A 72,089-nucleotide genomic window follows, 5' to 3' on the forward strand; every position below is an offset into this window, starting at 1 on the left:
TATCAGACTAGCTCTATTGCTAGAATGGTGAGTTATTCACTTTGCATAACCTTAAGCTTTAGACATACGTGAATCTATGGTCCTTACTGACGTTCTACCAAACATTATAAATATCTAGACAAAGGAAAGAAGGAAACAAAATTCCAATTCTGGGAATTTGGAGTAGAGAGTCAGGGAATCTCCCACTATGGGAACAAATACTAGGATCTAAGAAAGCAGATGAACAGCAGATGTCCGGAGTCAGGAAAGAGTTGGGAGTTACTAGAAATTCTACAAAGGAAAAGTTAACCTCTGAACAGGAATCAAAGTTTCACAAATCTCTGATGCTGTAGCTTTAGTCATTGCGACGCTCCTACTGTAATACACACCTAACATGCCATATCATTGGCAAAATTCTAACCCCTTCCACACCGAACACTCAATGCAGCCTAATGTGAAACTTTGGTCGTCATAACACACTTTAAAAATAGAAACGATAGGGAAATAAGATTTACTTTATACAGATATACTTCTCAGCTCATTCTGTGGTCGTGGATTTATTCTATAATATAATGGATTCTTTAGTGAAAGGAAAACATTCGTCATTTTTTCCCCCCAAAGTCTCCTACTTCTCAATCTCTTTGTGTAAGTGCAGTAAAGAGGATATAGGAGCGACATCATGATGGAAATGGAGAGTCTTCTGGTGGCCACGTGCGTCTGTTGGCTACTGAGAAGTTGGGGCAGCAACAGACCAGCTGAAAGGGTAGCCACAATCGGGGGGGTGGGGGTAGGGCTCCTTCTGAGCGAGGCTGTGAGGACCCTCATGTCAGAGACAGAGCTCCCTCCCAGCAAGGCCGTGACAAAGTGTGGGGTTAGCAATTGCCCTAACCTCTCTGTCCCTTTGTTCCCCTCTCTGAGTTGACGATACTAATGGCGTTCATTGAATATTTATTATACTGACTCAGCATAGGATATTGTGTTAGGTATAGGGCAGCACAGATATGAGAAACACACAGAAACTCCTGCATTATTGCTGCTCCTTCTTTACCATGAAGATGACCTATGTCATGAGAAGAGCTGTTGGCTTGGAGATGGAAGAACCAGACATAAGAACTTTGGGCCATGGCTTTGTGGGCAAAGGTCAAGGAGAAAGAATGTGTGATGGGAGAAACACAGTATGGTGTAATCCTAGAAGTGTGACTAGTAAATCAGGGTTGAAATCTCACTTTTCTGCCTTCCTTGTGTGTGACCATGGACAAGTTACTCTACTCTTGGAACTTCCTTTGTAGAATGGAGATGATAGGACCTTCTCAGGGCTGAGGTGAGGATCAATGAGGTAACAGGGGAAAGGTGGAGGAGAGGAAAGAAAGTGTTAACAATGTTTCTTCATCCATCTATTCAGCAACTACTCTTTCGGTGATTCCTTTTTTCACTTACTAGGTGCTAGGGCCCAGTGATCTAGCAGAAAGCAGGACAGCCCTTGCAGCATGGAGAAGGTCAGGTCTGTGGCAGCACACATTAGGGTGAAACACAGCTCTTCTGGGGCTTGGATTGCAGCTTGGGGCCAGATCTGTGCTGGATTGCAGGTTAGGAAACATGGGCCATACCAAGAGTTATCTTCACTTGATTCACTTAAGTTGGCATATGTATTTCATCATATATTTGCTTTACCGTCAAGAGTATTCTGGGGGTGAGTGGTATAAAACAGGGATGGAGGGAATAACTAATATGTCAGTTTGTGGATATCTGTTTAGTTAGCCCAGATACTCCTACAAGACTGTCATTTGTCTTCAGGGAAGTTCATCTCTGAATTAAACCGCCAGTGTGCAGAGAGGCCTTATTTTGCACAGCAATTGGTTTCCTAAGAAGTAACATGTAAAAAAAAAAAAAAAGAACCTTATTAAACCCACTGGGGCAGTTGTGGATTATATATGCTTAGGTAGTTCTAAACATAGATAAGTAATCAGTCCCTAATTTTATTAATCTTGTAAAGTTGGATGACTGAGTCTTGGCTTTTCTCAAAATGAGAGATATCCTTATATTTAGTAACAAAAATGAACAGCCACCACGTGGGCTTCCTGGGGGCAGTTAAGAGCAGGTTATTCAGCTCCTGCTTTAGATAAACAGTGGATAAGAATGTCAAGTCTCTAACCACCCCTCCCCCCCTTTTCCGGCTCCGCACACACTCCCCCCAGCTCTCCCAGATGTTTCAGATTCCAAGAATGTTTGCATTGATTAAACATTCTATTTTTTACTTATTTCCCCATCCCAGACCTTGAAAATGTTATCTTTACTTTATTGCTGGAGATCACGGCTATTTCTGGAAGCTGTGGGGTTCAGGGGAAAAAATCACATTTTGTGCTCTTCTCTCCCCTGTTTTTTTTTTTTTTTTCTTTTGTACAGGTGGGAGCTAACATGGCTTCAAGGGCAGCTCTTGTAGGAGGAGAGACTAAAGTCCATCAGTGAAGGATTCTGCTGGACTGTTCCCTGAGCAATAGATAAAGGAGCGTCCAGGGTCTTGTTATGTACCAATGATTAAGGCATCTTCTCTAGAACCCCGCAGTCTTGCCTTAGTAGTTTGAGTATGGATGAATCTCTGTATGTGTGTGTGTGTGGAGGGGTGGGTCGGGTTATATAGGGGAGGGTGAGGATAGTCATATCCCCATATCCTGGGGAAGGAAGTCAAGGACAGCAAGGCTGAGCGACTGCACTTTAGAAAATAAGTCACAATCTCTGGGGTTGGCCTGTCAGTCATCCAGCAGTCTAATTTTAACTCTAATTCACTTCAGTGATTTGGTACCTAGGTCACTGCCTTCAAGCTATGCCTGGGCCAGTGATCAGAGGCAGCCACAGGATAAAATACAACACATTGGGGACTTCAAGTCAGGAGCCTTGGAATAACACTGGATACTGCCACTTCTACCGCAATAGCCTTGGGCAAGTCAGTCAACCCTTCTGAACCCCAGTATCTTTATCTACTAAAACAGGGGTGACAACATCTGCCTTATAGGATTGGCATTTCAGTGTTATTGTAAGAATGAAAGGGAATAATGTATGAGGAGATTCCAATCCAGCGTTTGGCACACAGTAGGTGATTTGAACTTTCAGGAATTTTGAAGTGCATAGGGTGCCCTTTTCTGGGAAGATCCCTTCCTGGGGACTTCTATGCTCCAAAATCTCTTTGAAATGATCTTCACTTGTCTAACAGTAAAAGTGATTTGGAGAATTCTGGGTCCAGTCTCTATCAAAAGGGACTTTTTTTTTTTTTCTTTTTTTTGCGGTACGCGGGCCTCTCACTGTTGTGGCCTCTCCCATTGTGGAGCACAGGCTCTGGACGTGCAGGCTCAGCGGCCATGGCTCACGGGCCCAGCCGCTCCACGGCACGTGGGATCTTCCCAGACCGGGGCACGAACCCGTGTCCCCTGCATCGGCAGGCGGACTCTCAACCACTGCGCCACCAGGGAAGCCCAAAAGGGACATTTTTATTCATATTTCATCAGCGGCTGTTCTTTGTAAAGTTTTCCTCACTTGCTATTGTGTGAAATAGGGGGCTTTTGCCGAGACTGAGGGGGTTATGGTTTTGGGAATGATGGGGAGGCTTTCTTTCCTCCAGTCTGGAGCTTTAGTTGGGGTCCATGGAATTGCCTAGGGAAGGTGCCAATGCTCAGGCCCATGACAGATCTGTTGCATCAGAAAATCTAAGGGTGGTGCCTGGAAATCTGCATTAAAAAATCAAATCCCCTTGATGAGTCTTGCACACAGAAAAACTGAAAGCCACTGCTTTAAACTGTTATTTTGATTTGTGTGGCTGGAAATCAGGGAAGGAAAGTTGGCCCAGCTTAGGGTGAGAGGTGGGAAGTCAAGGTAGGAATAACCAAAGACCAGTTCTGCTGCCTTCATTGATCTGAGGCACAGTTCCCTGCCTCATCAGAGAACATCATGTTCTATGGAGGGAGAGGAGGACTGATTCCCAAGCACTTGAGTCTGGAGTGAATCAATAAGTTAACTCGCATTTAAAAAAAATTGATTTATTTTATTTATTTTTGTTCTTGGCTGTGTTAGGTCTTCATTGCTGCGCGTGGGCTTTCTCTAGTTGTGGCGAGCAGGGGCTACTGTTCGCTGCGGTGTGCGGGCTTCTCATTGCAGTGGCTTCTCTTGTTGCGGAGCACGGGCTCTAGGCATGTGGGCTTCAGTAGTTGTGGCTCGTGGGCTCTAGAGCACAGGCTCAGTAGTTGTGGCGCACGGGCTTAGTTGCTCTGCTGCATGTGGGATCTTCCCGGACCAGGGCTTGAACCCAAGTCCCCTGCATTGGCAGGAGGATTCTTAACCACTGCACCACTGGGGAAGCCCCTAACTTGCATTTTTTTTTCCCCTGGAGTTTTGGTTTTGCACAAGGTTCTGACAGAGCTCGGTGTTGTGCTTATGGATACATGATCGGAGGCTTAGAAAATGTACTTTGACCGTGGATTTGGGCCGGTGGGAACTTTTTTTCCTCTCCAGTAACCTTTCTGAGCCTAAATCACATATTTGCTGGCAGCATTAGAAACAGGCATGAATTAAGTTATTGCATTTCCTCAATTTAACTCTGTCTTTGTACTACTCAGCCCACAGGAATAGGAATATGTTTTCTTCCCAGTGACACATCTGTGGTTTCTCCTCTTACCTTCCACCCAAACAAACTTCAAGAAAGGGAAGAGAGCTTTAATACCAAGCACAGGAGGTTTCAGATAATTCAGCAGGTTGTTGTGGAGTTCCCGGAATGGAGCAGAAAGCTCAGAATAGATATCAGCAAAAAAGAGGAAATGGTGAAAAAGAACTTACTTTAAAATGGCAAGACCCTCCTTTTATCGCCACAATTGAGTCACGTGAATTTTGGGTCTCTGCCATGGAGAGGGGTGTTCCCCTGGATTGATTCATGTTCTTTGTTTCCTCCTTGAAGAGAAAAAAGAAAAAAAAAAAAGGAAACTACTCTGCCGATCTGAGTAATTCCAGCCATCAAAGTAGTGAGGACTCATTGATCTCAGGTTCACGCAGAAATCTCAGTGAAATAAGGCAGGGCTTAGAGATTCTGTTGCTGTGAAAATTCATTCACTCAACAAATGTCGATTGGGTGCCTACTATATGCCAGATGCTGGGATACAGAAACTAATACGAAATTGCCCCTTCCATTTAGGACCTCTTTGTCTGTGGGAGAAGACACAAAGTAAATGAGGAATGCTATGAAATACGAACCTAAAGGACCACTCTGACTTTCTCTGTGGCCCTTTAGGGGCTACTGCCCAGTGAAATCCAACTAAAAGAAGAGTTTCACAGTTTAGTTGCTGTAGTGGGTTGTATGGAGTTCTCTCAAAGTTCATGTCCACCCGGAATCTCAGAACGTGACATTATTTGGAAATAGGGTCTTTGGAGATGGAATTAAGATGATGTCATATCAGATTAGGGCGGGTCCTAAATCCAGTGATTGATGTCCCCATGAAAAAAGTAGAGGGTACACAGAAATACACAGGGAGAAAGGCCGTGTGAAGATGGATGCAGAGATTGGCACGATGCTGCCATAAGCCTAGGAACGCCAAAGACTGCCAGTAACCAGAAGAGGCTAGGAGAGAGGCATGGAACAGATTCTCCCCTGAGCCCCCAGAAGGAACCAACCCCACCAAAATCTTGATTTCAGACTCTGCTCTCCAGAACTCTGAGACGAGTCATTTCTGTTGTTTCAAGCCACCCAGTTTCTGACGGTTCGTCACGGCAGTTCAGCAATGCAGAGTTTCCATGGTTACTTTCTTCTTTGCCTTACACTTTGGTATTTTTTAATCAGGTTATTCTGCCTGGTTCTTAATCCCTCAATACTGGTAATTCCCTTGGCTGTCGCTGTCTTTCTCTCCATTCTTACCTGCTGTCCTCCTCCACTTGAGTTATTTCCAACATCCTTTTTAGAAAAGACTTTGATCCTTATAACATTCTCTTGTATCTATCCACATGGAACTGCTAATTCATGGTTCAGTTGTGATTCCTTGGCAAAGAAGGTAATGACTGTGTGAGTAAGCCAGAATTTTAGCCCTATATGCTTTCAGTTTTACTTACAGATGTAGGAATGTTAACGCAGGGAGAGGCAAACCTAATAATGTTTTCTATCGTATTGATACAGAAGTTGATACAGAAGTTGAGGCTGGTTTTCTAATATTTCAAAATGATCAGCGCCAGAGTTGAGATTGAATCAAAGATCCTTCCCTCTACCTCCCTGCCGGCTGTGTCGGGCAGGAATGGCATGGTCATTATTCCCCAGATTCCAGCAGCACAGATGCCAGAGATAAGGCTTTCTCTATCAGGTTGATTTGTCTGGGAAAATTTAAAAAATTCGACTTCTCTTCCCTTCCCCCAGACTCATTTATGAAGCAGATGCCAGATGGTGAATTTCAGATTGTATTTCAGTTTCTCCATTCACTCAGAAATTTTATGACCTTGGTTTCATATCCACAGGGGGAAAAATGTTTCCAAAGAAGCTTGAAAATTATTGAGGGGGTTGAATGTCTCCCCAGTCGCCCCCTGGGACACATCTAGGGGTAAATGTATCTTTTTAATCTATTCATTTTTCTTGTCTATGGGGGCTACTGGATACATCATTTAGAAAGAAAAAGTAGGTTAATTTGATCAAAGAAATGGCCTGAATGATTCCTACACTCTCCCTTTGCTATTCGAAAAGATGATTGGTTATGAAACTTGTTCTAGAAAGAGAAGTCAGGATTGTTACTGGGCCAACCACCCACCATACTTCGGTTTTACAACATCGGCACCCAGATCACTCTACCAGCCAAGGAATAGGCCAGCCATACTGAAAATCATCACAGCAGCCATAAGCACCCATTCCCACTTGCAAGTACATACCTGAGTGAAGGGACAGGCTTCTGAGTGGCGCTAGTACTTATCATAGGTGTCACTTTGGGAAAGTTGCTGAGCCTCTCTGGCCTCAGTTTCCTATCTGTAAAATGATGATCATGCTACCCACTTCTCAGGATTACTGTGAGGATAAGAGATAAGGTACCTAAAGCAATGCAAAGAGTCAGTACTCCATAGCTAGGAACCACGCATATCATTTTTAAAATTACAGGGATCATCTGTGTATCTTTATCCATAGGCTTGATCATGATGAAATCTTCAATGGGAGGAAACTTCCCTTAGGCTTATTCATTTATTTAAGAGGTAAGACACCTCTGAGTCACCTTCAGTCACATTTTGGCTGCAGTTCATCTGCTTATTAATGTGTCTGGACTTTCTCGAGGCTCCTGGCCAGCTGAAGGTCCCATGGCCTCTGCCCAGTCTCAGGTGCCCCGAGGCAGGGACTGGGCAGTGGGCAGTAAGAAGAGGCAGTGAGGGGTTCCCCCCTCCAAGGTTTCCTGCACACTTGGCTGAGTTGCTCCAGCCCCAAAAGACTCGTGCCTTAAAGGGGACATCTCAGAGGTTTCAGATAAGAGCAATTCACATTAGGGGGACATCTCATTGTGCCGTCTGGCCCCTCCGGGAGAGACAGATTCTCTGCCCTGCAGCAATCACATCAATTCTTTCCATAACAGTTTTGGATGCTGTTTGATCTCCTCTCCTCCATTTTTTTTTGCATATTTCTGACAAGATAGGGCACTGTTTCCCTTATCCTCTAACAGGAATTAGAGTCTGTGCTTCTCAGTGCTTAAAGGAAAGATTCTGGCTGGCGTGTTATTAGGTTTGCTAAAAGATCTGAACAAATCTAAGAGTAAAAAAGCACCTACCTCATATCTGCCTTAAAAGGTGAAAATTTATACAATCTGAAGAGAAACCAGAGTATCCTAATATCTTCCTTAAGATATCAATTTGGACAAAACATTAAGTATCTAAATACTATCCAAAATTAGGAACAGAGGGGAAGATGGAGGGAGTTACAGATAAACAAATGAAGAATTATAAACGAAATGGTGACATTGTCTGTAGGCATATGAGTTTCAGTCTGAGCCTCTGGGCAGCTGTGTTACACTGGAAAGGGCATTGCATTTGAAATCAGAGAATTTGAGTTGTTTCAGCTCTGCTTTATACCCGTGCTCTTACGTCAGGCAAGACTTGAGCCTCAGTGTCCTGGTCTATAAATGGGGATAATAGCGCCTGTCCCACCTGACAGACTGGTTGTGTCAATCAAATGAATTTAACGTCTGTTAAAATGCCCTGTAACTTACAAAATGCCCCAGAAATATTATTATCTGGTTATGGCCCAATAAAAAGGGGCTCCACATCTGTTTTTATATACTCAGTGCAGAGCCAATCTTGATCTCCAAGGAAATCGGGATCGCCTAATGACTTCAGCTGGAAAACTAAAGGAAAGTGTCTGCACAACCCAAGTTACCATCTATGGCAGCTTCTTGTCATTTCCCAATGAATCCAGGAAGAATTCAGCAGCTGAAGCAGTTTCACTGCTTCATTTGCTTTCAAAACCTCAAGTCATCTGGAAAATTACAGGGTTGGAGTTGTTAAGAATGTAAAGTCACTGAGGAAGGCACTTCTGGAGGGCCCTGTGGCCTGGTGCTGCTGGGTTGTACTGCATACACCATAGAGAAGTTGGCTGTTTTCAAGAGAGATAGGGTTGAAGAAACTAAACTAACTGGGAGAGGCTTTCTGTGTTCAGTCCCGAAAGCTGAGGAGGAAGTTAATTTGCTCAAGCTTTGCTCAGGACCTTTCTGGTGCAGTGGGGAAAAGACCAAAAAAAAAAAAAAAAAAAAAAAAAAAATCCTTCATGAATAGGAGGATGTGGAAAGCTCTGGACACCCTGTCTGAATTGCTGGGGCTAGAAGGATCCAGCACAGGGCATGGAGAATCAAGTGTGTCCCTCCCTCGATTCCTTACCTTGATCTCTTTCCTGGCAGGCTAGGCAGAATTTGCTTCACTAATAGAGCCTTGAAAGATTTCAGCCAGCATGTGGGCTCATGTAGGAAACACTTTTGAGTGGCTCTCCTTCACACCACGATAGTGGTGGATTTATGTTAGGACCATGAGGTATGTCTTTCATAGCGTGCCCAGCTGAGGGGATTAATGCTAACATCAGTTTTTAAGCTCATAATGGCTCCCATCTCTGGGCCTTGGTGTTAGAGAGCCATAAATGTTCCCAGTCCCTAAAATTCTTCAGGATTAGACCTACCTCTAATGAGGGGAGGGGGAAGGGAGGTGACTGGCTCATGGTGAATAGGCAACACGCCCCCAATACTAATAGCTTCATTTATTCACTGGGTTCTATGCCTTACTTACTGTGTTTTCCGTGTATTTATTCTCATCTAATCATCAAAACAAACTTATGAGGGAGGTATTATTACCCCATTTTTCAGAGGAGAAAACTAGTGCTGACAGAGGCTACATAACTAGCCCCTCATAGCCACACAGTACTAGATGTCAGAGCCAGGATTTGAACCCAAGTCTGTCTATAGTTGACTGTACTGTTTCAACTAAACAAAGATTGATTGAGAATTCCTCAATCCACACTCTTGAAGTGTGGATTGCTTTATGTGCTGTCTTGCTTTATGCCTTCAATGGGTTTTCTATCTTATAGGACAAGCAAAGAACACAGATACCCGTTAACATAAGACCCTACATGGTAGATGTCTGAAGGGTGGGTTAAGTTCACCAGATTGTAACAATAAGTAACTGACCAATCAGAACAGGTTCTGGCATGAAATAGTTGTTGCTGTACCAGTGGGTACAAGCTGATTAGCAGGCCCAGTATTGGATAAACGGTTTGAAAGCCATATTCACTAACAACAGTCAAGGAGGCATAAGGTGAATCATGGTTACGAGCCTACAACCAGAGCACAGTTAAAACTTTTGGAACTCAAGTTATAATTCAACAAACAGTTATTGCACTGTTGTGGGAAATTAGCTCCCCATCCTACCCCAAGTGTGTCCCCCAGTGACTTCTGGGAGTTTGCCCCATTGTTTGTGTAACATTCCATGGGGTCTTTATCTGTGGACTGTTGGTCTCCTAGGCACAGCTGTGGTTATTTTTTATTTTTTATTTTTTTTAAATTTTCTTCCAGATTTGTTAGAGTAATGGTGTGTTGGTTCATGGTTCCATCCCATCTCCTTTATTTAAAAAATTTTATTTTATTGAAGTAAAGCTGATTTACAATGTTGTGTTAATTTCTGCTGTACAGCAAAGTGATTCAGTTACACATACATATGTATTCTTTTCCATATTCCTTTCCATTATGGTTCATCCCAGGATATTGAATATAGTTGCCTGTACTATACAGTAGGACCTTGTTGTTTATCCATCCTAAATATAAGAGTTTGCATCTGCTAATCCCAACGCCCAGTCCTTCCCTCCCTCCCCCTCCCCCTTGGCTATCACAGTTTTGCTCTCTATGTCATAGCTGTGTTTTGGTGACTGCCATCATGACCCCCGCCATGGACTCTCCAGAGGGGCTGCTGCTCTCCTTTTCCCTGTGATAGACTCGTCATCTTAGGGGTAGTTCTGCTCACAGACCATTTTGCTGTTTAGAGTCTATTTCATTCAATTCTCAGGGATCTTTATTCTCCCTTACCTGTCTGGGAGAGCGATAGCAACATGGTTTAACTCTGGCACCATCCTCTTTAACTAATTTTATAGCTGGGCTACATGAAAATGTATCCTTCAGCACCTAAGTCACAGAATACACATTGAGCTCTTACTGTTTACCCTGCCAGGTGCCCTGTCAGAGACAAAAAAGACAAGGCACATTTTAACTCTTGAAGGGATTTTTACCTTTTCTAGAGAAACAAGACCATTGAACACATGTGCTGTGATGGGGACGGAGCATTCAAGAAGGAGCCTGGAGATCAGCTCTGCCTTTTGATCCTGGTGTGGCCTTATTCACGTCACTCAGCCTCATATTGAGTCTTCATGTTCCCATCTAAAAAGAATGGGCCTAGATGATATTTCATTGCCATTCCAGCTCTTGTTCTCTAATTCCATGAAACACAAGACAGCAATGCTGAATGCTTTATAACCTACTGTGAGGATAAGACAGGGACTGTATGTGTTCCAAGAAAGGGAAGAATCATGATGTGCCGGGGGTGTCCCTGGAAGACTTGATGTATGAGAGGGGACTCATTTGAGTATTAAAGAGTAATAAGGTTTGGATTAGCAATAGAGAGGAAGAATTTGGTCCATTTCTATCCCGGGTATAAATGAATTGGGTTAAGGGAGTTACTATCGAAAGTGAAATTTTAGTTAGTAGAGGTGGTATGTGGGTGGGTGGATTAAGTGTGCACTTTTGATGAATTTGTTGTATTTCTGTCCCCAATTTGTTTTCCTAAAACCCAATTCTATTTCTTGTGCTTTTTTTCCTGCCCTTTAATCAAAAAATCACATTTTGGGGGTGCCTTTCACCACTTCTTGTTCCTGAATTCTGAGGGAAAGAAAAGTTTATGTGTGTATTAATAACTGTCCACTGTTGTTCTTTCTGTAACTCCCTTCCCCAAATCTTCAAATCATCCTAAGGGCTCTCCCCCACGTATAAAGAGTACAGTGGTAGTCTTCAAAAACACCCTCCCACCCTCAGAGAATCATGCCTCACCTTAATCACACTCCTGTATAGCCCGCTGTTTCTGAATCTGGACTATCCTTGAAACTCATTCAATAGAGAAGTGATACTGCATGACTCCCAGGAATAAGTCATAAAAAGCTTTCATGATTCTTCCTGAATCTCTTGGAAGTTTCAGTCTTGGAAAACTCCCCATTGGAAACTAGCACCATGTAAAAAGGATAACCACGAGGCTATTCTGAGGACCATCCTGCTGGGAGATACCCAAGTCATGTGGAGAAGCCCAGGAAAGTGAGAGGTCATGTGGAGAGAAAGGTCAAAGGACACCAAGATGGCTGACATGTAGGTGGTAAAAGTCACCTTGAAAGTAGATGCCCCCAGCCTAGCTGATGCCACATGAATCAGAGACAAACCTACCAAATCTTTCCCAAATTCCTGACCCATAGAATCATGATCAAACAAAAATAGTTATTTAAGTCACTAAGTTTTGGGGGGCAGTGTTTAAGTGGCAGTGGATAACTGGAGTAAGTGCCACCAAGCCACAATACTATTCCAGAAGTGTTTGCTGCAGGAGATTGGAAGATACAAAAAATGGCAGTGGACTGTCAGGCTGGAAAGAGAATTCAGGCCAGACTGTATTATTCTAAGACACTTGGGTTTTTTCCATTAATAATGGAAAACTATTAGAGTTTTTGATTAAGAGAATGACCTATTTGAATAAAAAATTACCTAGAAATCTGGCTGGTGCATTAGAGAGGAAAAAAACGGAGCCAGAAAAATCACTTAAGAAACTGAGGAAAAGAGTAAGGAGGGTATAAAGTAGGAAAATGGCAATGGCAGTGGAGAAAGGGGACTGGGCAAAGTATGTTGGCAGGATTATTATAAACAGAACTTACCAACTAACTAGATTGGGGGTGCAAGGAACTACAGAGGAGAGCCTATGAGAAACCTGAGCTTGTAAAGCCTCACGACTTGAAAAACTGTCCATTAATAGAACCAGGGGACTTTGGAGGGGGAATTAGTTGGGAAATGAGGGAGGGGATGGGAGAGGATGGATGTTAATGAATTCAGTGTTGAGATGTTTTATTGGTTATCTAGTGTTGTGTTACAAAGGATCCTAAAGCTTAGTGACTTAAAACACACATTTATTATATCACAGTTTCTCAAGGTCAGGAATCGAGGAGTGGCTTAGCTTGATGGTTCTGGCTCAGGGTGTCTCCTGAGGTTTCAGTCGAGCTGTCAGCACAGGCTGCTGTTATCTAAAGATGTGACTGGGTCTGGAGGATCCCCTTCCAAGCTCACTCACGTGGCTGTTGGCATGAGGTGGGAGTTTCTTGCCAGGTGAACTTCTCCCAGTATGGCTTCCTCCAGGGCAAGTGATGAAAGAGAAAGAGGTGAGAGGAGGAAGGAAAGGGAGGGGAAAAGGTGAGGAAGGGGGAAGGAGGGAGGGAGGTAGAGCCTGAACTCAAAGGAAGCCATAGTCTTTGCTATGGTCCTAGTGTGTCCCCCCACCCCAACAAATTCTTATGTTGAAACCTAACCCCCAAGGTGCTGATATTAGGAGGTGGGTCCTCTGGGAGGTGATTATCTCTCATGAATGGGATTAGTGTCCTTATAAAGGAGGCCCCAGAGCGATCCCATGCTCCTTTGAACCACTACTTATCCTGCAGGGAAGATACTATGGGAAATCCACGACACAGAAGAGGACCTTCCATGGACCATGCTGGCCCTCTGATCTTGGACTTCCAGGCTCCAGAACTGTGAAGAATAGAATTCTGTTGTTCATAAACTTCCCAGTCTGTGGTACTTTGTTACAGCAGCTCCAAGGAACTATCAATAAGACAGCCTTTCTATAATCTAATCTTGGAACGGATACACACTCTCCCATTTCCTTCTGTGGTTAGAAGCAAGTCACAAAATCCAGCCTCTACCACAAGGGAGGGAAGTTAAGCTCCACCTCTCTAGAAGAGAGAATTTGTGGACATATTTCTGTTTAACTTTTTATTTTATATTGGAGTATAGTTGATTAACAATGTTGCGTTCGTTTCAGGTGTACAAGGAAGTGATTCAGTTACCTATACATGTATCTATTCTTTTTCAAATTCTTTTCCCAATTAGGTTGTTACATAATATTGAGCAGAGTTCCCTGTGCTATACAGTAGGTCCTTGTTGGTTATCCATTTTTTTTTTTTTTTTTTTTTTCCGTACGCGGGCCTCTCACTGTTGTGGCCTCTCCCGTTGCGGAGCACAGGCTCCGGACGCGCAGGCTCAGCGGCCATGGCTCACGGGCCCAGCCGCTCCGCGGCATATGGGATCCTCCCAGGCCGGGGCACGAACCCGTATCCCCTGCATCGGCAGGCGGACTCTCAACCACTGCGCCACCAGGGAGGCCCTGGTTATCCATTTTAAGTATAGCAGTGTGTACATGTCAATCCCAAACTCCCTAACTATCCCTCCCTACCACCCTTCCCCCCCTCAACCATAAGTTGGTCCTCTAAGTCTGTGAGTCTGTTTCTGTTTCGTAGATAAGCTCATTTGTATCATTTTTTTGATTCCGCATATAAGCGATATACGATATTTCTCTTTCTCTGTCTGACTTACTTCACTCAGTCTGACAGTCTATAGATCCATCCATGATGCTGCAAATGGCATTATTTCATTCTTTTTAATGGCTGAGTAATATTCCACTGTATATATGTACTACATCTTCTTTATCCATTCTTCTGTCAATGGACGTTTAGGTTGCTTCCACATCTTGGCTATTGTAAACAGCGTTGCAATGAACATTGGGGTGCATGCATCCTTTTGGACCATGTTTTTCTCTGGACATATGCCCAGGAGTGGGATTGCAGGATCATATGGTAGCTGTATTTTTAGTTTCTTAAGGAACCTCCATACTGTTCTCCATAGTGGCTGCACCAACTTACATTCCACCAACAGTGTAGGAGGGTTCCCTTCTCTCCACACGCTCTCCAGCATTTATTGTTTGTGGATTTTTTTGATGACGCCCATTCTGACGGGTGTGAGGTGATTTTTAAAATCACTGCAGGTGTAAGTTTCAGCTGCTGAGAGTCTATCTCAGTGAAGACAGTTGGTGGACCTTAGGAAATGTGTGTATGGAATTCAGGATTGAGGTTAGAGTGTAAACCAGGGGTTGACGAGTTCTTTTTTGGTTTATTTTAGAATTTTATTCTGAGCATCTCTAATGTGCCAAGCACTCTGCAGAGTGAGGGGTATTCGGGGGTGAATAAGACAAACAAGGTGACTGTCTTTATCCTGCTTACAGCCTAGAGAAAAATTCAATTAAGTCAACAGGAAGTTAAAACTAGAAAATTGTAATACCCTAGGAAATGAGGAGCTGGGGGTAAAGTTTAAGATGAGATTTGGAGGATGTGTGAGAATTAACTGGATGAAAATGGGGTTAGAAGAGAGACATAGAGGCCAGTGTAGGGATAACATGGAAGTTGGGGAAAAAGGATGCTGCCTAGGAGATGGGGAGCTGGGCCATTGTTTTCAACCCGGCTGCTCATCAACAGAATCTGGCCCATGGACTTATTTTATTTGGCCTGAATTCTGGTTTTTTTTTTTTTTTTAATGAAATAGTTGCCAGTGTTTAAAACTCCTGGATTTCTATTTTCTTTAAAAATTTGCATTCTCCCATGGCACATCCTGCTGGTGCTGAGACGGGCTGCCTTCTTCTGAAGGGTCTTCGCTCTCGTCTATCCCCCTCCCCGACACTTTCAGTTAACTCCACTGCCCTCGTTGCTACTTGTCTCATTTACGCTGTCCGATTGGCTTGCTTTGCTCAACCACACTTTCTGCCTTGTTCTCATTGCCATGTAAGTTTGCATCCTAGATTTGACATTTGGATGTATTGGGTTGGCCAAAAAGTTGTTCGGGTTTTTCCATAAATTGTTCCGTAAGATGTTTTGGCCAATGCAATACTATGGTTCCTAGAGATGTTTAAGTCATCCAAGATGATGGCAGATGTGGGGTTGGGAGAAAAATGATCCCACAGAAGAGGAATTTTAGAGGGCATGGCAGAAAGTTCTGGAAGGGAAGGGAGGCTTGGCAGCATGGTCAGACGAGCAGGAGCACTTGGCTGTATTGGATGAAGTGCTGGAGAGGACAGTGTGTGAGATTATAACCAGGGCTGTGAGACATTTTGAGTGCAACGAGGCCACAATCTCTGAAAGAATAAGTCCTGGCAGTCCCCTGAAAGATGATGAAAATAAGAAGAGCCAATTGTTACTGAGCACTTTATATGCCACGCCCTGCTCTGGGTCCTTCATGTGACCTCAGTTTGCTCTCACGACAGCTCTATGAGGAGGTACTAGGATGAAATCATCTTTTTTTTTTGCACATGGGGAAACTGAGGCAGAAATGAACGGCGCTGTTACAGTTAGCCACAAGCAGAACAGGATTTTACCCCGGACCCTTCGACTCTAGAGTCTGAGGTCTCAACTCCCAAGCCGTGGGAGAGAAAATTTGAAAGTAGCTTCAGAATGAGCCAGTTAAGACCTGCATTAATTGCATTTATAAGGGATTCCTCCTCTCTGGTAGATGTAGAGAAGCCAGTCTCTCTGAAAGGAGGTAACTTCACTCTGGATTAATTGTGTATTCTCAGTTTTCGTTTATTATTTATTTATTTGTGTGTTTTCTAAAAAATGTTTTTGGCTGTGCTGCACGGCATATGGGATGCTAGTTCCCTGAGCAGGGATCAAACCCGCGCCTGCCAGAAGTGGAAACACTGGAAGCACGGAGTCTTAACCACTGGACCACCAGGGAAGTCCCAGTTCTAGTTTATTTTTAATTTTTGGGCAGGCTCCAGGGAAAAGTGGTCTGTCTTGACGCTATTGGCAACAGATTCCCCAGACAGGATGAAGGGGACCGATCTTGCCTGTGAAGATAGTCTCAGACGGCACATTGCTGGTCAGATGCCTGGTTTCTCAAGGCTGACCTAAGTGCACAATCCAATCCAAGATTTCTGGAAATCCATAGTCACAAGCCCTTCTCAGTGGTGGGTCCATTCTTGAGCTTGGTCTGTTGGGATCTTGTGTAGTCAAACATGGCTCAGGGTATGCAGCCACCAGTGGGGTGCTGGAGGGCTGTACCTAAGCCTCAGAGAGTGCCCTGGCCTCACCAACACAGCTGGCAATGTTCAATCCTGACCGCCTACTGTTCTTTGCTTCCAGCTCTATCTTAGTGATAACTTCACTCTAGAATGGAAATCTTGAAATTCTGATGGCTAAAGCTTCCTCTTTCTTAGACCAGGTTTCTCACAGAGGGACCAGTCAAATTCACAGAGGAACATAACTTTAACTTGAAACGTAGTTTATCAATATGGATCTTTGCAATATGGTTTGGTTTATCTCTTGGCCCTTCTTGAGTCCTGGGGACCCTCTGAAGAAAAAGTGAACCCTTCTGGCTCCTGATTTGGGTAATTACCCTTAGCACTGGCTGTGAAGATTTCTTCCTAGCTGTATGGTGCCAGTTTTCTTTCTCGTTTTTCCTTCTTTTGCTGAATCAGAAAAAGCCTCAGAACAGAAACTTTCCCTACAGCAACATTTGCCCAACATAGGCATCTCGGACGGACAGCAATATTGCTGTGGCAGTTTGGACTTCCTGGAAATATTTTTTTCACAGTTGGAGACATGCTTAAATAATAAAACTAGGCTGTCATCCCTGGGTTAAGGGTGAAGGAGCTATTTATAGATGAACCAAAAAATCTATGTGATAACTCACATTATTGTACAAGGACAAAGGAAAATTCTCCAGGAGACAGATAGCATAAAAAGAATTTGAAATTAACCTCATCACATTTTATTCATCAAGACCTTAAGTGGACTTTTTTTTTTTTATGAAGGCCATGTAATTTTGATTCCTTTTAGTTCTTTTTTTTAAAAGAAATAAAGCAGCAAGCCATTTAAATAATTATGCCAGGTCACAAACTGTGATCCTATGGGCCTATCTTGCCTGGAGACCTACTTGTTTTGCTCAATAAATATTTAATGTTTTAGAAAATGTCAGTTGAAGTCCTAAAGCTGGGCTCAGGCCCTCGAGTTCACTATAGTCTACGCTACACTTGCCTGCAGTGCCCGTGGGCATCCAAGTGTGTGATTCCTGCTCTGGGTCTTCTCATGCCCTGTGCAGCCCAGATACATTCTAAGCCCTATGGCTTTGCCTTGTGTATTGCAGCCCCAACTAGTGTATCTTCCTTACCCCTTTCTTCCAATCCAAATCTTACATGTCTCATACACTGCTTCCAAGAAGCCTTCTCAGGCTATTTTGGCCCACGGTGATCTCTCCCCTTCCTGTCTTCCCTACACACGTAGTTCCCGAAGACTAGGGGAAACAGAGGAAATGTGATCATTAAAAGGTGTTATAACAGTGCTATGACAAGATTTAAGATCCCTGAGGGCAGTTATCATGCCGTCTAATTGAAAATGTGCACCTCAGTGTCAGGCACAAGTCTTACACCTTTGAGTTCATTTAAGCATGTTGCATTTCAGGTGTACCTGACTCATTTGTTGTAAAACTTCAAATAATGAAAACTGCGGGGTAGGAGGGAGGGGGGTAGGGGGAGAGAGAGAGAGGGAGAGAGAGATTAATTGTGAAGGAAGGAAGGAGGGAAAGAAGGAAGGGAGAGAGGGAGGAAGGAAAGACAAAAAGAAAGAGAAAGAATAGAAAGAGAAGGAGGGAGAAGGAAGAGACGAATTTGGAATAATGTAATGCATAAAGAATCACCAAGATTAAAATTGGATCCGACCTTAAAGAACATCTAGTGATCCTCCCTCATTTTAGCGCAGGAAGTTGATGTGACTAATTCAAGGTCATACTGCCAGTTAATGGAAGGGTGGAGCTAGTAATGTAGTCTGCAAATTCCTGTTACAATGTCATTTCTCTCTCCCTCCCTCCCTCCGTTCCTCCCTCCCTCCTTCTCCCAAAGCCTGAGTATGAGTATGTGTGTACGAACAGGTGAGGGTGTGCACGTGTGTGTGCAAGCATGCGTACCGCGGTATACATAGAGGATGCTTTGGAAGCCTCTCTATAAGAAAAGCCCACGGATACACCAGAAAGCTTTTCATGCTAATGGATAATGGATGAATTGAAGGTGTAATATTAGGAATGTATGGTTAATCTGAATTGAGAAAGGGAATCCAGGGATACCTTTTAGAAAAGTTTTCATCTGTGATGGTTAAACAAAAAAGTTGGCGCTTAAATGTGTCAAAACCCTCCAACCAACTAGAAAGCTTGACTGTCCTGACTGGCTCCTGCCCAGTTTATAGATGGTTAAGCTTTTACTGCATTTCCATTAGTGAGCAAATGTGATGCCTCAGCCTGTCTGAATCTTGGGAGCCACGGAGGGAGGCTCCAGGTGGAAGGGGTGCCCTTGCGGGCGGCTTCTCTTGCCTTCCTGCTCTGTGTGTTTCGGGGATTGATATGCAGCTGTTCTCCAGATGCCGGCTTTTCCCCAGAAGCAGCTGCGTCTCAGCAGGGGCCCCTTCTATCAATGTGACAACCTGCTGAGGGCTTTGGAACTCTTCCAGATGTAAGGCATGTTGGGGCTATAAAACATAATCATTAGCATTATCTCCATTTTCGTTTTAGAGTCTCAGCTGTTAAAGTTTCTTGTACAGATTTAGGGCTTAATTGTTCTCATTTTTCTTCATAGGTAGCCTCTTTTAGACAGCATGGGATCTTCCCTTGGAGCTGCTTTCCAAAAAAGAAAGACAGAATAGCTTATGAGAAATGTTCCTTAATTCTGGCAGGCTGAGAAGGCTGAGATTAGGGAGCAGTATTTTCCCAGCTGCAGTTATATGTGTGTCTACGAGCTAAACAAAATCGTCTATGGCTTTTTTTTTGCTGAATCACAGGGCTTTCTTTTGCTGAATTCACTTGGAATCAATTTCTCCTTTCTTTTTTCTTTTCTCGCTCCCCACCCTTTGTCAACACAGCCCCTGGCTTCCATATTGCCTGGAGAGAATCTCTTGTTACTTCATTTTTCTTGAGATCTATGCTGTACTCAAGAGGGAGAATATATATATATATATATATATATATATATATATATATATATATATATACACATACATATACATATACATACATATACATATATATATACATATATATACATATATATACACACATATATATATATATATATATTTGGGGGGGCTGCTACTTGAAGATTAAAAAGCTAATGTTTCGGGGCCTCCCTGGTGGCGCAGTGGTTGAGAGTCCGCCTGCCGATGCAGGGGATACGGGTTCGTGCCCCGGTCTGGGAGGATCCCATATGCCGCGGAGCGGCTGGGCCCGTGAGCCATGGCCGCTGGGCCTGCGCATCCGGAGCCTGTGCTCCGCAACGGGAGAGGCCACAGCAGTGAGAGGCCCGCATACAGCAAAAAGAAAAAAAAAAAAAAAAAAAAAAAAAAAGCTAATGTTTCTTTGCAAGACTGTAAAAAGGCATTTCATAGTGAAGGCGAAGAAAATTGGAAACATGGAGTTTGAAGGTCTGTGGAAACATTAACCAAAGACACAGAAAAAACAATGACCTCCATAAATTTGCCCATAGAAATTCATCTTGTTGGTTTCTGCTCTAGCTGTTTTGTCTTGGAAATGGAATTTCTCAGTGCACAGCCTCATAATCACACTGAGTTTTGATGACAGGATTAGAAGTCTTCGCAGAACTCCACACTGATCTTCACAGGCAGGCGTCTATGGCATCAGCTCCAGGCGGCTTGTGCCAGGAACTGCTGAGAAGCATTTGTTCACATAGGGAGCTCAGTAACTGGCCAGAAGACAGAGACTTATGCATACTGATGTCTAAATTTCCTGCAATGGTTTACAGGTCTTGAATTTGACATTCAGAATGTTCTTGTCAGTTTCCCAGACAGTTTACAAGATGCTGGGCAGGCTTTAGCTACAGACCTCTCCTGAGGTTGGGTCCTGGGCTAGGTGGCCTTGAGATCCACTGTAAGCCTGGCTTCTCCATGGAGCCAGAGCCTCTGCAGAGAAAGTCATATAGGCGGACAGTGGGTGTTGAACTTCAAGTCAGAAACTCCTTATTTCTCCTAACAACATAAAACAGTATGCATAGTAAGATCCTATTTTTTTAAAAAGTACATACACACCTATCTATCTATCTATAAAATATTTGTTTAAAGGAAGATTGTAAGACACAAAGCTAATACTGGTTTTGTCTGGGTGATAGGATTATGGATTATTTTTTTCTTACAAAGAAATAATATTTTGAATTTATAAAATAGCCATTTGTATTCATTTTTTAGATTTTTGTATTTTCTGGGTTTTTTTACAATAACCATGAGCTACCTTTATAATCAGAAAATATCTACAGATGTGTACAAATTTCTTAAATATTTGAACCCCAAACTGGCTTCAGAATTGGACAGTATCAGTGTTGAGAGTCTTTTCTCTACAAACCTACTTGAATCTCATTGACTCGGGAAATCCACTCTGTGTGCCATAAAAGCTAATTCAGACAAAAACTGTGGAAAACCCAGATTGACCATTTTGTCATCAGTGTTGCAATGGGTTTCTCTAATACCCATAATTTTACATATCCTTTCAGCTGGTTATGTGGTGAATTCACTTGTCAGAACTCTAAAATCTCTTATGATCTGTGTATTTTACTGTTTCTTAATTATATACCAATAAAAAAAGAAATAAAAATTAAAAGTCAGTATAAGGAGGAATGTACTTTTTCCAGACCTTTGTAATGTCTGTGAGATTATGCCACAAATTGAATGACCTGGTCAGACAAAAAAAAAAAAAAATAGTGCTTGATGGGAACAGAGTATTAGTCTGTTATTTATGTAGTGCCAGAACCAAAGTATGAGATGTGGTTAATTTCTGTAGGTTGGAAACTGGGATAAATATAATATTAGGAAAAGCCATTAGGCCATCTCTTCCCTAAGAAACGGAAGCTTAAGACATGCTGTCTCTCCTGTTGGAAGACATCAGTATCAGGGAAGGAAGGTCCTGAGCAAAGGCCTTTAGGTGTCATATTGGGAGACTGACACCTGAGAATAGAATAAGAGGCCCAGTGACATGAACATGTTTTCAGGTTACAAAGCATCATCTGTAATTAAGACTCTAAGGAGGATATTAGACAAGATAACTTACATGGGATATCTTTCATTTTATAAGTAATAAGGTAACCTTCAAACTGTGATTTTCTCCCTCAGTGTTTGATGTGAAAGATACTCAGCCTGAGGGTTCAGGTCTGAGCCCAATAGAGGGGAGATGTGCTAGCAGAGCTGAGGGAATTTTGGGGGGGCATTTCAATAATGAGTAACTGGCCTTAAACACCTGATAAGGCCAAGAGGTTACTTCTTAGGACTTCTTTTAAATTTCAGTGATGCAAGGTGAATTGGATGATTAATCAACTATGTTTTGTTATTTAGCTAACGAGGTAAATGTAACTAGTGGTAAATATTTACCTAATGAGGTAAAATTAGAAAAATTCCAATGAGTGTCTCAATCTTCAATCTTAGGTTATACATATAGAAACATTTTTTTTGTTTTGTTTTGTTTTTATTTTTTGGCCGTGCCACGGGGCATGTGGGATCCTAGTTCCCAGACCAGGGGTCGAACCCGTGCCCCCTGCATTGGAAATGCAGAGTATTAAGCACTGGACCACCAGGGAAGTCCCCTAGAAACATTATTATATGAATAATAATATTTTAAGTTTATAGTGCATTATAGTTTGAAATGCATTTTCACCTACATGTTCTCCGTTATTTACCCTGACCACCCTCAAAGAAGTCAGACTAGAAATTGCTATCTTTCTATTTTAAGGAAAATTAAAGCTCAGTGAGGTTAGATGACTTTCCCAATTCCACTGCTAGAAATTGGATCTGACCCCCACTTTGACTTCTGATATCCCCGATTCAAACGGGACCCATGCTACTTATTTCTACTTTTGAAAAATCCAGTTAACCAGAATCCACTATATTAATGGTCTCAGACACTCCGGATAAGTGAGTATCTTGTGCCTTCTATTTACTGAGTCTGCATCAACTGCAGGCTCCTCACGCCCTCACTGGTCTGTGGACTCAAATGAGGTCACTGTGACAGTAATAATTTAAATTTCTCCAGATCAGGCTAACCCCTTGAACAAGGTGGGAACTTCAACCCTCAGTTCCCCACTACCCACCACGTTATTTCCTTCTGGACATGTTCTGTGGGTTCTCATGAATGATCCCATTTCTTCCCACTAAGGGCCCATAGGCTTGGTGGTACTTGGGGGGCAGCCCCAGACCACCGCTATTGCCATAATGCCCTCCTGGGATGCTGTGTCTGACAAGGGTGTCCTTGCTCAGGCCCTGCGTTACCAACCCTGCAGATACCAGAGTAGCAGAGGTGGGGTGAAGCTGGTACAAGTGGTTGGACTTGGAGATTCAGACAGGAGTCAGCCCAACTATGTCAACTGTCAAAATAAACTGGTAGTAAACAGCTTAGCCCATGTGTCATTGAAAGGGGTCTGCAGTTCTTTTTTAAAATGGGATCCAAATCTGCTTTTGGTAGCCCTAACCTTCCCTAAATCTCCCTGCTAGGCTGAAACCCTGAGAAGCAGGCAGTATGCTTCTCTTTATCACATGGGCATCAAAGTAGAAGAGCTTAGCTCCCTTGCCTCAAGAAAAAAAAAAAAAAAATTCCCTCAGCTCTGCTAGCAAATCTCCCCTCTGTTGGGCTCAGGCCTGAACCCTCAGGCTGAGCACAGAACTGATATCTGAAGTCAGATACCTGACTCTCCCCACCTGCTGGTCTTCCCCTCCGACACTTGGGGATGCACACAACCTAGGTGCTCAAAACCTTCAGCAAAGACCTCCTATGCAAATAACTTACGATGGCCACAACTATGAGTCATCACACAGGCCAGACTGCTCAGATATATCTGGATCCCACTTTTGGCTCAAGCCACACCTCTGCCTCATTATCCAGTTGGAGCAGCAAGATTAACGCCTGTGAAAAGATTAGCGCACGATCCAAGATAGAGTGTAATCAAATGCTAGACAAAATATATGTCCTCTAAGTTCTGTAGGGTTTCAGGGCCAGAAAAGGTTAGTGGTGTTAAGAAAGACCACAGGTGAGGACAGCAGTGTGCTGAGCCCTAAAGCAATGGTTGGATTTTGATGAGGGACCCTGTGTCATTAATTCTACTTGAGGGGTATTGAACACGCACATCCTTATAGAGGACACTTCATGAGCTTTCTCATTTCAGGGTTTTAATTGAAACCAAGTTACTGGCTTATTTTTCCCCCATCTTCTGGTACTAGAGAGATAAGCATTTGAGTTCCAATTCCATGCTTTAATGTACTGAAGTGATCAGGCAAGAGATGCAGTGTCTTAGATCAAAGTAGAAACTGCAGAGACCGGAAGTTATTAGATTCTAGTGTTTGCTGATGGATTGGATGTGAAGGTGAGGAAAAGAAACGAGTTAAAAATGATTGCAAGAATTTTGGCCTGATAAGTTGGGAGGATGAAGGCCCCACCAGCTGGAATAAGGAAGGCTGCAGGTTGAAGATGTGTTTGAGGGGAGGAGATTAGGAGTCCAGTTCTGGATATTTTCCATTTGGTATCCACATGGAGATACCGAGCAACCAGTTAGATATATGAGTCCAGAGGGCAGTAGAAAGCTTTGGGGTAGAGATACAACACTGAAGTCATTGGCATTGAGATGGACTTTAAAAACCACCTAAAAATGGGAGGAGATGGAAAAAGAGGCAAAGTCCCACGTCTGAGCCCCTTGAGTTAAGGGGGCAATCCAACATTCCCAATAATTAATTTGTCTTCGGATCCTTGGGCTTCCCTTCCCTGCAAGCTACTTCCAGTCCAGCTTCCGGAATCAATGAGCTGCCATGCGGTGTCTGCTGGACTCTGAGCAATTTTCTTCTGCCGTGCAGGACATTCGCAGACTCCACTACCTGAGCCAGGCACCACTGCCATCTGCTGGGCGCTCATGAGGCTTCTCCTGGTACAGCTGCACCCTCTGGATGCCATGATGCTGTCTCCTGCAGAGCTGTTGCTGTCCGGGGTACGGGAGGTCTCAGGAGTGGGTGGAATGGTGGTGGTGTGTATGTAGGGGCATACAGGTTTACCAAAGCAGTATGGCTTATGGCCCCACATTTAATAGCTGAAAACTCCAAATTCCCCCTCCTGCAGCCATCTACCCCCATCACATTCATAGAATTCAAAGCCTAGTGACAAATACCATGCCAACATGAGGATTGTCCCTTCCCTGACCCCACTGGACATGCTTATCTGTTTGACCTTCTCTTCCCTTGGAATGAATTCTCCCCTGGGAGGTTTCTTCATCCTTCATTCAAATAGACATTTGGCAAGTGTAGCACATCGGTTTGCCAGACATGCCTAGATATGCATCAGTCCTAACAGTGGGGCTTTTAGGCGTGTATGGGGCCCAAGTTCAGACTTTTTCATATGAGAATGCATCTCGCATATTAGTTACTCGGAAGTCTACTGGTTTAGCTTGCCACAAATCTGATTCATAGTAACATGCAAAAAGATGGGATCTGCTGATGGGTAGGTTTGTTTTCTGAAACCTCTTTGATCATTAGTCTGAAGGAAACAAAATTTCAACTGGCATCAGCTAAGACAAAGCACTTATGTGGCAGTTGCTAGCCATTTGCTATGTAGCTGGTTTGGAGGTGAAAGTATGCAGAAGTCTTCTGGACAGTCATTATGCTTTTACATAGTGAACAACGCTTAAAAGTATGTGGAAATGTGACTTTTTTTTTTTAAACTCCTTACTGTTAAACGTTTTTTTCAAAGACTGTTTGCTTTTAGTTTAATTTAATTTTTTATTTTTGGCTGCGTTTGGTCTTCCTTGCTGTGTGCGGGCTTTCTCTAGTTGCTGCGAGTGGGGGCTACTCTACTTTTCGTTACAGTGCGCGGGCTTCTCATTGCGGTGGCTTCTCTTGTTGCGGAGCACTGGCTCTAGGCACATGGGCTTCAGTAGTTGTGGCTCGCGAGCTCTAGAGCACAGGCTCAGTAGTTGTGGTGCACGCGCTTAGCTGCTCTGCGGCATGTGGGATCTTCCCAGACCAGGGCTCGAACCCGTGTCCCCTGCACTGGCAGGTGGATTCTTAACCACTGAGCCACCAGGGAAGTCCTGAAATGTGACTATTGAATTCGCATTTTTATTCATCTTGTTTTTATTATGCTCATGCTTTAAAATTTTTTAAGTTTCAAAGTTTAAAAAACAATTATATTACCATTAGGAACCTACATAGGCCTTAATATATACTTGTTTTTGAAGGGGGGCAGGCCCCACAGAAGGCTTTGTCCATGTACGTATCTTACTGGTTATACCACTTCTCCTACTATATTATCTGTAGATCTGCAGAGACAAGGCTGACATTCTGCTGGTCAGTGTTTATTCTGACGGCTAGGAGTCCTCTTTGATGAGTCCATGCCAATGTCACATCAGTCAATACATATTTTGAGTAGCATCCCTGGTTTTAGATAGAGCTGTTAACCCATTGATATAGTAATTTACATTTTATAGAATGATTTTACATACTTATTACATTGGAAAATTATAACAACCCTATGAGGTAGATGGGGGAGGTGTATCAATAATAGTCATTACTTTCATTTGAAAGATAAGAAAACTCAAAGTCACAGTGGCCATGCCCCAAAGTATACCATAAGAAAATATCAATGTCATCTTTAGAACTCAGGACCCCTGATCCCCAGGAAAATGTTCTCTTCATTAGGCAACGCTCCCTTCTCAAGTTTCTTCTGCCTTTTGTGTCATTATCCACATGCACTCTGGTTTCTCTTCAGAGTTACTATAAAGGAGAAAAGGTACAGAGTGAAGTAAGTCAGAAAGAGAAAAACAAATACCGTATGTTAACACATATATATGGAATCTAAAAAAAGAAAGAAAGAAAGAAAGAAAGAAAATGGTCATAAGAACCTAGGGGCAAGACGGGAATAAACATGCCGACCTACTAGAGAATGGACTGGAGGATATGGGGAGGGGGAAGGGTAAGCTGTGACAAAGCGAGAGAGAGGCATGGACATATATACACTACCAAACGTAAAATAGATAGCTAGTGGGAAGCAGCCGCATAGCACAGGGAGATCAGCTCGGTGCTTTGTGACCACCTAGAGGGGTGGGATAGGGAGGGTGGGAGGGAGGGAGATGCAAGAGGGAAGAGATATGGGGATATATGTATATGTATAGCTGATTCACTTTGTAATAAAGCAGAAACTAACACACCATTGTAAAGCAATTATACTCCACTAAAGATGTTAAAAAATAAAACAAATTTAAAAATTTTTTATAAAAGGAGAAAAGGTAGAAACTTTTGCTTGGACATATTTCCCACAATTCCTTTTTTTTACAAAGTGACATCGCCTCCTCATTCTGGGTTTGCATGTTTGGGAGGAATGTCCTATCTACATGGAAAAATGAAGATGTGAATTTATAGGCTGATGTATAGGCTAGAGGAGAGGAGTGTTTGGTGGGTGATGACAGGTGTGTGAGGGATGTGAGGTTGTGAGCAGGTGGGTGAGAGGGTGTGATGGAGCACAGTGATGTCAGGCTGAGTAACATTTCCTCTCTACAGGGTAATTTACTATGGGACACTTGACACAGCAGGAAATGGAGGAGTAGATAGTGTAAGAACAGCTGGAACACCTGGAGAAACTTTATACTTGGAGGGAACTGTGGATTCAATGTCTTCATTTCATTTGCTACCTGGTATTGTTTGTTATCTTTCTTTGGATGTATTAGCTTTTTTTTTTTCCCCCTTAACTGTGTGCCAAGCTTCCAGATGGAAGGAATGGTATTTTGCCTCATTTTCTCCCTGCAGTGTCTGGCCAGCAGACATTGCATGTGTTTAGAAGCCATTGTTAATTGATTGATTCCTGCCATTCCCAGTGGTCATATATCTTACTGCTCTGCAAGCTGTAGTTTAAAAAAATCCATGAGCCCCAATAAGGGAAATCAGTTCACAGTTGCTGCTTCCCTTAACTCTTAAGGAGCCCAAGCACAGCAATGCTGTCATTTTGGTCTGTAAATAGATTTTTTAGTCAAAAATTTAACCGAAAAACCTGAATAAACATTTTGGAAAGTCTGGCTAAAATAGTTCTCTCAGAAAGGTTTCGTTTGCCTAACCTTAATAATTTTATACCCTTAATCCTTTCTTTTCCAAGTTTTGCCCCATGATCCATCTCATCCCAGATTTTCCTAGTTATCATTTGCTAGTGGTAGAAACTTAGTGGCAGAAAGGATAAACTGTGAGCTCCATGAAGGTTAGGATGTGGCACAAAATAGGTGATTGTAGTAGATTGCAAACATGGCCACCAACGATTCTTCTTCCCCTTCTACAGCCCCTTGTAATTGATTGTATAGGTCTTGTCACATTTGGAGTCTCTTCCTCCACTCCTTAAACGTGGGCTGAACCTGATTTTTGTCAATGGGACATTAATTAATGTGATGCAAGCAGAGACTTGAAGAGTACATCTTCACTGGGACTTTGCCCTCCTGCTACTCTTGCAATCTGGAGCTGCCATGTGAACAAGTCCAGGCTAGCTGACCGCACGAGAGCCACGCAGCTCAGTTGCTTCTGTTGCTCCAGCTGATAGCCAGCCAGACCCCAGTAGCAGAGCCACCTTAGCTGACCGACAGCTGACCAAAGACACAGGAAAGACCCCCAACGGAGACTAGCAGAAGAACCACACAGCTGAGCCCTGACCAAATTGCCACCCTGACAGATTGTGAGCTAAATAAATGGTTGGTGTTTTAAAGTACTAAATTTGGGGTGGTTATAAAGCAAAAGCCAACTAATACAGTGCTCACTAAAAATTTCTTGAATAGATAAATAAAATGAATGAGTGAATGAATGAAATAAAATAGGTGATTATTTTATGCAGTCTCTCCATTCCACAAGTAAAGAAACTGAAGTCAAAATAGTTAAATAACTTGGCTAATATTAGACAGCCAGTTAGTGGAGGGGCCCGTATCAAATACCGATTGTCCTTTTCTTTTAAAATAATGTTCTGTCTCCCTAATAATATTGTAAGTTTCTTGGGACCAGGAATCTTCACTTCTTTAGATCAGCAGTGTCTAACAAAGTATTTTATGCATTTTCTCTATAAAAATTACTTTTGAACATAGAATACTTGCACACAGCTCACAGGTGAAAAGTTACAGGAGCTTCAGTGAAAAGCAAATCTCTCTCCCGTCCCTTTTACTGAGCTTCCCAATTTTCTTCCCTAGAGGCATTTACCATCAAAAATATTTTTGTTTGCTTGGTGGTTTTGTTTTGTGTACAGTATATAGTATACATCATACTGATGTATACTGATGGTCTGTCCTACATTTGGTATAGAAGATGGTGACTAAAACTCAGGGCTTGTTTCCAAAATTCAGGGAAAAGAAAGTAGGGGCAACATAGAAAAGCCAGTCTCCTGCTTTCCTCCCAGCCATCCATTACACTATTGACAAAGCCACGCCATTTGTGGAGACAAAGTTGAGACAGAAAAGAATCAGGGCTGATCAGAGTAAATTTATCTTTTAGGTTTTGGTGATCTATATCTGTCCTGGTAAAGCTAAGGAAAACAACAGCAATGTGGAAACGTAGGAGTTTCCCAGGACACTGACCTAGATCCGTGTCCTTAAATGTTTTGTCTGGGTCAGAAACAACTGAAATGTATCTCCAAAGCATAAGGCTCTGAGGAACGGCCTTGGTTTGCTATACAGTTGGCCAGTGAACAACATAAGGGTTGGGGCCTCCACCCTCTGCTTAGCGACAATCCGCGTATTAAGTATGGTCGGCCCCTTCTTATAAGTGGTGTCTCCATATCTGCGGTTCTGCATTTGCAGATTCAACAATCCCCCATCCCTGTCACACACAACTGTAGTTATTTATGACCGCAAAAAAAAAAAAAAAAAAAAAATCCGTGTAGTACTGGCAACAAAGGAGAAAGGGAAGAATTGAATCCAAGGACAAATCAAGAAGGATGGGGCTTTCGACAGTTTAAAATGCGGTAGAGAAACTAAAAAAAACGAAGGCTGAAAAAGAGTGTGGGGTTAGCTGGAAGGAGGCCACCACCCCATGGAAGTTCAATACAAATATATTTAAGTAGCAGCTGGGAGGGAAAAGCCAGCTTGCTGGGGATTAGGAAATGAGGGAAAGAAGGAAGGAGGACTTACCGAGAAACTGAAGGTAGCACATGATGACCACGTGTGCAAAGCTTTTTTGGCTATGCCAGGAGAGTGAAAGATGAGGTGGTAGAAAAGGAGAAAACACTAAAATAAAGCTTTTTATATTTTTTGAGGTCATTTTTAATACAGGGCAGTTCAGAACATGTTTGAACATGGAAAGAAGCTCCCAAAAAAAGGGTTAAAAAAAAGAGAAAAATTTAAAATAAGGGGGACACATTCAGTTGTATTAATAACATATGTAACATTTTGTCAGAGTGCTTCAGAGTACTTGATTTCACAGGTATTTCCTATTCTAAATACACTTACATGCCATACAAATTTGTAGGTCTTTCCCTCTGTCCAGCAAGGCAAACATTTTTTAAATTACATTTTAGTTTCTTATCAAAATTTAAAAAATACACATTTTCTTTTCTCACCTCTTCTTTCTCTCTTTCCCCTGATACCTTCTCCTGTTACAGTTCCTATTCTACACATGCCTATTTGTTTCAGCATCTGTCCTGTCAGAGATCATGAATGTCATCCCCCTGACACTGTCGGTCATTTTCTTTCAACAGAGCTCCACAAAAATGTTCTAGCCTAAAATGTTGCTCTGTTTCTCCAAATTTTTCACTGTCAGAATTTTATAGTTCACCTCTTCTCTACAAGAGGACTTTAGGCAGGCACTTTTCTCCTTCTCTGGAGTGACGTAAGTTCTCACCAGCCATCTGATGCATAGTGCATTCCCCACACCATCCAGCCTTTCATTGTGATGACCGTCACATGAGGCAGGCTGACCTCACTCTCAGCAGAGTGTTTTTTCTACCACGATGACATCTCAGTTTTGCGGGGTGAGCGTTTTTGAGGTCCTCGAGGCCTTTTTCATGTGTGCCAGGCTTTCCTGCAAATGGGAGAGCTAACTCTCTTTCTGCAGGTGCCCATGGAAACAGGTCCTTCTCAACATTGCCCTGCATTTGCTTCTTCTCACCCACTCCCCTTGCCTTGCATTAGGTATGTCTTCTTTTTGGAGGCTAACTGGAAGCATGGCCTAAGAAATTTTTCACAAGAGAATTGTACTGTTGCACAAAATCAGACGATCGCCTTGATGTTACATTCTGGAAATTTCATGGCCCTGGGAGATCAGGGAGTGGGTGGTTTGTTGTCAGTACTCCCAACATCTCTTTCTGAGATTCTGTTGTGCCTCTTTCCACTTCTCTCCCCAAAGGGCTCTTGCTGTTAAAATTGGGGCAAAGACATTCATGAGAAGGCGTCAGTAGCTTTATAGGGAGAAGGCAGTGCTGGATGTGATCCTCCCATGATGATTTCTTAGACACCGTGAAACTCCAAGGAAGAGATATGTTTGGGCCGGGGCAGGGTTTCCTAGGTGTTCTCCAGGCCCTTCCATTCTCACCTTCTCTGTTTGCTCATAAGATGGCTCTGACGGTAATTTTCAGTACTTATGCAAAGTCTTGAGGCTGCCTTTTAGCCAGTGCCTCCATTTACCCCATCACCACCTCAAAGCTCCATCCTGCTCTGCCAGGCTGGCCCCCTGCACATAAAGGTTGTATCTTCCCTGCCTTGTCTCTGGCAACTTCAGGGTTCAACTTCCCTGAACTGGAAGAAGAGGAAAGAAGAAGAACTGAAGAACCCTCCTGGCTGAGAATTCATTCCAGCACAGTTACCCAGCACCGAGCGGTGCCTCCCACACACAGCCCACGGCTCCCAGCATGGTGTCTGCACAGCCTGGCCCCTGTATCAGCTTTGATAAGAGCCCGGGTGTAATCAGCGCAGCCGCAGTTCTCTGGCTCTGATTTTCCCCTTGTGGCTTCTTCATTCCTGTTGATAATTAAAGGAAGCTTTTCTTGCCATGCTGAAGGCTATATAAAATAAGCTAATAAGTAATAAAAGAAATGGCTTGGAGCCAGGAACTGCTTCTGGGATCCTTCCCATCCTTGTGGTGTCGTTACTGAGGGGAAGCTTGGCTCAAAACAAAACTCAGCCTGTGGAATCGGATAGCTGGGAGAGCAAACTCAGCTTGGCACTCTGCTGAAAATGTAAGATGCATAGAGAACGTTCTGTGAGAGTGTTTATATGGGCCTTGGCCTTTGAAGGAGATGGACCAGTGGTATTTCTTCCTATCTTCCCATCTAGGATTTGCTTTTCTCAAACCCTAGATTTCTTAATTCTCTTTGTCATTTGTAACACTGTAGGGCTCATCCTATTGTATTAAGTTTAAAATAAATGCAGAGGAGACTTGATCTCCAAAGAGTATGTATACTCAAACATCAATTCCTTTTCTACCTTTTCAAAGTTTTATGTGGACCCAACATTAAAGATGAGTGCCTTGAAAGAGTGCTGTTTATTTGGGGTTTACTCTCTGTCCACTTATGCTCTCTTGAAGTGGCCTCCTCTTCCTGGAGGCCTTGGATAAACCCTCTGTAATGAGGTTTAGGCTCCATCACCTGTTTTGATTAGTCACAGATGCTTTTCTTGCATTCAGTCTGCCTTTGGCACCAAGGGAGAGAAAAGTTGAGGCCATTCTTCAAGTTATTTGGGTTAAAAAAAAAAATCCCCATAGTCAACTTCCCTGTCAGAAAAGAAGGTGATTTTGGATGTGAATGAGCCAAGATGTCTGTTTCAATGAATGAGTATAATTGATGCTCAAGACATATATTTGCTTTTATCAGCTGCTCACATTGTTCTCTGGCATCGAAAAGGCACAATGCTGTAAAGGACTGGAAGGACAGTTCCAGGAGCACCTAGCAGCAAAGTCTCTAATGCAACCCTTCTGAGGCCTCACAGCCCCCAGTCCACTGGCTTCTAAGTACAGCACTAACAAAATTAACAAAGGTCTATTCTGGAATTACGTGCAGTTCATCTCTGGTTTCTGTGTTTGACATTCAGCTTCCGGTTTCATATATTTCTCCCCATCCATCCCTTGTACTGACTTCATAGTTGCATTCAAAACCTTAACATGAACTCTCTTTCCTTCCGGAATGCTGATGCATCATTTCTTATCTGCTTCACATGTACTGTCCCAGGGTTAGTCTTGGTTGATTCCAGAGTTTCTACCCTAAGTTGGCCCCTGACTCCAGCTCTTCTTAAGGTTACTCACTGTGAAACTTGACTGCAGGGCAGGTGATGAAACAGTTACTGCAGTACATCTGTTTGCTGACTCATCCTGGAATCCCAAAGATATAATTGTGTTAACTTCCGCTGAAATTAATCAACCACATTCCAAGACCAGGGCTGCCACAATGCACAACTGCAGGGCACTCAGTTCACAAAGGGTGCAATGTGAACGGTGCTTCCCAGAGTTGTGCTGTGTGAAGACTTAGGTGAAAGCTTTGTCCATGTCAACCAACTCTGTCTTCAACCTCAATGTACAAAACCATATTTTAGAAGAATCTGAAAACTGACATGTTTAGTGATTGCAAAAATTTTAAGATCAGACTTGCCATACAGTTAACTGAGTTATTATTGTCTTCTGTGTCTACACCCTAGGTACAGGTGAAACAGCCACATTCAAGCTGGTCATCTACCATATTATAAAAACAGAAAGTGGATTATATATACCTACAAAAGACACTTTCTTTCACAGCAACTCTTAACACACTTAAGCATCTTTATCCCTAGTTTTCTCAACTCTTTTCAACCTGGGACATTTCCTACTATTCAGGGTCTTTGTTCTATTTTGGGTTAGCCAATCTCCTTCCTCACACATACTGAATTCTGACCTCCTTCTTCTTTTTACCTCTAAAAGATGGGTTTTGGCAATTTTGTTTGGCACTTATACTTTCTCATGTAACTTCTGGAATTCTTTGTTGGAAGGTTGGGAGAGATGGGTTCTTTTGTTACCAGGAGGACCAGGAATTGGACTAAGCTATAGACATATCCTTTCTGTGCATATCCTTTCTGTATATATATATATATATATATATATATATATGAATATGACTCTGGTGTCGGCTTTGTATCCCTTCATTTATTTACTGTTATTATAAGAGGATTGGATGATATAGCTCCAGTGATATCACTGATTATTGAACATGTGACATATGATGATGATTTAGTACTTTTTGAATGTCTACTATGTGCAGAGTTCTGTGCTAGAACTAAAGTAGCAAATAAGAGAAACATGGATCTGATGTTATATCAATGGAGACAAATATTTCACAATTTATTACAGAATATTTAATTCTAGTTCCTTTAACTTACCTTGAGAGAGAAGTATAGTAGGCTGGAGGATGATAAAGGGCAACTAACATGTCTTGGGGGAAAGGAAAGACTTCTTTGAGCTGGAGTTGAGATTTGAATACAGAGTAAGAATAGATAAGGCAAAGAGGTGAAGTTATGGTGAAAAAAGAATTGGGCAGTAGATGTGAGTTGGCATTAAATGTTCCAGGTAGGGCCTAAGACATATGAAGATCCCGAGACAGGAAGAAAAATGCCATATTCAAGGAACTGAAAGAAAGACAGGGTGGCAGGAGTATAGAGAGCTTGGGGAAGCATGTGATAGGAGTCAGCAGAGGTCAGGTCATATATGATCTTCTAGATCATGTTAAGGATACTATCACAAGTCAGACTCTCCAGGAAGCAGGCTCTGAGATGCAGATTCACAGGTAGGAAGTTTACTGGTGAGTACTCTTAAGGATCTGTATCTATGGGCAGATGAAGAAAGTAAGACTCTCGGGGCAAAGAGATAAGTTGGACTATAATACAGTCACAAGAAACTTATCAGTCCATCCTAGAGGGAGCTACGGGAGCCCTTCAGAGTTGTTACAAGTTTAGGTAAGAAGGCTACGTCTTTATAATTTCTCAAGTGCCAGTTGACCACTGGTTGAATGGGAACTTCCCTGAGAAAGGGTGTGTGATCATGGTTGAGGTAGCTTTCTTTCTCTGAGGGCAAATCCTGGAGAGGGATTCAGCTGAGAGCTATCAGCCGCTACATGCCAGAAGCTGGGGGAATGTGCGCCTTGGTCCTGAGTGGGAAAACCTCGGTGCACACAATGGCATTCACTACAGATATTGTTCTAAGTCTGGTTAGAAAGCAGTGGCAGGTTTTCAACCTGTAAGTAATATCATATTTGTGTAAAAAGTTTATATTGGCTGTTGCGTAGAGGATAGATTAGAAGGGTGGCAGGTTTGGCTCCAGAAATACCAGCTACAAGGCTATGGCAGCAATTCAGGTAAAAGATAAAAATAGATTGACTGTATGATGGCAGAAGAGATGAAAGTGTGCATCAGGTTAGTTATGGAAAAGAGGATCTGACAACAGATTGGTTGTGGGAGACTGAATGATAGAGAGATTCAAGTATAATCACAGAGTTCTTGGCGTATAGTACTGGGAGGATGGTAAGGCCATTCACTGAGCTTCTTTTATTTTGCGAAGAAGAGTAGATCATCAGTTCAATTTAGGGTAAGTTAAACTGAAGTGCTTGTGAGGCATGCAAACAGTGGAGCTAGTTGGATGTGTAATTTTCAAGCTCAGAAAAGATGTCTGGGCTGCAGAGGTAAATTTTAGAAAGGTCATGGTATATGAGACCATGGGCTTAGCTAAAAGATGGCCTAGAAAGTAGTGTGGAGTAAAAATGAATTTAAAAATGACCCTAGAGGAACTCCTACTTTTCAAGATCAAGTGGTTGAAGAGCTCCTAACTAAAACAGAAGAGGAATAACTAGAGGGGTAGGAGGAAAGCTAAGAGAGTGTAATATCACAGAAAACAAGAAGTGTGTCAAGATGAAGTTTCAAATGCTGCTTCTGTAGTTGGTAAAACTATAGCCATGCTTTAGACACTTTTCATGTTGTTATAAAATGCTATCATCCAAAACGATGTAAATGTATGTAAAAATAAGGTTATGGAGTTTTCTGTTTCTTTTTCAGTCAGAGCTACTTTAGCCAAGGTTTTAAATAATCGATGGTTGTTCACGATATCCGAATTAAAGAAATACTTTCCCCGGATTCAAAGAAGGGAATATTCCTTTTCTCTTTTGTCACATAAAAAAATAACTGGTGAGGATCTACTGAGTGCCTACTCTATTCCAACACTCAGCTAAGTACTGTTGGATGCATGGAGGCCAAGGTCAGGTCTGTGCTCTCAAGAAGCTTAAAACCTGCTTGAAGAAATAAGACCTTCTACTTCATTAGATATGCCTTAATACCCAAATAAATGATGCTACAGGATATAAGAGCAAAAATTATGGGACAGGGAGATCAGGAAGGGGTTAGGTGGAGATACTGAAATTTTTCACTTGGCTCTGAAGGTTGGGTAGGATCTGGGTGGGAGGGAAGATACTTCAGGTGAAGGGTAGGATTTATGAAAAGGTGGAGAGGGTGAAATAGGCAAGATACATTTAGGAGATTTTAATAATGGAAAAATGCATAAACGTGGTGGTACGTGAACGCTGTTTAAAATAACTGTCATATTCTAAATTCTTATCTAGTTGAGAGGCCTTTGAATATCCTGATATTCAGTTTGTAATATCTTTTGATGTTTTGAAATTTTCTGATGAAATATTTCCTATTTGCTTTTCTTTTGAATTTTAATTGGTGTGTGCCTTGCTTTGTGGTTTTAAATTTCAGATTGGCTAACTTAGCCATCAAGCCCAGAGAGTTTTCCTCTGAAATGCAATCCAGTGAATCCTACATTGTACTTCATTCTTTTATCCCTGCCCCACCCAAAGAGATCATAGCATGTGCTTTTACTAATGAATTATAGATAACAGTTTGGGTGATGTTTTAAAATCCAGAATGGGTAATTCTTTGAAGCATCTAAAACATTTGCTTACACACTCTTTCCACATTTATTTAGAATTGATAGACTGTAAAAAAGGGAAAACATGATCAGCACATATATGTTGAAATAGTCAGCAGGCATAGATCCACAGCATTATGTTTATGATAATTGAACTTATTTATTAAGTGGCAGATTGCTGTCTGGCTCTTTCCCAAACGTATGATACTGAATATCATTTTGCAGGCTTGTGCAAACCTAAACTGCTACATGCTTATCTTTGCATGCTTGCTGTGATTGCAACCAGTTCCCAAACTGAACAGCTCCAGAGAGTATCACTGACATCCTGCTTTATGTAAATTCCATCTTCTACATAAACAAAGAGATTAAAAAACAGAAGCTAAAAAACTATGAACGTTGAAGGATCAGTATGTTCAATATCCAAATATGTTGGTACCCAGAAAGAAGAATTAATTTATTAGTAATACAAAATATTCACAAAACTTCAGATCATGAGTTTCCAGATTGAAAGGGCCTACCAAGCATTCAACATAATAAATATCTTTTAAAACAGTTGCCCCTTAGCATCTCATTATGAAATTCAAGAACTCCCAGGATAAAAAGAACCAAAACATTTTCCAAGGGAAAATATGAATCACATCAGGGAATAGAAATCAGAATAACAATGGCCTTTTCAATGGCAACTCTGGAAGTTATGAGGCCATGAATCAATTCCTTCAAAATTCTGAGAGAAAATAATTTTTACCTAGAATTCTATACCTAGCCAAAATACCAAACTAGGAACTAAAATAAAGATATTTTCAGACATGAAGTGTGTTGGGTAATTTACCTCCCAAGCTGCTGAGTAATGCCTTCTGCCAAAATAAATGAGTACCCCAGGAGAGAGGATAACTCAGAATCTAGAAGATTTAATAGTTCCATTTAATAATGGAACACAGCCTTTAAAATTCTTGGGGAAGATCAATTTCAACCAAGAATTCTTTATTCAACCAAACTATCAATCAAGTGCTGGAGTAGGTAAAGATTGGTTTGTGCCCATGCTACATAGGGTTAGATATTGGGCCTATCCCTTCCTCCTGTGGCTGTGGGGAAGCTAGTGGCATCCATAAGGCGACAGCCCAGACTTCACCTCTACCTACTTACATCATTTTCAGGCAGAGCCACTATAAGTGGTACAGACTGTACATTGCACAGTTAATCATAATTGAAAAAACTTTTTTTCTTTTCTTTCCTTCAGGACCTTTTGTTTGTTTTGGTCTCTGGCTTTCCTCAAATATCTGATGATCCATGGCAGTATTTAATATTTGGGAGTGAAATTTTAAAAGGTAACCTCTGTGTGAGGCTTGTCAGCTGGTGTGTTCACTGTAGGATGACTGGGGCAGGCTGTTTCACTGGGCTGGTCAATTTCTCCAGAAAAGAGTCTTTTAATCTTCTGTTGGGGGCTTATAAGCTGGCTGTTTTTATTCTAAGAGTCAAATAAGGGATGGAACAGTGAGTCTCACTGTTCAGTATGTTTACTTTCCTGTAATCCCTTTGTAGGACTCTGGTCCTCAGCTGAGCCTGGTGTTCCTTTAAGACATTCTTACGTCACTGCCTAAGAAGCAGCTAGTCTTCTGGTTTCTTTTGGGGGATGGGGAGGAGAATTATATATTTCTATTTTTTTGTCCTTAGATTTATGCCTTTAAAAAAGCCCTTTTCCTTGTTTTTTGTAGAGATCTGAAAGGCACTGAAAGTTGATCTTTGTTTTTAACCTCCTCTGTTTAACCTGTGGCCAGAGGCATCCTCTTTGGAGCCCAGGGCCTCCTGTCCCTTTAGACACTTTCTAGGGCCGTGATGTGAATCTCAGACCTCCATATCACTGCAGCCACAGTGAATTCTAGAAGGTGATGGTCCCTGAAGCTATATCCACTAGCTGTGCAGAGTCTGCCTTCATGCGTGGTGGTTTCTCACTCTTACTACAATCTCCAGGGTCCCTCCTTAGGGCCACCAAAATAACACCTCCCCAGGGTTTTGTATGGATTCCAGAACAAATAAAATTTGTGTCTATTAGCCAGGCCACACTCTATGAATTCATTAAGCCTCTTGTCCTCTGGAAGGCTCTGCCTGCCACCAATGAATACTTGAGCCCTGCCAGTTACAACGTTGCTTCTCATCTCTGTCATCATGTCATCTACAATGCAGCCTCTCCAGGCCCCTATCTTCCCACTTCCTACTCTTCTCACCCCGAGGCTAACTCCTACATCACTCTTCTCTTTGCTGCCCTCTTGCTCACCATTCCTGGTAGAACGACGTGATTAACAAGCTTTTCTTTGTCTTTACATCGTTACAAAATTCTTCCTAACATCTTTGTTTAACTTTGCTTAACCTGACTACATTTTAAAACTTATGAGCCCTGTTTAAAATATTTCATAATTCTTTTGGTCCTTGTTTTGTCATCTTTAAAAAAAATTTTTTTAATTGGAGTATAGGGCTTCCCTGGTGGTTCAGTGGTTGAGAGTCCGCCTGCCGATGCAGGGGACACGGGTTCATGCCCCGGTCCGGGAAGATCCCACATGCCACGGAGTGGCTGGGCCCGTGAGCCATGGCCGCTGAGCCTGCGTGTCCGGAGCCTGTGCTCCGCAACGGGAGAGGCCACAACAGTGAGAGGCCCGCGTACCGCAAAAAAAAAAAAAAAAAAAAAAAAAAAAAAAATTGGAGTATAGTTGACTTAAAATGTTATGTTAGCTTCTTTTGTACAGCAAAGTGAATCAGTTATAAGTACACATATATCCACTCTTTTTTAGATTCTTTTCCCATATAGGTCATTACAGAGTATTGAGTAGAGTTCCCTGTGCTATACAGTAGATCCTTATTAGTTATCTATTTTATATATAGTCGTGTGTATATGTCAATCCCAGTCTCTCAATTTATTCCTGTCCCCTCCCCACACTTCCCCCCGGTAACCATAAGTTTGTTTTCTACATCTGTGATTCTATTTCTGTTTTGTAAATAAGTTCATATTTTGAGTTTAGAATTTGCTTAATTTTGAATGGTATGGGATAAAGAAGTGCCTTCAAGTAAAATGTTTTGCTTGTGTCAGCATACTTTTAAAGTTCATATTAAAAATTTCATTAAAATGCAATTTTACATTGGATTCTTCAGCCAAGAAAGAGAAAAATAGAAATTTACATATATAGTAATAATAGAGATTATTCATTATTACCTATACATATTTAAATATTTTATCAGATGTACCTTTTAACTGTTCCCATTGGAAAAATGAAGCATACTTTTTATTTTACTGTGAATTCAAACACATCTATTTTAGAAACTAAGTTGAAATTTAATCATATATTACTTCATCAAGAAAAGACTTTATGATCTAATGTTCAGGATTACTTCACTTTCCATTTTAACTGAAACTTAGCTCTTCTCATTAGGATGCTGTCTTCTTGCAGCTCTCTTGAGTAGAGACAGCTGTCCCCTCATCTCACAGGGCACAAATATGCCATCAACAATATCTTCCTTCCCTTTGCCAATCTGACCACAATCGTCTGAATTTTGGGAATTCTCCTTTATTAGTTAAGGGCGTTGTCACCTGGCTCACGGTCCTCTTCCATCTTCGACAGGATTGTGTGCTATAATGGTTGCTTGCCCTCTTCAGGCTGCGGAGGGGAGCAGTGTATCTTACATGTCTGACAATACTAGCCTGGAGCAGCTCTGCATCACCTCTGACATCGTAAACTCCAATAACTGCTCTCTACCCACAACTCTCTACGCCTGCAGTCCTTCCACTTACCCCAAGTACACTGGGATCGCACCTCACTGTGGTCTCAAATATCTCATTTCCTTTTATTCTCTTGGTCCATAAGCCTCCTTCATGGTTTGACTTCTTCCCCATCTAGCCTAGACCTCCATCGCATTATTTAACTAGTATTTTTTTCTATCATTCTCAATACTTTATTAGTAGTATCAAAAGATGACATTTATTCGCATGTTTAGGTGGTAGGTATGTTATTGACCACTTTACATAGATGATATGTCATTCTTTAAATAAAAAGCTCTATGGTTAGATACTTCCATTATCTTTAATTTATAGATGAAGAAACTATGACTGAGAAAAGTAAGATACCTTGCCTCTGGTGACATGGCTGCAGAGAGTTACACTGAGTTTCTGTTTAGCTCCAGAACCACTACTCTTTTAAATCACTGTGCTGACATCTCAGCTGTTTCCTCTCACCTGCCTTGCAATTGCCCCTTGGATCATTTTCGTCATCCCCTTTTTCTACACTTATATCAGGACTTCTGATTGCTGCTGGAGAAAAATCACCACAGTGCTTGGTGCCATGACAGAATCATGGTCTGCAGAATCACCTGGGCTTTTCTGTTAATCCAGTTTCCATGCACCTTCTCAGAAAACTCTTCCCCTTTCTGCAGTGGCAATTCCAAACTTTCTTTACAATCCTCAAGTCCTTTACCTTCCTCCTATCTCGTTTGCTCTTAGCAAATGACTTTTAACTCCTACTTCACTAAGAAAATCATGACTCTAAGGTATAAATTAATTTTCTGCCCACACTGACAAATAGACTTATATCTGCAACTACTGTAGTCTCTTTTCCTGCAGTCCAAGAAGATGAAGACTCTGCTCAAGACTAATTCTTATGTCTGGATTCTGGACTCATACTCTTCTATCTAGTCCAAGATAAGGATCACAGCACACATTTCTTGCTTTGTCTTCCATACTTTCTGTCTTCCCATCTCCACTCGTTCCTTCTCCTCACTGTGATCCATATTCTCTGTTAGCAGGCTTGAGATATGCATTAGCCATGTTCCTAGGAGAAGCAGACAGGGCAATTTGAAGAGACTTTAATTAAGAGAGTACAGTGGACCTTTGAACAACTTAGGGAGGTTAGGAGCACCTACCCTCTGCACAGTCAAAAATTCACCTGCAACTTTAAAGTTGGCCCTCCAGATTCCAGCTTCCACATCCATAGATTCAACCAACCATGGATTTGTAGTATGCATTTATTGAAAAAAATCTGCATATAAGTGGACCTGTGCAGTTCAAACCTGTGTTGCTCAAGGGTCAACTGTATTTGCAAAGCTATGAGCAGACTGCAGGGAAACTACAAGCCCAGTAGACACATAGAGCTGAGGGGCGAGGGAACTGGAAGTTACTGGAGTTACTGGAACCCAGGAAAGAGTTATATGGGTAGGGTCAACTTAAGAGGAGTTGGTCAAGGGACAGAGCTAGTCCTAGTTGACTCTATAGGAAGATTTTTAAGCAATAAATATCCCAACCTTGTTCTTCTCCCTCCAGTTTCCTGCCAGAGACTTCCATAGGCCAGACACAACCAGAAGCCAATGGACAAAAGATTCCTAATTATAACTAGACCCCTTAGAGACCAGTGTCTTAGGGCACAGAGTAGAAGGAGGAAGGATAAAAATTGGATCTAGATGGGGCAAACAGAAGATAGAAATAGTGTATGGAATTGTTTTTTTTTTTTTTTTTCTGGAACATCTTTATTTTAATTTTCATTGGAATGTTAATTTTAAAGAAGATATGTCCTTTAAAAAGTTTTAATTGTCATTATTTGATTTCTAGGTGGTAGAATAAATTTCAAAATATACATAATTGAGAAAAGTTCCTAATTGGTATAATTTTTTTGTTCCATCATTCTAAGTGTCCATTTACTATGTGCCTTGAATGTAGTAGTTGCCAAATCAATGATTGATTGGATTTGTTTTAGCTTCACTACACACCATTCTCTATTTGCTTGCATTTCTGTTGCCTTGGTAACTTTCAAAGGCTTCATTCTATAAACAACAAAGGTGAGAGAAAAAGCAAAAAAAAACAAAAAACATAAAACAAAAAAAACCTCAGTTTTTTTTTTTTGTCTCCAAGTATCACAAAGTAAGAAACAAAGTAAACAAAACATGGAGCAATGTTACAAACAGAGGAGAAATCTTAATTTTAAGGTAAGGAAGTAGGCTTCCCCACCATGCCTGTTTTTGGCTAAGCCGTGGTGCATCAAGGCCAAACTGTATGTGGCCAGGGTGGGCCCAAGGGAAGTCCCCCTTTCAGAACTGGCTGACCTCACACCTGCACAAACACCCTTTAAGAAAGGGGCAGTTGTATTTGGCGGCCAGTTCCCCATTTCTATTTCATCAGGGCTTTCTCTTGCTTTTCTCCATCTATTCACCATGGACCTTGGCTAGCGTGTTCCTGATATGAATCTGTCTGTGGTTTTCCTGGGAGCACGATGTCGAAGAGGGTGGGTGTTGGCTTCCTGGGGTTGATTAAAGAGTGTCCTGGTTTGCTCGGAAACACTGAAGCCCTGAGTGTCCCTTGGGTCTGTCTGAAGGTTTGCACAGCTGTCTCATGCTCAGGATAGGGTGCATCACCACCAATTATTTTGTCATCATTATATCTTGAAACGGTAACACTTTGCCACATGGGCGTATAAAGAAAATATGGGAATACACTGGTGGTTACGGCCTGGGGAGAGTGTGACATGCAAAGCTCAGCTTTATCTTGAAATCAGGCAGATCCTTAAGAAAACTCCATTGTTTTCTGAGGAAATTTGAATCATTTGTGCTTACGTTTCAGCCTCTATTTTCCCCTTCAATTTTCTATTTCCCTTTATTATCTACTTAAAAAACGTCTCCTACCAACAGGCATGAAATAGGACAGGCACATGTCTCGTCACATGTGCCTTTGATACCTGGACATCTGTTCCAGTCTGTACACTAAGCAGGTTTCAAATGGCCAGACAATCTTACAGAAGCTCTTCCTTGTTACAAGAAATTACAGCTACACTTTGGTTATACGCCACCAGGTGAACAGTGGAGCTGGAACAGGCTAAATGCACACTGACTAAAAAATTGAAAAAGACAGGGATGTTATTCTTAATAGTCTCACTCATTTCCATATAACTGAAAACCTCATACTGTACATACATTTGAATTAAGATAAGCCACAACTACTGAGCCTGCGTGCCACAACTACTGAAGCCCCCGTGCCTAGAGCCCATGCTCTGCAACAAGAGAAGCCACCGCAGTGAGAAGCCCGTGCACTGCAACGAAGAGTAGCCCTCTCTCGCCACAACTAGAGAAAGCCCACGTGCAGCAACGAAGACCCAACACAGCCAAAAATAAATAAGGCTTTATTCCTTCTTATTACTTTATAGTCATCTTTCCCTCTGTGAACAATCCTCACAAATATTTATTGAGGGCCTTTTATTTTTTATTATTTTTTGTTTTGTTTTGTTCTTTTTTGTTTTAGTTTTGGTTTTCTGTTTTTGCTTTTTTTAAATTTTCTTGAAGTATAGTTGATGTACTATATTATATAAGTTACAGGGGTACAATGTAGTGACTCAAAATTTTTAAAGGTTATACTCCACTTATAGCTATTATAAAATATATTATAAAATATTTGCTATATTCCCCAAGTTGTACAAAAATAAATAAATAAATAAATTTTAAAAAGAAGGGATTATATACTTTATTTATCTATCTGTGATGGTTAATTTAATGTATCAAGTTGCCTGGCCATGGGGTGCCCAGATGAAACCTTATTTCTGGGTGTGTCAGTGAGGGTGTTTCCGGAGAGATTAGCATTTGAATTGATGGGCTCAGTAAAGTAGATTGCCCTCCCAAATGTGGGTGGCGTCATCCAGTCCACTGAGGGCATGAATAGAACAAAAGGAGGAGGAAGGAAGAATTCACCCCTTTTTTCCTGCTTCACTGTTTAAGCTGAGACATTTTTTCTCATGTTCTCCTACTCTCCAACTGAGATTTACACCGGTGACTCCCCTGGTTCTCAAGGGAGACTTAGACTGAGTTATACCACTAGCTGTCCTGGGCCTCCAGATTGCAGACAGCAGATCCTGGGACTTCTCAGCCTCCATAATCAATCACATTAGCCATGTTCTCATAATAAATCTCCTTTATATATATATATATATATATATATGTGTGTGTGTGTGTGTGTGTATATATATATGTATATATATATATATATATATATGTATATATATATATACACACACACACACACGCGCATATATAAATGTTCTATTTCCCTGGAGAGCACTAATACTTTATCTATCTACCTATGTATCTCTCTCTATATCTCTACCTAGCTAATCTATCTATTTATCTATTATCTATCTATCTATCCCTCTGCCCCATATCATCTGTCATCTACATATCTCTATATCCTATCATCTATCTATCTATCAATCAAAAGTATATTGCTGTATTTTTTGAGTTTCTGCCTGTTTGAATGCTTGGTGAGCTGGATGACCATTCAGCCCAGATGATGGTGCAATTATAATATATTCATAGGATTTATTGAATCATCCTGCGGAGAGTCAGGAATGCTCAGAAGCAGGAACCAGGAACTGAGAAGCTTCAGCAGCCAAGCAATGGGAGAACATTACTCACTGAGCCTGAGCTGGATTTGTTTGAATGGCTACAAGTGGTCAAGTTCCATGGGTCAGTAGTGCCCAGACCTTTCTTGGAAGCAGAATATGTTTTATACAGTAGGAATGGGCTCGTGAATCTTCAACAGGCCCTGCACTTGGGTGTCTGGCAGTCTGTGTTGGCTCTGTGAGATGCACTCAATAAGAGAGGTGGGGAGGTGAGGGGGTGTCTGGAAGCATCAGTAGACCAGTTTGACTGGAACAGAGGTTTTGAAGAGAAGAGTGAGAGAAAGTATTAGGAATGCAGGTTAAATTGTGGAAGGCCTTAAACAGTGCTTTAAGCAAGTCTTTATGGATAAGTAAGCCTTAGTTTCCTCATCTCTAAAATGGGAATAATAATACACATCTCATGAGGTGAACATGAAATGACTTAATACATAGAAAATGTCTAGCATGAATTGGACACATATTAAGTGCTAATAAAGAATAACTGCTACTATGATAATGAAAATGGTACTTAAGGATGATTAATGTGGCAACAGTGTGTAGGGTTAGTTGGAGGAGGGAAGTAGTGGAACAGAGAGCCCAGTTACAAGGTCGTTTGAACAGTCTAGGCATAAAGGTAGTACTAACGAGGCTGGGAAAGAAGAAACCAATGAGAAATAATGTGAAAGAAGAATTAAGAGGCTTTGGAGACTGCCTGGGAATATGCCATGGAGGAGATGGAGAGCTTAAAGATAACTGGGATTTGGGCCTGAGTGATAGGGAGAGGGATGGGCAATTCCAAGTTTGGAACTGGTATTGACTAGGATTGTTAAATGACAAAACCACCAAGCAGGGGTGGGCTGGGAGAGAGCTCATGCCAGAACAGGTGTCACACTGGAGAAAGGAGGATGGAGAGGCCAAGTAAAAGCTGAAGGATGAAAACAGACCAGCCTAGAGGAGAGATGTCCAATGGCAAGGCCTGATGATCAGAGAGAGAAAAACGGGGTCAAGGATGAACTGCCTAGTCAGCCGTGGTACGTGGAGGACAGAGTCCAGGAACTAAATCGGATTCCTTCCTCCTTTTCTTTCTTTCTTTCCTTCCTTCCTGTTTCCTGTTTTTCTGCCTTCCCTCCCTCCTACAGTCTCTTCTTTGCCTCCCTTCTTCCTTTCTTCTGTCCCTCTTCCCCCCCTCCTTTCCCTGCTTCCTTCCTTCCTTTCTTCTTTCCTTCCTTCCTTCCCTCTTTTCTTTCTTCCTTCCTTCTTCAGTTACAGATTGGGCTACATCCTCTGCCTGCTACTGGGTGGATAAAGTTAAATAAATGAGATCCTTGCTCTCAAGAAATTCACTATCCAAAGTGAGTTAGAAAAAAAGGCTGAGTAAAAATGTGAGACATAGTTCAATAAATTAGATCTGGTTATACTGAATTGGGAGAAAAAGAATTAACCAACAAAGTAGAGATCTTTTCATTTCTTTCTGGAGATCCAGGAGGAGTTAGATAAGGAGATTTAGGTGCAATTTATTTGTTTTAGTTTTTAGTTTATAGGTGATATGAGTGTATTTTCATCTGTAGGTAATATGAGTGGCTTTTCATCTGTATGTGATATGAGTGGATTTTTTTCCAGCCCTTCTCTCTAAAGTGAGAAGTATGTGAACTCTGATGAAGCAAGCCGATTTTGATGTTCATTTCAAGAATGCTGAGTTGGGCTTCCCCGGTGGCGCAGTGGTTGAGAATCCGCCTGCCGATGCAGGGGACATGGGTTCGTGCCCTGGTCTGGGAAGATCCCACATGCCGCGGAGTGGCTGGGCCCGTGGGCCATGGCCGCTAAGCCTGCGCGTCCGGAGCCTGTGCTCCACAGCGGGAGAAGCCACAACAGTGAGAGGCCCGCATACCACAAAAAAAAAAAAAAAAAAGAATGCTGAGCTTACTAAGTTTGAAATGGATCCATCTCACCATCATGATATATGGCAAAATTTTTTCTTTACCTTTCTTTCTGAATTAAAAGTGCCCCTCCGCTGATAATGAGCCATTAGGTCCATCATTCTCAAGTACAGTTCATGGACCTGCATCAGCAGCAGCAACACCTGGGAATTGGTTAAGAATCATTATTCTCAGGTCCCAACCCAGACCTACTGAAACACAAGTTCGAGAGGTGGGACCCAGCCATCTGTGTTTTCACAAGACCTCCAAGTGATTCTGAGGCCAGCTAAAGTTTGAGAACTGCTGCTTTAGAACCCAGCATACGGCCTTGCATTTAGTGGGTAAACAATAACATCTGTTGAAATCAAATTAGTAATATCTGATGCTTTTTTCCACATCTACCCAAGAGGTGGTAACAAACTCTCAGATGAAATGCTGTATAAAGTTCTCTTAGAAAGTGGAAGAAGCAGAGATTTCTTGTCCTTTACTTGCCTGGCTCGATTTTCCTTTTGTACTTAACCTCAGCAGTTGTCATAGTAAGCTTTCTATTCTGTGCGAGACCCAGGTTCCATCTTGGGGATAGCTTCATCCTCTGCTCATTACGCTACAGTGAGTAACCCAAGGAAAGAGAGTCGCGGGTGGCCATTTTTCGTGCCTTCCTCAGTCTCTAGGCTTTATATGGAATCAGAGAAACAAGCACAGGTGGTCGGTTTAGCCTCGCCTCCTGGCCATGTGACAGTACTCGATCCTGTTGATTAATGCTGCCTTTTTGAAATTTGCCCTCTCTTAGCTTCCACCCTGACCTCTGCTCTCTGTCCTTTGCAAGCTTCTTTTCCTGCCCTTGACTGTTTCTCTGTTCTCTCTGTTTTGGTGATTTCAACCGCATCCAGGGCTCCAACTACTATATCTAAGGGAATTTCTCTCATGTGTATCTCTCAAGCACAGGTCTTCATCAGAGCACCCAGTCTCTATTTCTAACCGTCCTCTGGAATCTCCACCTGGACATCCCACTTGTACCTTAAACTTAACCTGCTTGAAAAAAATTCCTCAATTTTTCCATCATTCGACCCTTCCTCCCAACTTTTCCATTTCTGTTCAGGGTGCCACACTTGAAATACTAGAATCATCTTTAATGCATGGGATCAAGGTGAAGGCAGGATTAAGGCAGTGCCAGCACTGAGGATGCTTCCCCGCTGGTGCCCTGTCGGTTATGCCCCTGTGCTGGCTCACTCCCTCCTTTCTAGTTTAGCTCTTCACTGACTCTCACCTATGCTGCAGCAGTAGCTTCCTCCTGACTGACTTTTCTCTCTGTGTGAGACTCAAGGATACTGTGAGAAATCGCCCTTAACTTTTCTTTCTCATTTTCAAATTTCCAAGTCATTATTAAATATGTGGGGAAAATCATCTTGCTCTGCAGTTGTATAATAAAGCTCTTGGTGGCAGCTTGTTCAGCGTGGGCTTGAGAGCATAAACAAACGGAGGTCATTTTGCCTTCTGGGGGCTTATTTTTAATATCCAAGATTTTTCAGTTCCTGCTCATTTCCCCTGCTTCTTGCTTCAGAAGTGCCTCACAGCTAAATCCATTGATGGCTTCCACAAAACATAAATCCCAGAAAAGAATGCATAATTTATTCATTGAGGAGACCCTCAAACCTTCAATCTAAACATAGGTGATAATGTATTAGACTCATTCTAACGTGTGTTATTACCTGGCTTTGCACACCGCATGGAAACAGCAAATTAGATTTCTGAAAGGAGAGGGGATGGCTCATAATGCCAGGATTTGCTGACATTAGAAGTGACCTTTCAAAACAAGCAAGGGAAAGAAAGGAAATGAATCAATATTTTAAAAAGTATTTTCCTTCAATTGTCCAGTTAATCCTGATGACATCTCTTATTTAATGGATGAGGAAACTGAGACTCAGAAATGTTTAATAACTCACTCAAGGTCATATTTCTGCGAGAACTAGAGATTCTAACTTGAGTACCTTGGACCTCCAAAGCCAATTTTCTCTTTATCACACCAGTATCTTCCAAAATGATTCAATAGAATATGAGTTTGTTGGAATGGTGACCCATATTCTATGTAAAAGTTTGAGCAAGTTACAGAACAGTCTCAATACTGCTGTTTTATAGTCAACTTCTCTCCCTACCCAGCTCCTGGCAAGCACTGATCTCTTCTCCGTTCCTATAGCTTTGGCTTTTCCAGATGTCATATAAAGGGAATCATGCAGTATGCAGCCTTTTGGTTTATCTCTCCTTCTTTCACTTAGAAAAATGCATATGAGATTTATCATGTTGTATCAACAGTTTGTTCCTTTTTGTTGTTAAATAGTCTTCCATTGTTTGGGTGTTGAAAAACATCCCGGTTGTTTCCAGTTTTTGGCAATTGAGAATAAACTTGCTGTAAACAATCTCATATAGATAGGGTGGTAAACATAAGTTTCTATTTCTTTTGGATGGGATTTCTGGACAGTGGAGAAGAGCTTGGAAGTTAAAGTAAATCTTATATCTTCAGCCCCCACTGATTCTGTATTTTTTTGGTATCTCACACTTGACCTTAACATTGAAAACTTTGAATTTTTCTTAAATATGTCTGGCTACATCTGCCCTAGGTAAGTAGGGCTACAGTTCTGTGGCTCCCTGCAAATGCCTTTTAAGTGCCTGCCTTTCTTTAGATTACTTGTTAGTCGTTGTCCTAAAACCTTAGCTCTGTGATGGACTTATGAAAAGTTGTGAATTTACAGTTTGCTTTGTTTTTTTTGTTTTTGTTTTTGGTTGTCATTGTTGTAAGGGTGAAAGCAATTATAACTCAAGCTGAAACAAATCCCAAGCTAGAATTCTATTTGCTCATGTTTTTTTAAAAAAACCAAATACAAGTAATTATTTTGAATAGATCCAAGAGATTCCAAAAACTGGTGCAGTTTACTTCCGGTATTGTTGATAGATGGCTTTATATGCATGGTGGCACATTTCTTCGAATATAACTTTCTCATTTGTAAATATGAAAGGTTAATTTCCATGGACTCCAAATTGTTATGTATTTCTAATATTATGTGCTTGCATGTCCTATAAAGAGGCTTGACATCTAGCAATAGGACTCTCTAGCTGATTCCATTCCAAAGTAAGGTTTCTTAGATCTATTAAGTCTTAAATCAGTCTCATGTCTGTCTATGCATGTGTGCATGTGTGTCTTTGTGTGTGTGTGAGAGAGAAAGAGACAGAGAGAGAGATCCATATATAGAGGTTAGCATTTTTCTGTCTACTTAAAGCTCATGAAAAGAAAATACAAATACTTTTGGATGCCCATTCATTCTGCTATATATACTTTCCACACTCCCTTGACTTTGCTTCTCATCACCTACCAACTTCTTGATCACAATAGCATGTCCACTGGGACCTTGGAGTATACAGTCTTTCTATAAATCCCAAATTTTACCATCATCTAAACCATCCAATACCCTAGCCTCAGAATTGCTGGAGATAAATTACCAAAATGGTGCTTCTACAAATACATGTTTCCAACCTGACTCCAGGTCTCAGACTTCACTTCAAAATCCTTTTATGTGCCCCTAGCCTACTTATTCTACCATTAACTCAGAGGATATCCCAACATATTAACCCCCTCTTTAAAAATTTCAGGCTACTGTCCAATTGCTTATTCAGCTGATGACCTCATTGCCTACGGCCATCATGTGGGATTCGTGACTAATTTTTTCCATGCTCCACAGTTTATTTTTGTGCACTTGTCCTAATCTCCTCTTTTTGTTCTAGTTAATAACATTTTCCCTTCCAATCTAAGGTTAATATTTTCCTCAGAACCCAGCAATTTCCATCTAAAATTTTGAGTCTGCTCTCAATTTTGACAAAAAACCCACTGAGATTTTGGATGGGAATTATTGAATCTATAGAGAGATTCACATTACTCATTAAAATAATAATTTTTGACATACCTGGTGATATTTTCTCCTTTTTTGATATTAATGTAGTCATTGCAGTTTTTTTTAAGTTTTTTTTTTTTTTTTAACGTGGACCATTTTTAAAGTCTTTATTGAATTTGTTACAATATTACTTCTGTTTTATGTTTTGGTTTTTTGGCCGTGAGGCATGTGGGATCCTGGCTCGCCGACCAGGGATCAAACCTGCACACCCTGCTTTGGACAGCGACGTCTTAACCACTAGACCGCTAGGGAAGTCCCCAGCTTTCTTTTGATTAGTATTTGCGTACCCGTTCTCTCCCTTTACTCATAATCGATCTGTGTTTTTTTATTTAAAGTGAGATGCTTCTAGACAACATATAGTTGGGTTTTCCTTTTTTCTCCGGTCTGAAAATCACTGTATTTAAATTGGAGTGTTTAGGATATTTATATCAACATAATTACTGATATGGTTTGGTTTTTATTTAACATCTTACTAATTGTTTTCTATTTGTTTCATCTGCTCTCTGTCCCATTTTCCTTCCCCACCCTTCTTTTGGACTAATTCAGTATTTGATATAATTTCATTTTATCTCCATTCATTGTCTTTTAGTGATATATCTTGTTTTATTTTTTGAGCATTTGTTCTAAAGTTTACAGTGAATCTTTAACTTATCACAGACTACCATTTCATGGATGATTTAAGACTCTTACAACATAAATTTCCATTTCCTTTATTCTGTTCTTTGTCTTGTACAAAAGTTTAAATCAAAATTGGTTTCTAGGTTCAGGGTCATTGCCACTATACCATTTGGAAAGGCATACTGTGATGGATACCAGCAATACTAAGACACAGACCCCATCCCTAAGGCGTTTACTTGAGGATATGGAACATATTTAAATAAAAAGTAATTGTAAGAGGGCAAAGAAATATATGTGGTAAAAGTCTAATGGCCGGAACAGATACCAAGTATAAAATAAACTAAGAGGAAACCAGCATGGATTGAAGTGACCAAGAAAGGCTCCATGAAGAGGATGGAACTCGAAAGAAGGATTTACCAAAAGAATTTTATTAACTAAACAAGAATGAGCAAGATGGCAACTCTGGGATTTGGTAGAAGTAGTCTGGTGAAAATGAGCTTGACTAGAATGAGGAACTTGAGTTACAAATGTTAGAATATAAATTTGGAGAGGTTGGCATAATACTTTTGTAAAATTAAGCACAATGTTTTTTGCAGAACACCATCTCATTACTTTACAAATTGTATTTCTTCAGCTTTGTTCTTTTATGCTAGTCCATCCCATTCTTTTAGGTAACAGTGATTTGTTACACAGCGTTCCGAAAGCAGCTCTGCTTTCATAAACCTTGCATCTAATAACTGTTAATGAATTACTGGAGTGAGGAAAGCAGAGCTGGGAGGCATAGAATTTAATAAGTTATTGAGAAAGTAATAATGAGTCTAGTGGAGAATATCACTTTTAGACTCGAGGAAAATTTGCTTGAAAAAGAAGAACAAATTTTTTTTTTGTTAAAGTATAGTTGATTTACAATGTTATGTTAATTTCTGCTGTACAGCAAAGTGATTCAGTTATACATATACATACATTCTTTTTATATATTCTTTTCCATTATGATTTATCACAGGATATTGAATATAGTTCCCTGTGCTATACAGTAGGACCTTGTTGTTTATCCATCCTGTATATAATAGTTTACATCTGCTAATCCCAAATTCCCACTCCCTTCCTCCCCCAAAACCCCTCCCCCTTGGCAACCACCTGTCTATTCTCTGTGTCTGTGATTCTGTTTCCCTTTCATAGATTGGTTCATTTGTGTTATATTTTAGATTCCACATATGAGTGATATCATATGGTATTTGTCTTTCTCTTACTTCACTTAGTATGAGAATCTCTAGTTGCATCCATGTTGCTGTAAATGGCATTATTTCGAAGAACAGATATTTCTTAGTTCCATGCTCTCTTCTTTCAGTCCGTCTACTGCACTGCATATCAGATTTCTCTCTCATTTGAATATATCTTTAATTCATCCCTCATGTCACAACTTGTGCTGCTTCTTAAGCCTTAATTAATATTTCCATGACCTGCTCAGTGACCTCACTCCATAGGTGTTGCTTGATAGAAATGGCCTATCACCTCTTTGATGGAACCATCTGAGTGGCTGTGCAGGTTATTCTCCTCTTCCTTTACTGTTTCGTGGCATTCCTCAAGGAGAACATTTTATTGATAGGATGATTCTCATTGATATAGGGAGACTGTTCTTCAGTCAATAGTTTATTACTTCCATATAGTCAATGATACGTAAACAGATGCTGTGTGTGGTTGCTAACATGGCATTATGACACTTCCACTGCCACCACCTCTAGCAGTACACAACCACTGCCACCAACCACTGCCACCAACCACTGCCACCAACCACTGCCACCACTGACACTATTTCCGTTTCCAGTACTGCTCTCACTCTTGGCTGTTCTGATCAGTACTGTGCTGGACGTCGTCTCTACATCTTTTCCAATCGTCCAAGACTCCTGCATTATTGTCCTCCTGCTGCTTGAGTACACTGATCATCACGAAGGTTAGAGAATGTGTCTAAAGTTAGTGATCAGTAAAGCCGGGGAGTATGTCTAAGTTTGTCTGATTCTAAACCTAAAGTTCTTTCAACCATCGCAAACAGCCTATCCCAAAACCTGCATTAGCTTTACAATTCACTTTCCGAAGCCTACACTGGATGCCTACAGTGCCTATGCGGAGAAACCTGTTGTTGATAGGTTCCCAAATGTCGTTCTGATTATCTTAATGTTTTTCCTTGTTTTTATTTTCTTTCTTGTTCTTTTTCTTTCTTTCTTTTTTTTTTTTAATGAATGAATTCATTTATTTTTGCTGTGTTGCGTCTTCGTTTCTGTGCGAGGGCTTTCTCTAGTTGTGGCAAGCGGGGGCCACTCTTCATCGCGGTACGCAGGCCTCTCACTATGGCGGCCTCTCTTGTTGCGGAGCACAAGCTCCAGACGCGCAGGCTCAGTAGTTGTGGCTCACGGGCCTAGTTGCTCCGCAGCATGTGGGATCCTCCCAGACCAGGGCTCGAACCCGTGTCCCCTGCATTAGCAGGTAGATTCTCAACGACTGCGCCACCAGGGAAGCCCCTTTCTTTCTTTCTTTTTTGCTCCAAGTTAAATGTCTGATCCGTGGTTTGGAGCCTCTGTGGCAGTTGGTGATCACTCTAGTGAATGTCAATTTTATTTAAAAAATGCTGTTTAAGTGCCATTTAGCACCGTTTTCAGTGTAAAGGCATCTCATAATAATGAAAATTGGCACAAGTATCATAATGTTCTTAGAAGTCGTGGCACATGGAAAATCTAGTTTGAGTCTTTTCTGAGGGAGTGGAGAGGGGCGTGTGATGGTGCATGAAGGTGTATGTTGTTAACTTATTTAAACACAGTCACATGGTAACATTTCCACACTAGTAAATTGCCAATAGTATCTGGTCTCAGGTTAGCCATATCTGTGTTTCCTATATAACCTTATAAAACTGCTGCCGCTGCTGGCTTTAATTATTTCATACTTTGCCATTTAAACTCCTATTCCATATTTCACATCTTACCCATTTGCTGTGATTCCTAATCTCTTGGATTTTCATCTTGTTTTGCTCTTTGGAGTTTTTATCCTGCCTTCATCAAATGAGCAGATGCTGTTGGTTGTTCTTTTCATTCCTTTGAACGCAGGCAGGGTTGCAAGCTTGGCTTTATCGCAGCAAGGAGGCGATGTATTTTGATGAGTTTTAACCAATCATAGGTAATTTCATTGTCCTTGACTGTGACTGATTTAAACATTGACATTTAATGTAATTTTGGCAAATGAGATGTGAGAGGAAGTCTGTTGAAGGATTTTTTGCAAGCTTTTTCTCATTGGTAAATATTGACAGTGGAGGAACTATTTTTCTTCTATTGCTCAATATTTTTGTGACTCCTGTGATGCATGGAACTGCAGCAGCTAACTTGTGATGATGAGGAACAAGCATAAAGTTGAAAGAAAACAGATCAAAGATGCAATGCCAGAAGATGGGAAGAAGCTGTGTCCCTGGAAACATTTTTGAACTGAGTTAATAAATTCCGCTGAAATTTAATACTTATGTGAGAAAAAAAACATCAGGCGTGAAATTTGTTGGTGTTACTAAATATCTCAAACTTTGAGAAGAGGTCTTTTTTTTCTCTCTCTCTCTTTCCTTTTTTTTCTTTTCCACAGCAGCACTTGTCAGAGACTGAAAACCAATGGATATGTGAGGAAGAAGCTCATCAGATGGGAGGAGGTGGAGAAATTATTTTATAATTATTAAGATATAAATATCAGCTATCATTCACACTATATTGAGTTTCTAATGCATGCATTACTATTAAATGTGATCTAATTATTCTGGCCTTTATTATTCTCAAGAGTATAGAAAGCTTTAGAAAAGAAACATGGTGATAAAGTTTTCTGCTGACCTCAAAGTCTTCCATGAAGTGCTTTAGACTTCCAGCCACATCCATTCAGCTGTATCTGCTTTTTCAAAGGAAAAAGGCACAGTTGAAGAGTTGGCTTATATGAACTTTTGTGACGGAATGCCACATTCAGACTTAAGTTTTTTAGGCGATAATAAACAGGAATGGCATATGTAAGACTCATTGACTTACAGAATTTTAAGTAATAAACTGATTTGCCAAGTCCTACAATCGTACAAGTGACTAATGTTCAATAATAATAATAGCTAAATAAATAACTAAAACAATTAGTAGATGTGTTTTATTCCTTCTGCATGGAACATGCTAGCTGATTTTCTTATTCTCCTCTATTATTGTCTTCAAGAGGATCTAACTTTTCTGAGAACCCTAGGTGTATTTCGTCTTCCTTTCTTTAGAGCCATATCTATTTTATTTCTCATTCTGTCAAATGCTAGAGTTTGCTGACAAATTGAAAGTAATCTGATGAAAATACAAGATCATCTTAATGGAAGTCAGAAGACCTGGTTTCTGGATTCAGGGCCATCACTGACTAACTGCATAACTGTGGACCTGTTAAGTACATTTGCTTTATCCATTTTCTAAATGACATAATCCAAAGCCAAATTGAGCTGATTTTTGGATAATCACAGCAGGCTCTGGTTGTCATGAATCACTGGAGTTGACTATAGACTCAGACTTGTCTTGCTTATCATATTATGCAAACCCAGTACTATTTTCTCATTGTAGATTATGAAGGCCCCTGACCTTCAATGCTAATAATACACAGGCATAGCTGGTCAAGATACGGTCTGGATCTCTGGGGCCAAGTAAAGCTCTTTGTCTCACATGGACACATTTCATGTACTTGTTATCCCTAAACCTCCACCAGCTGTGTTTATTGGCCTTGCTGCATATCAACTTATTATGGATATCCATGCCAGAAACTGTTGAGATGGGTGCAAGATACTGAACAGATGCACAAATCCCATTAATGGAACTCTAATGATAGTGAGCTATAGAGCTGATTATGTGCTGCCTGTCATTCTAGGCTGAATGTTGACTTTGAAGATGGCATCAGATCCAAGCCTCTCCTCTGCTTCTCCATAGTTGATTTATAACCTATTGTCAAGTGATAATTTGATGAGATTAACTCATGGTTTCTAGGGAAATAAGCCTGCATTGCTCACACTTGAGAAATGTTTAAGTCACACCTGTATTCTGGATACTTCACATAAAATTCAAACTTGCATGTGCTGAGCTTTTATTGTTTATTGACAAGACCTCTGTTGGTCCTCTTCAGACAGCTCACAACCAAGGGTTTTGTGTCAAGTTCAGACCAGCACAATAAGATGTGTGTTTTAAAGGATAATGCAAACTTGCTTATTTATCAAGAATGGAGGAACTTGGAAAACCAAGGAGGAGGGAGAAGAATGATGGATGGGGGAAGGGCAGAGCAAATATAACCACTAAGAAAATTCATCCTGCAGAAAGTGATAGGGAGGAATTTTCTTTTTAAGGGTTAGAAGATAATGGTGTTCTACACTTTTTTTTGATGTGCTTCTTATTTATTCTGGTCCTACTATTAGGTTTGCAAGGCCAGATAAGTTCATGTGCTGAATTCAAGTATCTCAAGGTCAAGGAAACACTAAAATATTGAAGTTTTTGAGTCAGAATGCAGCATTTTTGTTTGTTTTTTTGTTAGTTTTGCACCTGTGTTTGAGGCTCTATTCCTGGAGATTCAGTATCACTTAGAAATGCTGTAAAGATGAAGTGAGGTGATGGGCATGGAGAGAAGAGAATGTTCTTCATATTGTTGTTCAAGCCAAATTGTGTGTGACAGTTTGAATGGGCAGAGCTTTATAGAGAGGTTGTGATTAGAGGTATCTTCATTGAACCATAGAATGACAGAGAAGGAATGTGGGCCTTGATGATCAGTCTGTCCTCCTCCTTTTATAGAGGGGACAACTGAGGATGAAAGAGACGAGACAATTGTTTCAAGACCACACAAAAAGTTAGTGTCAGAGCCAGTAGGATATTAGGGATACCAAATACCAAAGGGTATAGGTATATGGGTTTTGGAGCTGGACTCTGGTTCTGCCATCCATTAGCTACATATTCTTGAATAATTTGCCTAATCTTCCTTGAGCTCATCTTCCTCATGTACAACATGGAGATATTACCTACTCTAAAGGTTTGCTTTTCTTACCCTATAAAGTGATTACATATGATAATAATATATGTAAATTATCAATAAATGTGAAGTAAATAAATATATTCTTGGGCAATACCTAAGAAGTGCTCAGTAAATATTAGCTACTATTAGTTATTGTTACATCAACTAGCATTTCTTTGGTGAATATTTTTGCACATATTTACTCAAATGTTGATAGCAATAAAGATGATTCAAGGTCATAAAGACATCATTTCTGACTGTAAGAAGCTTAGGGTCTGATTCAGGGGTCAAGAAATGATGCCTGAATAGTTAAATAGCAGGGAAAGGTAGTAATATAAGCCGGTTATCCATAACAGCTGGCTTGCAAGATTTAGGCAAATGGGAGCATTTGGGGTGGTGCAGCCATAGAAGTGCAAGTGACCTCTCAAGGGATTTTCTTGCAAAGTTGGAGTCTTTAGCAAAAGGTTCTAGGAACAGCTAGCTATTGAGGATAAGCATTGAGGATATCACACACACACAAAAAAAACCAAACAAACTTGGAAGCGTCACAGGAAAAAGACTCATATTTAACTATTTTTTGGCCAGAAGGCAGCTTATGATGATGCTAGTCAAGTAACATTGTTTTTGTTCACATTACTTCTTTTATCTTCCTTTCCTCCAACCTCAGAAGAGGGGATCAGAATTAGCAGCTGGTGTGTAAAGGATAGAAATGAGGGAGAAAAAGTTACCTGCAATCCCTTTCCTAAAGGCAGATGCACTGATTTCAATAAGGCTTAGCTTGGGAAGGGTATGGGGATAAGTCCTACTTTTAATCAGTATAAATTATTAGGCTGGATAACTTTGATTACTGAATTGAGAGAGTGTTTGTGACTCAAACTGATGGTAAACGTTTTTATTACCATAAAGAATCTAGAGGAGCTAACTGAATTTTCATCCAAGGGCAGAAAAAAAACCTGTAACATTACTGAATACCATTAAAGAAACAGTGGAAGAAAAAATAAAGTTACTTTATGATTATCTCCATAAGTCTTTTATCTTTGAAAAATCATGTAGCATTTTGACCCAACTTTGCTATCAGCTGCCAAATTATTCCAGCCAATTTTGTCAGTGGAAGGCATCATGATAAAATAAATTTTATTCTTTTAAATCATTTTTTAGAACAAAGAAAGGAAAGCATACCTACCTACATATATATATATATGTGTGTGTGTGTATTTACCTACAGACTCAGCACAATTCTCTAGACTTTTTTATACTCACTTTTTCAGTGGTCCTTTACAAAGTATAGCATTTGTCAGGCATGCACTATGGGTGAAAGAAATAGCACAGAGAGAAAATCTGCCTTAGTTGGTCAAACAGTACAACAAAACAAACATTTTTATCCGTTGAAAGAAAAATGAACTAGACAGTGAACTTCTGAAATGGTAGAGATCTCAGTGAATTTTCTCTTCCTGTAAAACAATAGAATTATGGCAAAAACAACTACAATCAATCATCCAAAATCAAGTGAAGAAATCCGGTAATAATCAAAGCCATAGGACAAACTGGAAATCATCTATCCAAGAGAAACTATTGAAACTCAGTGAGACAGTGGGGTCTGTGACATTTGAACTTGGAGCTATTTCTTTTCCCTCACCTTCCCCAGTTCAGTAGTATGGTAACCAAAAGTTGGTAGCATTGCAAATAATGGAAAGATCTGACTGCTTTTTGAGATTTGCTAAAAGCACCATCCCCAGAGCACAGTCAATATTTTGTCCAAACATCAACCCTGGGGAACCTCTGTTCTCAGAGTGTAGTGGTTATTTGCTTTGACTAGAACTCAACTCAGTGTGTGTGTGTGTGTATGTGTGTGTGTAGAGAGAAGCCTACCTCAGGCCTTTATCGAAACAATAGCAAGCTGCTGGCAAAGTGTCAGTTGCCTAAGTTTGTGATTTCAGTTGGGCAAACAAGAGCCTGACTTGTTTTAAAAGCAAATTCTGCAAAACTTGACAATCACAACAAACACTGAAAAGCTCAGACATAGTCCTGGAAATCTAAAGGGCTGCACATGTGCAAACGCCCAGGAAAGACCTGGGAAAGGAGAAGGCACCAGTCACTCACTTCTGGATGACCTTGAAGCCCTAAGCAAGTTGGACATAAAAGTAAGACTCTTTTGTAAACTGCCTCAAATTTTAAAGCTTGAAGTTTTACACAGACTCCCCTTGAAAAAGGTTGGAGGTTTTAAATGCAAAGGAGTTAATAAAACTTTCTGACCAACTATTTGTTGACCACTAAATTATACTGAACCAGGTGTGACACCTAGGAAGTCAGACTTAAAAATAAAAACAAGAACTTAAAAAAAAAGAAAAACTAGCAGAGAACTCAGAGGCCACACACTTCAGGGAATACAGAATCTAGGAAAGTTGCTAAAAAATAAACAGAAAAAAGAAAGAAAAAAGAGTAACAACAAGAAAACTTGGGGTTGGGCGAGTGGAGGAAACTGATATCACAGTTGTTACAATATATTATTTAGGAAATCCAATTTAAACAAAAAATGAAGTCTTTGTCTAGTAAGTCCCTGAGGAAACCAGATGTTGGACTTACTAGACAAAGACTTTAAATCAGCTATTTTTAATATGCTCAAAGAACTAAAGGAAACTACGTTTCAAAAATTAAAGGAAAAGATGACAATAATGTCACATTAAATAGAAGATATTATTAAAGCAATAAACATTATAAAAAATATCCCAATAGAAATCCTGGCATTGAAAATACAATAACAAGAAAATTTGAAAAAATTACTGTAGGGGAATAGCAGATCTGGGCTGGCAGAAGAAAGGAGCAATGAACTTCACGAACTTTCAATAGAGATTATCTAGTTTGAGGAACAGAAAGAAAAAAGAATAAGGAAAAATAAACAGTCTCAGAGATGTGAGAAACCATAAAGATACACATAATGGGAATCCCAAAACAGTAAGAGAAAGAAATGGCAGAAAAATATTAAATAAATGAAGAAATAATGACCAAATATTTCTCAAACTTGATGAAAAATATTAATCTACACATTCAAGAAGCTCGATAAACTTAAAGATATCTATCTACACATAGACATATCAATCACAGTCAAATTGTTGAAAGTAAAAGATTGTCAACAAAGAATCCTGAATCTGGATAATTTCTTCTTTTTTTTTTTTTTCTAAAGAAAAATTAAGATTTTTTTTTTTTTTTTCTGTATGCAGGCCTCTCACTGTTGTGGCCTCTCCCATTGTGGAGCACAGGCTCTGGACACACAGGCTCAGCGGCCATGGCTCACGGGCCCAGCTGCTCCGCGTCATGTGGGATCTTCCCGGACCGGGGCACGAACCCGTGTCCCCTGCATCAGCAGGCTGACTCTCAACCACTGCGCCACCAGGGAAGCCCTAAGATATTTTTAAACCAGGAGAAATAGAGAGGGAGAGAGAGAGAGAAAATTTTGCTTACAGACCTGCCCTACAGGGATACTAAAGAAAATCCTTCAGGCTGAAGTAAAAGTACACTAAACAGTAACTCAAATCCATATAAAGAAATAAAGAGCACCAGTAAAGGTAAATGACAGATATCATAAAAGACAGTATAAATATATTTTTGATTGCAACTATTTCTTCTTCCACACGTTTTCTGCATAAAGTAATAATTATAAAAGTATTTTTATAAGCCCATCAATGTATAAAGACATAATTTATTTGACAATAATAGCACAACAGAGGGGATGGAGCTATAGAAGAGCAAAGGTTTTGTGTAATATTGAAATTTTTTTGGTATTAATTTGACTAAACTGTTATAAGTTAAGATGTAAAGTTATCCCCAAGGCAGTCACTAAGAAAGTAATTTTTTAAAGTATGCAGTAAAAGAACTGACAAGGGAATTAAAATGGTACATTAGACAATATCTATTTAACACAAAAATAGACAAAATTGAGGAATAGAGAAAAAAGAAATGACATATGCAGAAAAAAGCAAAATAACAGCCTTAAATTCTACTTTATCAGCAATTATATTAAATGTGAATGGATTACATACACCAGTCAAAAGACAGAGACTGGAAAAATGGATTTCAGAAAGAAAATATGATGCAACTTTATGCTATCTACGAGCAACACACTTTAGATTCAAAAACATAAGTTGTAAATAAAAGGATGGAAAAAGACATAACATGCAGATAGTACCCCAAAAAAGAGGTGAAGTGGCTATACTGATAGCACTCAAACTTTAAGACAAAAAGCGTTATTATAGACAAAAGATGGTATTTTATAAGAATGTCAGTCCTTCAGGAAGATGTAATGATTATAAACATATACACCTAAAACATAGCCCCTAAATACAGGAAAAAAAGGCTGATGAAAATTTAACAGTAATATTTAGATATTTCAATATGTATGGAACAACTAAGCAGAAAGTCAACATGGAAATGAAAGATTTGAAGAACTAGACCTAACAGACATATATAGAAAATGTCACCTTACAATGGAAGAATGCACATTCTTCTCAAGTATACATGGAACATTCTCTGTGATAGATTCTATTCTGGTCCATAAAACAAGCCTGAATGTACTTAAAGGGTTTGGAATCATACAAAATATGTTTTCCAACCAAAATAGGACTAAATTAGAAATTAATTATAAAAAAACATTTGGGAAATTTAAAAAAATATGTTGAAATTAAGTAATACTCTTCTAAATAAATAATGGGTCAAGAAGACATTGAAGTAGAAATTAGAAAATACTTTGAGACAAATGAAAACAAAAAGATAACATACCAAAGCACATGGAGTGCAGCTAAAGCAGTGTTTAGAGGGTAAGTTATAGTTGTTAACAAACATATTAAAAAAGAAGTTCTTGAGACAATAAATGAACCATTTATCTTAAGAAACTAGAAAGGCAGACATAAAAACTAACTCAAAGAAAGCAGGAAGAAGGAAATAATAAATAGTACATCAGAAATAAATGAAATAGAAAATAGAAAAACAATAGAGAAAATCAATAAAATCAAAAGTTGTTTTTTTGTAAAGGTCAACAAAATTGATAAACTTTTAGATAGACTGAATGGGGCTTCCCTGGTGGCGCAGTGGTTGAGAGTCCGCCTGCTGATGCAGGGGATGCGGGTTCGTGCCCCGGTCTGGGAGGATCCCATGTGCTGTGGAGTGGCTGGGCCCGTGAGCCGTGGCCGCTGGGCCTGCGCATCCGGAGCCTGTGCTCCGCAACGGGAGAGGCCACAACAGTGAGAGGCCCGTGTACCGCCAAAAAAAAAAAAAGAAAAAAAAGAATAGTCAAATCAATCTTGAAAAAGAATGAAGTTGGGAACTCACTCTTTGCTACTTCAAAACCTACCACAAAACTATAGTAATCATGTGCAACAATAAGAATTCTGGTTAGGTTGAGTTAGAGCTTCAAGTGTGGTAGAGCCAGAGGGTTCTGCCTTGGAGTCAGGAGACCTGAGTGCTGGCCCCAGCTCTGCCACCTAAGACAATCTCTCCAAGGTCCAAGTGCCTTCTCTATAAAATGAAGCTGACACTCCTTTCCAACTTGTTCATACTATAGGGCTTTGAGTACACCCAAGTGGAACACCTCATAAAGTTTAAAAAGTTACCTTTACAACTCCAGATTGGGAACTGTTTGAAGGAAGGGATTCACTTTATACCCCTTGTGTTCAAAGCCTGGCATACCATAGTATCTCAATTTTTGTTTAGAGGTTAGAATTTGTCATTAGTTGTTAGAATTATTTCTGGGGAGCTGTCAACTGCACCTCTTTGCCTTTTTTAGAACTTAAGAAGCAGCAGGAGCCTTACCCCACAAATCCACATCTGCCCTATGACTTGGACAGATCATAGGAGACCTTAAAAGCCTAAAGGCTAAAGCAGATGGGAAGAGAGGAACCTAAGATCAAAGATCAACCCAGAGTAGAGTTCCTGATTACTGACAGTGACCATGATTCACTGAATCAAGATTTGGGGGGATGGTGAAGGAAACCCCAAAGAATAGTTCAAAATATCCTGCTTCCTCATTGACACATATACACTACCAAATGTAAAATAGATAGCTAGTGGGAAGCAGCCACATAGCACAGGGAGATCAGCTTGGTGCTTTGTGACCACCTAGAGGGGTGGTATAGGGAGGGTGAGAGGGAGATGCAAGAGGGAGGGGATATGAGGATATATGTATACATATAGCTGATTCACTTTGTTATACAGCAGAAACTAACACATCATTGTAAAGCAATTATACTACAATAAAGATGTTAAAAAAACCCTATAGTAATCAAGACAGTGTGGTACTGGCATAAGGATATATGTATTCACCAATGGAAGAGTATTGAGAGTCCAGAAATAAACCCTTACATTTATGCTCAGTTGGTTTTTGACAAGGGTGTCTAGAAAATGAATGGGGAACAGAATATTCTTTTCAACAAATGGTGCTTGGTTAACTGGATAGTCACAGGCAAAAGAATTAATTTGGTTCCCTACATCACACTAAACACAAATATTATTCAAAATGTATCATAGATCTAAATGTAAGAGCTAAAACTATAAAACTCCTAGGAGAAAACATAGGTGTAAGTCTTTGTGACGTTCAGTTAGACAATGATTTCATAGATATGAAACCATAAGCACAAGTGACAAAAGAAAAAATGATACATCTGACTTCATCAAAATTGAAATTTTGGGGCTTCAGCCCAATAGAAACTTGGGGCTTCAATTAAGTGAAATACCCAAAATAGGAAAAATATTCAGAAATCATATATCTAATAAGGAATTTGTATCCAGAATATATAAAGAACTCTTATAACACAACAATAGAAACACACATCACCAAATTTAACAGTAGATAAAGGATTTGAATAAACACTTAGCCAAAGAAGATATGCAAATTGCCAAAAGATACATGCACTCTTAGTCATTAGGTAAATGCAAATCAAATCACAGTGAAATACCACTTCATACCCAATGATGACTGTTAAAATAAAAAGAGATGGAAAAGAATGTGTTAGCAAGAACGTGGAGAAATTGGAACACTCATACACTGCTGGTGGGAATGTAAAATGGTGAAGCCACTTTGGAAAATAGTTTGACAGTTCTTCAAAATGCTAAATACAGAGTTTTTATGTGATCCAGCAATTCCACTCCTAGGTATATATTCAACAGGAATGAAAATATATGTCCTTAAAAAGTTGTATATAAACATTCACAGCAGATTTATTCATGATAGCCAAAAAGTAGGAACACCTAAACATCCATGCACTGATAAATGGATAAACAAAATTGGTATATTCATACAATGGAGTTTTTTCAGCAATAAAAAAAAATACTGATATGTTACAACATAAATGAACCTTGACATCATCTTGCTGACATCCCCTACTATGAATGTGTTACTGTCGATTTCCCCTTTTATGGCTGTTAGTATTTGCCTTATGTATTGAGGTGCTCCTATGTTGGGTGCATAAGTATTTACAATTGTTATATCTTCTTCTTGGATCAATCCCTTGATCATTATGTAGTGTCCTTCTTTGTCTCTTCTAGTAGTCTTTATTTTAAAGTCTATTTTGTCTGATATGAGAATTGCTACTCTAGCTTTCTTTTGGTTTCCATTTGCATGGAATATCTTTTTCCATCCCCTTACTTTCAGTCTGTATGTGTCTCTAGGTCTGAAGTGGGTCTCTTGTAGACAGCATATATATGGGTCTTGTTTTTGTATCCATTCAGCCAATCTGTGTCTTTTGGTGGGAGCATTTAGTCTATTTACATTTAAGGTAATTATCGATATGTATGTTCCTATTCCCATTTTGTTAACTGGTTTGGGTTTGTTATTGTAGGTCTTTTCCTTCTGTTGTGTTTCTTGCCTAGAGAAGTTCCTTTAGCATTTGTTGTAAAGCTGGTTTGGTGCTGAACTCTCTCAGCTTTTGCTTGTCTGTAAAGGTTTTAATTTCTCCATCAAATCTGAATGAGATCCTTGCTGGGTAGAGTAATCTTGGTTGCAGGTTTTTCTCCTTCATCACTTTAAGTATGTTCTGCCAGTCCCTTCTGGCTTGCAGAGTTTCTGCTGAAAGATCAGCTGTTAACCTGATGGGGATTCCCTTGTGTGTTATTTGTTGTTTTTCCCTTGCTGCTTTTAATATGTTTTCTTTGTATTTAATTTTTGACAGTTTGATTAATATGTGTCTTGGCGTATTTCTCCTTGAATTTATCCTATATGGGACTCTCTGTGCTTCCTGGACTTGATTAACTATTTCCTTTCCCATATTAGGGAAGTTTTCAACTATAATCTCTTCAAATATTTTCTCAGTCCCTTTCTTTTTCTCTTCTTCTTCTGGAACCCCTATAATTCGAATGTTGGTGCATTTAATGTTGTCCCAGAGGTCTCTCAGACTGTCCTCAGTTCTTTTCCTTCTTTTTTCTTTCTTCTGCTCTGCAGCAGTTATTTCCACTATTTTATCTTCCAGGTCACTTATCCATTCTTCTGCCTCAGTTATTCTGCTATTGATCCCTTCTAGAGTATTTTTAATTTCAGTTATTGTGTTGTTCATCGTTGCTTGTTTCATCTTTAGTTCTTCTAGGTCCTTGTTAAATGTTTCTTGCATTTTGTCTATTCTATTTCCAAGATTTTGGATCATCTTTACTATCATTATTCTGAATTCTTTTTCAGGTAGACTGCCTATTTCCTCTTCATTTGTTAGGTCTGGTGGGTTTTTATCTTGCTCCTTCTCCTGCTGTGTGTCTTTCTGTCTTCTCATTTTGCTTATCTTACTGTGTTTGGGGTCTCCTTTTTGCAGGCTGCAGGTTCATAGTTCCCGTTGTTTTTGGTGTCTGTCCCCAGTGGCTAAGGTTGGTTCAGTGGGTTGTGTAGGCTTCCTGGTGGAGGGGACTAGTGCCTGTGTTCTGGTGGATGAGGCTGTATCTTGTCTTTCTGGTGGGCAGGTCCACGTCTGGTGGTGTGTTTTGGGGTGTCTGTGGACTTATTATGATTTTAGGCAGCCTCTCTGCTAATGGGTGGGGTTGTGTTCCTGTCTTGCTAGTTGTTTGGCATAGGGTGTCCAGCACTGTAGCTTGCTGGTCGTTGAGTGAAGCTGGGTGTTGGTGTTGAGATGGAGATCTCTGGGAGATTTTCACTGTTTGATATTATGTGGAGCTGGGAGGTCTCTTGTGGACTAGTGTCCTGAAGTTGGCTCTCCCACCTCAGAGGCACAGCACTGACTCCTGGCTGCAGCACCAAGAGCCTTTCATCCACACGGCTCCTCAATTTGGGATGATTCGTTGTCAATTCATGTATTCCACAGATGCAGGGTATATCGAGTTGATTGCAGAGCTTTAATCCGCTGTTTCTGAGGCTTCTGGGAGAGATTTCCCTTTCTCTTCTTTGTTCTCACAGGTGCCGGGGCTCAGCTTTGGATTTGGCCCCGCCTCTGCGCGTAGGTCACCGGAGGGCGTCTGTTTTTCGCTCAGACAGGGCGGGGTTGAAGGAGCCGCTGATTCAGCGGCCCTGGCTCACTCAGGCCGCAGGGGAGGGAGGGGTACGGAGGCGGGGCGAGCGTGCGGCGTCAGAGGCCGGCGTGACGTTGCACCAGCCCGAGGCGCGCCGTGCGCTCTCCCGGGGAAGCCGTCTCTGGATCCCGGGACCCTGGCAGTGGGTGGCTGCACAGGCTCCCCGGAAGGGGGGTGTGGATAGTGACCTGTGCTCGCACACAGGCTTCTTGGTGGCGGCAGCAGCAGCCTTAGCGTCTCATGCCCGTCTCTGGGGTCCGCGGGCTTTTCGCCGCGCCCGTCTCTGGAGCTCCTTTAAGCAGCGCTCTTAATCCCCTCTCCTCGTGCACCAGGAAACAAAGAGGGAAGAAAAAGTCTCTTGCGTCTTCGGCAGCTCCAGACTTTTCCCCGGACTCCCTCCCGGCTACCCGTGGTGCACTAACCCCTTCAGGCAGTGTTCACGCCGCCAACCCCAGTCCTCTCCCTGTGCTCTGACTGAAGCCGAAGCCGAAGCCGAAGCCTCAGCTCCCAGCCCCGCCCGCCCCGGCGGGTGAGCAGACAAGCCTCTCGGACTGGTGAGTGCCGGTCGGCACCGAGCCTCTGTGCGGGAATCTCTCCGCTTTGCCCTCCGCACCCCTGTGGCTGTGCTCTCCTCCGCGGCTCCGAAGCTTCCGCCCTCTGCCACCCGCAGTCTCCGCCTGCGAAGGGGCTTCTCGTGTGTGGAAACCTTTCCTCCTTCACGGCTCCCTCCCACTGGTGCAGGTCCCGTCCCTATTCTTTTGTCTCTGTTTATTCTTTTTTCTTTTGCCGTACCCAGGTACGTGGGGAGTTTCTTGCCTTTTGGGAGGTCTGAGGTCTTCTGCCAGCGTTCAGTAGGTGTTCTGTAGGAGTTGTTCCACGTGTAGATGTATTTCTGGTGTATCTGTGGGGAGGAAGGTGATCTCCGCGTCTTACTCTTCCACCATCTTCCCCGGAAGCTCTCCTGCTGACTTCTGTTTCTCTTTTGATCACAGGAAAAATCTTCCCTAGGACCCTGCTATTGTTGGAGGGTCTCTTGCAGAGGCGGGGGTGGCTGTGTCTCACCGCGGGGATAAGGACACTGGCAGCAGAAGTTCTGGGAAGTACTCCTTGGCGTGAGCCCTCCCAGAGTCCACCATTAGCCCCACCAAAGACCCAGGTAGGCTCCAGTGTTGGGTTGCTTCAAGCCCCCTACCTAGCTCTTTACTAAGTAAAAAGATCTTACGTGAGATAACCATTTCATGCAGAATTGCAAAACACTGGGTGCTTTAGAAATAGCCTTTGATATTTATCACATTGTATGCTAATGAAATGAGAAACTGATATAATTATAAATCGTCTGCTTAAAGAAGAATATAAATATGCATTTTCCCTACCTATATGATTTAGATTGTCTTAGTACAACATTCTTTTCTATGTGATAATGGGAGTTTGATTCAAAAATTTTGAAGAAGTCGAAAAGACTGTATAATAAAGATTCTCCAGTAGATAGATGTTTGTGAGGGTGCGTGCATACATGGGGTGTGAAACATAGGTTTATATCTCTTTAGACCCCTGTAACATTCAGGAGAGTGTTATGTACATGGGGAACCATCAGCAACCCCTCTTGCTTATACAATCAAGACCACCTTTGATGGCCTAGGATTTCAGGCTTTCTATTCATCAGCCATTTCATCCATATCTCCTATAAACATCTCTCCATATAACATATGTTATAGCCAGAGTACCCATAGGTGGTTCCTTGGTCACTGCTTGAGCTTAAAAGGTTCTGACCAAGGACACAGTCTTGGGAAATGTTTCCACAAGGATGGGGATACAGTAAAGGAGACCGAGAAATAGCCTCAGAGGCAGGAGCCTTCTCATAGCCAGACTACAGGTACTTATTGAGTATTTACAATGTGCTTACCTTGGCAGTGTAATCAAAAAGAAAAATATCAGGAAAACAGGGGTAGGCAGGCATTTTAATATGGAAGGATACTTCAGTTTGGAGATTAGTGGGGGACTTCCTCATCAGGAGAGGTGAGAAAAATAGACCGATTATGATGGATTGTGTGCACTGGAGACAATGAATATATGAATCTGACTGTGAAAGGAAATAAAATTCACAACTGTAAGAGGGACAGAGTATTTTGTGAAGGGCTTTTTAGGCTAGAAATGCAAAGTGTGTTTAAGCCAGGTGGAGGGAAGAAATAAAAAATAAGGATTGCAGATTTTGGTTGCAGCCCCTTTGAAGGATTTTAACAAAGCCATGGTCAAGGGTTTAGGTGTCATTCAGTCCAGTTAGTCTTCCATAATAAATGCTTTGGTATTTTTTTTTTTTTTTTGGACACAGCTGCATCCCTGGCCTTGGACTACCACTTGACATTGCATAACTTTTGACACAAGGAAAGTCAGGCAAGCCAGAGCTGTGAATGTTTTGATACAGATTCATCTCAATACCTGAAAAGGAAACTTGGATCTATACAAAATTAGTAATGGTGAAGTGCAGTAAAAATCCCACTAGGCTTGGATTTAGAAAATCTGGATTGCAATCCCTCTCTGTATTGTTCCCTTAATATTCTCAGAACACTTCAGAATATTTCAGTGCTCTGGTTACCTGACATGACTGGAAATAGCATAAAAGTCTTAATTAAGACAATTTACCTGTCTTTTAATAAAAATATAGTTACTTCATAATCATGGCATGACAGGGAAGAAGTAGTATACTGATTCAATCATTTGTTTATTCATTTAACAAATATTTATTGAGTATCTGTTAATCTGTCAGGCACTGAACTAGGTAAGGGGACACAGAAGTTGAGAAGATAGACAAAGTCTCGGAAACAAGTAGAAAACAAGTAAACAAAAAACAGATAAGACTTTTAGAGATCGTGATAAGTTTTATGAAAGAAATAAAGTAGGTAATGAATTTGAGTGACTGAGGGTAACCTCTGTAGAGAGAGTGGCCATGAAAAGCCAGTTTGGTAATTCCAGAAACAGACTCTGAGATAAGAATTTGAGCACAAGTAGTTTATTTGGGAGGTAATCCCAAGAATCACTGGAAAGACAGTGGGTGAGACAGAGGGAAAAGAGCCAATCAAGGATGATTTACCGATCATGTTATCACTTGGGCAACTGCAGCCGAACCTCCCTGGGAACTCTTGGAAATGATGTTGAACATGGTCTCGGAGTTATCCTATTCCAGGAGAGCGAGAGTTGGGATATTTACAAAATAATTACTGTCAGTTATTGGTTGAGAATGGCGGGGGGTGGAGGACACTAACGAGGGCATTCCTTGGCATTTCCATCCTGCTACACGTGTGGCCAGGGGAAAACCCTCAGCTAAAGAAATGCAAGTGCAAGCAGTTGGAGGTCAGGCCTGCAAGGTAGAGGTGAGAGGACATGGGTGGGAATGACAAAGTCTGTCACAGCTTCCAGAAGATGGGGTTTGAGTAGATACGTGAAGAATGAAAATGATGCCACCATATGAAGAGCTATAAGAGGTGCATTCCTGACAGAGGAAACCGCAAGTGGAAATTCCAAGATGTAGGAAAGAATTGGTGTGTTTGGACTGAAAGACAGGCCAATGTAGCTATGTATTGAGAGTTAGGAGAACGTTGTATATGATGTTCATAGGTATGATAATCCAGATCAGGTAGAGACTCAGAGAACAGAGAGAGGGTTTGGCAGCTATTCCAAGAACAAAGGGGACTAATGAAAGAATTTTAAGCAAGAGAACGTTATTACAAAAACTCACTCTGGCTTCTGTGGACCCAATGAATTAGAAGAGGGGCAAGAGTGGACAAGGATGATGGCAATGGGGCTGGAAATAAAGAAATGAGTTTGATATTTGAAAAAAAAATCTAGAAATGGAACCCAAGGGTCATGATTTGATAAGAAGGTGAAAGAAATGGAGGACAAAAGGGTGATTTAGATACTTGGTGTGAGCAGCCAGGCAGACGGTGGTGCCGTTTCCTGAGACAGTAAAGACTGGAGGAGAAAGAGTTTGGACAAATTGAGTTTGTTTGTGATGTCTGTTAGACATCCAGCTAGAGGTATTAAGTAGCATTTGGTGGATGAGTCTAGAATTCATGAGAGAACTAAATTTGACAAATGACTTTAGGAATTACCAACATATAGTTGACCTTTAGATTTTTTTTTTTTTTTTTTGCGGTATGCGGGCCTCTCACTGTTGTGGCCTCTCCCGTTGCGGAGCACAGGCTCCGGATGCGCAGGCCCAGCGGCCATGGCTCACGGGCCCAGCCGCTCCGCGGCATATGGGATCCTCCCAGACCGGGGCACGAACCCGTATCCCCTGCATCGGCAGGCGGACTCTCAACCACTGCGCCACCAGGGAGGCCCTGACCTTTAGATTTATGAAGCTAGATTAGCTCACCCAGGAAGAGGGTAGAGAAAAAAAGGAGGAGAGGTTTGTGCACTAATACTCAACAAACACAGGCATTTAATGATCAGTTCGAGAAGGAGGAATCAGCCGTGGAGACTGAGAAAGAAAGGCTTGAAAGGTAGGAAAAAATTGGGGTGTGTCCTGTCATGGAGACTATATTGATAAATGCATTTTGGAGGCAAGTGATGACTAAAATAAATCTTAGCTGGCTTCAGTAAAAGAAAGAATTTATTGAACTGTGAAATCGAAAGCTCTAAGATTAGCCAGTTTCAGGCATGGTTAGATCCAAGGGCTCAAATGATGTCATTTATTATTTTTTGGCTCTATTTTCCTCTTTTTTCACCTTATTCTTAGGCAGACTCATGCATGGTCACAGTATTTTCCTCTGACTTACAAATTCCAATGGCAAGAGAGTTTCTCTTTCCCAATGCCCATCCTGAATCAAGGACTGTGGTCAAAGAATGTGAGAAACAGAATAGTACAGTGATTCGGAGTATGGGATTCAACTCAGCACCACCATTTATAAGCTGAGCGAACTTGGACTATTCAACTATTCTGCGGTTCAATTTTGTTATTGCTAGAATTGGCTAATGTATTTATCTCATTAAATTATTATAAATATTGAGTGAATTAATATTCCTAATATGTTTAGAACAATACATGTCTTGCACACAGTAAATGCAATGCTCTATTATTATTCGATTGTCTGGGGCTGAGGTAGAAGGTCATCCCTAGCTGACATGATATGACCAATGGAAAAAGAGGACAAAATAATGTTTTACTGGAGGAAAAATATTTAGTGAGACTAAGGTAATTGAATATTGTGCTTGGAATTAAGTAGAGTGATTTGGGTCCTGA

This window comes from Mesoplodon mirus, assembly GCF_964341445.2.
Source record: "Mesoplodon mirus genome assembly, chromosome: 1".
NCBI classification, from domain to species: Eukaryota; Metazoa; Chordata; class Mammalia; order Artiodactyla; family Ziphiidae; genus Mesoplodon; species Mesoplodon mirus.